We start from the raw sequence: 70,267 nt of genomic DNA, 5'->3' as shown, positions 1-70,267 counted from the left end.
ATTATGAAACTACTTATTCCAGTTACTAATAAGCACACACCCATTAAGAAAATGACTGTAAAAACTGTTAAATCCCCTTGGATTGATGAGGAATTGAAAAATTGTATGGTTGAGAGCAATGAGGCAAAAGGTATGGCAATTATGTCTGGCAGCCCAACTGATTGGCAAATGTACTGCAAATTAAGAAATCATGTGACTAAACTAAATAAAAAAGAAACTACACCACAAAACAAATAAATTATATGAAGAATGATAGTAAAAAGCTTTGGGGCACCTTAAATGACATTTTGGGGAAAAAAAAAGCCAACTCGGCTCCTTCATTTATTGAATCAGATGGCTCATTCATCACAAAGCCCACTCATATTGCAAACTACTTTAATTACTTTTTCATTGGCAACATAAGCAAACTTAGGGATGACATGCCAGCAACAGACGCTGAAACTACACATCCAAGTATATCAGACCAAATTCTGAAAAACAAGAATTGTACTTTTGAATTCCGTAAAGTCAGTGTGGAAGAGGTGAAAAAAATATTGTTGTCTATCAACAATGACAAGCCACCGGGGTCTGACAATCTAGATGGAAAATTACTGAGGATAATAGCAGATGATAATGCCACTCCTATTTGCCACATCTTCAATTTAAGCCTACTAGAGAGCATTTGCCCTCAGGCCTGGAGGGAAGCTAAAGTAAATCCCGTTACCCAAGAATAGTAAAGCCCCCTTTACTGGCTCAAATAGCTGACCAATCAGCCTGTTACCAACCCTTAGTAAACTTCTGGAAAAAAATATGTTTGACCAGATACAATGCTATTTTACAGTAAAAAAATTTACAACCGAATTTCAGCATGCTTATAGGGAAGGACACTCAACAAGCACAGCACTTGACTGATGATTGGCTGAGAGAAATTGATGACAAAATGATTGTGATGGCTGTCTTGTTAGACTTCATTGCAGCTTTTGACATTATTGATCACAGTCGGTTGCTGGAAAAACGTATGTGTTATGACTTTACACCCCTTGCTAAAATGTGGATAAAGAATTAGTTGTCTAACAGAACACAGAGGGTGTTCATTCATGGAAGTCTATAAAATAGAATCCAATTAGAATCAGGAATTGCACAGGGTAGGTGTTTAGGCCCCATGCTTTCAATTTTTACTAACGATATGCCACTGACTTTGAGTAAAGCCAGAGTTTCTATGTATGCGGATGACTCAACACTATACACGTCAGCTACTACAGCGACTGAAATGACTGCAACACTCAACAAAGAGCTGCAGTTAGTTTCTGAGTGGGTGGCAAGGAATAAGTTAGCCCTAAATATTTCTAAAACTAAAAGCATTGTATTTGGAACAAAACACTCAAAACACATTACTTAGGAAAATTGCAATTGGCTCAGAACAGGGCAGCACGGCTCGCCCTTGGATGTACACAGAGAGCTAATATTAATAATATGCATGTCAATTTTTCCTGGCTGAAAGTGGAGGAGAGATTGACTTCATCACTACTTTTATTTATGAGCGGTATTGACATGTTGAATGCACCGAGCTGTCTGTCTAAACTACTCGCACACAGCTCGGACACCTATGCATACCCCACAAGACATGCCACAAGAGGTCTCTTCACAGTCCCCAAGTCCAGAACAGACTATGGGAGGCACACAGTAAATACATAAAGCCATGACTACATGGAACTCTATTCCGCATCAAGTAACTGTCACAACTGCCGCCGAAGTCGGCTCCTCTCCTTGTTCGGGCAGCGTTTGGTGGTTGACGTCACCGGATTTCTAGCCATCGTCACTCCATTTATCATTTATCCATTTGTTTTGTCTTGTTCCCTGCACACCTGGTTTTCATTTCCCAATCACACTGCATGTATTTATTACTCTGTTCCCCCTCATGTCTTTGTGTGAAATTGTTTGTGTTACGTGTTTATTGTTGACGCGCCAGACTGGTTTGCCTATACCGTGTTGTTCACAAAGATGTTTTTTAAACATAAATTGTGACATTTTTGCGCGTTTTGCACTTTTGCCTATAGGCTGGAGGTTTTTGACGCAGTTGCGTCCGTCTGTTGGTATCTCCTGCCTCAATAAAGTGTGCCCCTGTTCACAACTCTCTGCCCTCCTGCACCTGACTTCGATACCAGTACGCACACACCTGACAGTAACTGACGCAAGCAATAAAATTAGATTAAAAACAGATAAAAAAAACACACCTTATGGAACAGCGGGCACTGTGAAGCAACAAACATTGGCACAGACACATGCATACACACACACACACACACACACACGATAACATACGCACTATACATACACATGGATTTTGTACTGCAGATATGTGGTAGTGGTGGAGGGGCCTGAGGGCACACAGTGTGTTGTGAAATCTGTGAATGTATTGAATTTTTTTAAAATTGTATAAACTGCCTTAATTTTGCTGGACCCCAGGAAGAATAGCTGCTGCTTTGGCAGCAGCTAATGGGGATCCATAACAAATACAAAAACAACCACAAATCGGTTCAACATGTCTCAGAACACATCATTGACCAGGGCCTGGAACACTGCAGGAGCGTTTGTCAATCCGAATGGCATCACCAGGTACTTGTAGTGCCCGTTAACCATGTTAAAGGCATTCTTCCACTCATCTCCTTCCCGTATCCAAACCAGATGTTAGGCGTTCCGAAGGTTCAACTTGGAGAAGATGATCGCCCCCTGGAGAGCCTCAAATGCTGAGGTGGTGAGTGGTAGCGGGTAACTTTAGACTTAAACAGGCAAGACATCCTAACCTCTAATACAGGACATATTCCATGAAATAGAGGGGTAAACACCTGACAGGTGTTTCTGATCGATAAAAAAAAAAAAGTTTATCTGTCACATCACTGGCAACAGAGTGAGGGTTTGTTTGCTTGACCTCTCATGCCGTTGCATGTGGATCAAAATCAACATTTGTTTGCAAGTAAAGGCAGAGCAAACTACAACAATCTCTGGCCACTTGTGAGTGAGCAGCACAGCAAAAAGCAGACCACCTATATGAAGGGGCTGTCTGCACATGAGTTGACTTTGAACTAAGTCATGGAATGATGAGATCAAAATACAGTGAAGTGTATCAGGTAAACCCAAAATGGATGAAAATACCCGCACATTAAAGCTGACAGTCTGCACTTTAACCTCAGTCAATGTATCATTCCATATCCAAAGGGCTGGAGTACAAAGCCAAAACAACAAAAAATGTCAATGTCCCAATACTTTCGGACTTCACTGTATTGTGATCTCATCATTCCATGACTTAGTTCAAAGTCAACTCATGTGCAGACAGCCCCTTCATATAGGTGGTCATCTGTTGCCAGTGATGTGACAGATAAACTATTTTTTTGTATCGATCAGAAACACCTGTCAGGTGTTTACCCCTCTATTTCATGAAGATGTTGTTCACTGACTTGCCTAGGAAAATAAAGGTAAAACATATTTATATATATATATATATATTTATATATATATATATATATATATATATATATATATATATATATATATATATATATATATATTTTAAATGGTCCCTATTCATAACCACAACATAAAACCAACCAACACAGAAACATTTGAATGGCATATAAGAATAACTAACCATATTACATGGACTTTAATGATATATTGAAAGATCTGATCTAGTGATCTATTGGCACTGTCTGTGTTTGGAATTTAACTAGGTCAATTAAATGTTTTTCCAACAATGTGAACATGAATTAAATAATGGTAATAGGATGCCATTAAGAAAAGTAAGTTCATAGGACATTTATTACACCAACAATTGTGGTATTACAATGAGAAGATAAATGAAGTAAAATGGGAAAAATAGGTTACACATCGTTTGATAATTAATATATTGTTCAAACCTGTTTCATATATAAGATGTAGAGAGACCATACTCTCACTTGTTACAATAATCTGCTCTGAGTGGATTGTGAAGCATGAAGCAGAACGATTGCAGACACTTTTTTTGCCAAGTCATCCTTCGTTTGTGTTCCTGCCAGGGGTGTATATAATTTAGATGTAAATTGAGATGTTGTTCCACCTCTAGCCTGGGAGAGGTGCTCAGTGAGGCATACCTCCAGGTCATGTGACCCCAACAAGCCTTACTACTGAACATAGACACCTCAGCCAGCTGACAATAGCAGCCCACTTATGGGATCAGGTCAGATGTTTTTAGCTCTTCAATAGGGCCAGGTCAATTCTTTACCCCTCTGACTTAACCATGAATAGATCAAAATAGATGAGGGATGCCAACCGTGACCACACAACACAAAAGTAACTGCTGAGTGTGAGGTTTGTGTCCTGTATACCCCACACAATGAGACTAAGCAGCCTACTTGTTACTTGTGGTCAAAGAGGTAACCAAGTGTTTGACCATAAATACCTTATATTGAATACCTGAAGCTTGCTGAAAAAAAATAATGTGTTATGTTTCTCATGTTACTAAATTTGATTAAACCAAGTATGTTATTATGCATAGTATGGAAAGAGAGATAGAGAGGTCATCTTTTGTTGAGAGGACGATATAGAATGCTGTGTCATTATGGGATCACATTACCCGGAGGTATGCCTCACAGAGCACTTCTCCCAGGCTAGCAGTGGAACAACATCTCATTTACATCTAAATGTACACCCCTAGTAAGAACATGCACAAAGGATGACTTGTCAAAAAGTCTTCAATCATTCTGCTTCGTGCTTCACAATCTACTCAGAGCAGATTATTACTGGAGTAACTTTTATTGTGAATAAGTGTAGAATATGTCTCTAAACACTTCTACATTAATGTAGATACTACACCATGATAACGGATTGAATCGTGAATAATGAAGATTAGCATTTTTTTTGGGGGGGGGGTGGTATGATATTTATGCCTCTAACTCTCTCGCTCTCATTATTCACGATTGACGTAAATGAATTTGTCCCATTACTTTTGGTCCCCTAAAATGTGGGGACTATGTACAAAAAATGTTGTAATTTCTAAACGGTTCACTCGATATGGATGAAAATGACATCAAATTAAAGCTGATAGTCTGCACTTCAACCTCAGTCAGCAAATTCCTTGCCTTTTCTGGCCATGATGAGTACATGTTCCCGAAGTAGCCATACAACAAATGACCACGTGCATCTGTAATTTACTTGGGGTTATTATATAGGCAATTATTTTTTTTGTATTGAATTCAAACGATCGGTTTACAGATCCACAACAATTTGCAAATGTTTTTGTCTTTCAGAAACGGTCAAATGCAGCAAATGTCACTGCAAGAGAAAACATTCTGCCAACAACTCCAAAGACATTTGATCAAGTTCGCCATATATATTTCCTTTAGACACTGTCTTGGCATAATTCCAGTATTTCCAAAACATAGAGTAAATAAAAGCATTGTTATCACGTGCGCACCGTTTTACAACAGGTCTGATTTATAATGAGAAATGTGTATATATGGCGTGCGCCAAGTGTATAAATATTCATATTTTTGTGCATGCAGTCTTTTCAGAAATGGCGCACGCAGATATTTATTGCAAAATTCACGCAACGGTTATAAATGGAGGCCCCAGCTGACAGACGGCAATGGCATATGGTTTACATCGTTGTCATGCTCATCAAACCATTCCGGTCACTCGTGCCCTGTGGATGGGGGCATTGCCATCCTATGGGGGCATAGCCACGGTAGCCAAAATAATGGCCTGCCCAGCATTTTATACGTGATCTTAAGCATGATTGGATGTTAATTGCATAATTAAATCAGGAACTACACCTGTGTGGAGATACCCGCTTTCAATACCCTTTGTATCCCTCCTTTACTCAAGTGTTTCCATTATTTTGGCAGTTACCCGTATTTCATTGACGACATATCAGCGGCCTTTGTTCCAAATATCTTTGTGGTGATGCATTGTCACACCAAAACAACAATATGACCAAGAATTATTCCACATTTTTGGACATTGTATCTCAGTGATATTACACAATGGCTTGACAGAAACAATGTTTCTGCTTTTGCCAACTCTGTTGTTGCTGTCTTGACAAAAGGTTTGGCAAATTACAAGTGATGCGTTGTTGAATGCCGAAGCAGTCCACCCAATCATGCAGTAATTACTGTAGTAGTACATAATTTTACAGTATGCCTGTTACAACTGTTCAATCAGATTATAATGGTATTCAGTTTTAGATGGAGATAAACCGTTTTGAGATGACTTATTTTCTAAGTAGGAAAACGATCATAAATCAGAAGTGAGTGGTGCAACAGGTCTGCGTATTTCTGAACTCTACACTGTGATTGGTTAGTGCTTATCACGATTGCAGTTTCCATGAAATCTTGAAAATATAATTTGTTTGACCACAGACTGCAGAATAACCCCACAGAATATGTAATCTTGACTATAATCATTCATTTGTGACTGAGGTTGTGGGTTCTGTTTAGGCCACTCAGGGCATTTTTCAGCAGAACAAATGGTGAAACGCATAAGAAATACAGTATCTTGGCCTCCCGGGTTAAGGGCGCTGTACTGCAGCGCCAGCTGTGCCATCAGTCCTGGGTTCGCGCCCAGGCTCTGTCGTAACCGGCCGCGACCGGGAGGTCCGTGGGGCGACGCACAATTGGCCTAGCGTCGCCCGGGTTAGGGAGGGCTTGGTCGGTAGGGGTGTCCTTGTCTCATCGCGCACCAGCGACTCCTGTGGCGGGCTGGGCGCAGTGTACGCTAGCCAAGGTGGCCAGGTGCACGGTGTTTCCTCCGGCGCATTGGTGCGGCTGGCTTCCGGGTTGGATGTGCGCTGTGTTAAAGAAGCAGCGGCTTGGTTGGTTGTGTATCGGAGGACGCATGACTTTCAACCTTCGTCTCTCCCGAGCCCGTACGGGAGTTGTAGCGATGAGACAAGATAGTAGCTACTACAACAATTGGATACTACGAAATTGGGGAGAAAAAGGGGTAAAATTTAAAAAAAAAAGAAATACAGTATCTTGCTGAGTTTTGTAAACATTCGGAAAGTATGCCTTATCCTAAAATTGATTCAATTGTTTTTTCCCCCCTCATCAATGTACACGTAATACCCCATAATGACAAAGCAAAAACAGGGTGTTAGGCATTTTTGCAAAAAATTATAATAATACTGAAATAGCACATTTCAATAAGTATTCAGACCCTTTACTCTGTACTTTGTTGAAGCACATTTGGTAGCGATTGCAGCCTCAAGTCTTCTTGGGTATGACACTGCAAGCTTGGCACACCTGTATTTGGGGAGTTTCTCCCATTCTTCTCTGCAGAGCTTCTCAAACTCTGTCAGGTGAGATGGGGATTGTCGGTGCACAGCTATTTTCAGGTCTCTCCAGAGATGTTCGATCAGGTTCAAGTACAGGCTCTGGCTGGGCCACTCAAGGACATTCAGAGACTTGTCCCGAAACCACTCCTAAGATGTCTTGGCTGTGTGTTTAAGTTTGTTGTCCTGTTGGAAGGTGAACCTTTGCCCCAGTCTGAGGTCCTGGAGATAGGTTTCCATCAAGGATATTTCTGTACGTTGCTCTATTCATCTTTCCCTCGATCCTGACTAGTCTCCCAGTCCCTGCCGCTGAAAAACATCCCCACAACATAATGCTGCCACCACCATGCCTCACCTTAGGGATGGTGCCAGGTTTCCTCCAGACGTGACGCTTTTCATTCATACCAAAGAGTTAAATCTTGGTTTCATCAGACCAGAGAATCTTGCTTCTTATGGTCTGAGATTCCTTTAGTTGCCAAAAGGCAGACTCCAAGCGGGCTGTCATGTGCCTTTTACTGAGGAGTGGCTTCCGTCTGGCCACTACCATAAAGGTGGAGTGCTGCAGAGATGGTTGTCCTTCTGGAAGGTTGTCCCATTTCCACAGAGGAACTCTAGAGCTCTGTCAGAGTGACCACCGGGTTCTTGGTCACCTCCCTGACAAAGGCCCTTCTTCCCCAATTGCTCAGTTTGGCCGGGCGGCAAGCTCTAGGAGCTCTAGAGTCATGGTGGTTCCAAACTTCTTCCATTTAAGAATGTTAGAGGCCATTGTGTTCTTGGGGACCTTCAATGCGGCATAATTTTTTTCTACCCTTCTCCAGATCTGCACCTCGACACAATCCTGTCTTGGACCTCTACCGACAATTCATTCGACCTCATTGCTTGGTTTTTTCTCTGACATGCACTGTCAACTATGGGACTTTATTTACACGTGTGCCTTTCCAAATCATGTCCAATTAATTTAATGTACCACATGTGGACTCCAATCAAGTTGTAGAAACATCTCAAGGATGACCAATGGAAAAATAATGCACCTGAGCTCAATTTTGAGTCTCATAGCAAAGGGTCTGAATACTTATGTAAATAAGGTATTTGTTATTTTTTCTAAAAATCCTGTTTTCACTTTCTCATTATGGGGTATTGTGTGTAGATTGATGAGGAAAACAATTAATTTAATACATTTTATAATAAGGCTGTAACTAAACAAAATGTGGAAAAAGTGAAGGGGTCTGAATACTTCCCGAATGCGTTGTATAATGCTTCTTAATGTAATTTCTGCTCGGCATCAGACTAATTTTGTGCTTCAGTTGCACTTCTCCACTTTGGATGAAAATTCATGAACAGGCATTCTATCAACAGACAGTACTCTGACTGATGTGTAGCTACTTTTCTCTGGTACTTTTCTCAGTGTAGCCAGCCTCTGGTAAAATGCAAGGTTAACTTCAAGCAAAACACTAGGAAATGTAGCTGGCACCATTCTTTCTATCATAAACATATGTTGGACCATTCATAGTTATTTGCAAAAAAGGCCTTGCTTTTTCACTCTAAGAATTTACTTGTGTTGCACTTCTGTTGTCAGCTGATGAAAATGAAGCTATTTTCTTCCGAATATGTTGCACTAATGTATTTTCTGTGAAGGAAAACTATAGTTGCATGCCCCTGATCACTCTAGTTAAGCAAAAAAAAAAATACTGTTGACATTCTATATAAAACACAGGTGAAATGGTTTAAAAACGCAGATTTTTTGATGATTTGCGTTTTGAAAATACGACCCCTGCGATATAGCCAACTGATAGGGGAAGCTGGTTTAATGACTGATATTAGATTATGTAACAGAGACAGTAATATTATTATCTCCTATCCCCCTTCCTTGCGCATATACATTTGTAGGTTTTAGACCCAAATAGACTGACCAACTTTATGCACACATGCACAGAAAATAAACAAGCAGTGCTGCTTCAAGCATTTCCCTCCATATAGCCTGCTTGAATATACGACACAACATGATAATTTGTGTTCGTTATGCCACAAGCAATGGATTATCCATCATTTATTATCTTAGTGTTTTTATATGTATTTTCACTTTTTTTCCTGACAGGTAAGCAAATAGATAGGCTACTGTGCGTTTATTTATCTGGGGTAGTCCACATCTGTAACACTTGCCACTGTTTTCGAGTGAGTCCTGGGATACATAAAAGCAATAAAAAACAGTCACTATATATGTGTTGTATCTAACTATCTGCAACTATATATATATTTCTTTATCCCTCACCCAATATATGCAGTTATTATAAGCTGGGTGGTTTGAGCCCTGAATTCTGATTGGCTGAAAGCCATGGTATATCAGACCGTATACCACCGGGTATGACAAAATATTTAGTTGTACTGCTCTAATTACATTGGTAACCAGTTTATAATAGCATTAAGGCTCCTCGGGGGATTGTGATATATGGCCGATATACCACGGCTACGGGCTTTGTCCAGGCACTCCGAGTTGCGTGTTATGAACAGCCCTTACCCGTGGTATATTGGCCATATACCAAACCTCCTCTGGCCTTATTGCTTAATTATATAATTCATATTGTTGTAACAACCACCTAAATCATGGAACCTGTCAGATCTTTTGCAACAATGTATCAGTAATTGGCCACAAGGCCTTTGTTTTGAATGCATTTACATTGATTATTTATATATGCATCATCACGCTGTGCTCGAGTCGTCGACTGGACTGTGCCGTGTGCTTCTCACCGTACGCAGAGATACTTTTGAGGAGATGGTAAACTCCATTGGAATCGTATTACCGCCTTTAGTGTACGTTGGCAATGCGCGATGCATTCTGGACGCTATCTCAAAAAAATCTAACATTTGCATGAATTTCGTCAACAAGAATGACAACATTACAAGTATTTTCCATGACGTTAGATACGTTACTTGGTATCTGTAATATTGTATAGCTTTGGAATCGTGACAATGCGTACTTCCGCGGAAAATGGGCACGTTTCTCGACTCATACCCCGACTTCGAGAAGGAATTGTGTGACGATTAGTTTAGCAACCATGTGACGCAACATGACAACGTGAACACGATTGGTCGGCAGTCTGCTGGGGTCCATTCATTGCCAAATGGTATTCATATCTCCACCTTTCTGTAATATCTCTGCTGTAGATATATTGACAGGGGACGGCGGGGACAAAAACACTGTTGGTAGTGCAGAAAGGACGAGAGAAGGCTGCTGGAGCCGTCCAGGAGATTTTATTGTTTTGCATTTGAACTAACAAGGCTTTTCGGAAAATATATATCTTTCCAACTTCAGCTACAGTGATAGCTAAGTTTGGAAAGGAGAAAGGGGAGCTTTGGAGTGCGTTTATCGAAAATTCAATGAACCGAGTATCGCCTGCATCGAAAGCCTGTACAAAGGGAAATAAATATTGACTAAATTATTGAGAAAAAAAAATTGCAAATGGATAACGCGGGACCTAAGAAACGTTATTGTGGTAGGTCAATTTGATATTTTCAGTGCTTTTAAAAGGACTCATTCAAATTAAATATTTGATTAAGTATTGATAACTGCCGATCTATTGACCACAGTTGTTCCGTTATCAACAAAGAATCTCAAACACAATTTCCCTTGCAGAATCTGTCCAATCTTTCTTCACATCGGCAAAGTTCCTTATTTACCTTGGACATGCCCTCTCCACATGGGTAAGTGAATCAAAAGTAGCCAATACAAAATGTCACAACCATTGTAAACCATTCATTTAAAATAATGTTTAGGTAGGCTATCACCCTAATTACTCATCATAGGTGGAGGGTCATTTGACAAAATCTTATAGCTTATTTATGTTTTAGAATAGGTACACACGTAGGGAATATGTATATAGGCCATTTCCCATCTCTTTGGGTACATTTTGCTTGAAAAAAAACACGGAAAAACACATTGATCAAGTCCAATGCCACATCAGTAGACACATGGATGTTTCCTTATAATGTGCGATGGTCTATTCAATATTTATTATGTCATGGTATTTCTAAATCAGGTAATTGCATTATTAAGGTCATGTTTCTTTTGTGTACAGTCCTTGACAGTAGACCATTATTAATTTATATAGGAAAGCTTTATATAGGCTCGATAGTAGGCTAGGATAATGTTTCTGCAAGCATTATCCATATACTGTAGCCCTACAGTATATTTTAACAGCTGGTTGCAACCTGGTCTCAGAGCATTTCTTGTTATTCTGTACATAAATCCAAGACACTCCATTTAGTATAATATGTTACGTTTCGTATGGTGTGTATTAATTTGTGGCGGTCCAGCACCCATTTCATATGATATGTTGCAAATTACAATTCGTATTATATGTTACGGATTAGAAAAATGTACAATGTTACAAATTTGCCAAACATACTATATGGTATGAATTTGGAAAACGTATGATATGTTACGAATTCTAGATAGATGGCTAACGTTAGCTAGGCTAGGGGTTAAGGTTAGAGTTAAGTTTAGGAGTTAGGTTAAAGGGTTAAGGGAAGGGTTATCTAAAAGTGTTAGGGTTAGCTAACATGGTAAGTAGTTAGAAAGTAACAAAAAAAGTAGTACGTAGTTGAAAAGTTGCCTGTGATGAGATTCTAACTCACAACCTTTGGGTTGCTAAACGTTCACATTATACACCCACCCATCCAACTTTTTGGGGGGCCTTAAGTAACCATCTGTCTTATGTAACCATACCAAACGTAACATATAACTTTAGTGTGCCAGATTTACATTTTCTATGTTACGTCTAAGCTATGAAACCAGGTTGCTGGTTGAAACAACAATGTAACATGCATGTATTTGTAGGGAGATCGTATGTGGAATTTCGCTGTAGCTGTATTTCTGGTGGGGCTGTATGGCAATAGCCTCCTGCTCACGGCTGTGTACGGACTGGTGGTGGCAGGGTCAGTCCTGCTGCTCGGAGCCATTATCGGTGACTGGGTGGATAAAAACCCCAGACTCAAAGGTATGTAGCCATAAGTAGGCCTACTCTACAGTCAGTGTTTCTGAACAGAACTGAATACACAGAACATGAATAAGCAATATACAGTCTCAAAACATTAGTAAATCGTTAATTTTGTTTTGGATTAGAACTTTTGGGGAATGGTTTGATTTAGATGGAAATTGGAATAATTCTCTATTCGAGACCATTAAAATAACTTGATGTGTCTTGGTGATTTCTTCAGAAATCAATTGTTTATGACCAACTCTACATCTCTAATGCTTGTCCTCTAATTTGATAGTGGCCCAGACTTCACTGGTTGTCCAGAACTGTGCCGTCATACTGTGTGGGATCCTCTTGATGGTGGTTTTCCAGTTCAAAGAACAGCTCTCTGAGTTATATAATGGATGGGTTCTGGTAAGATTCCATTGCCTCAACTCTCTCATACTGTCATTTTAAACTTAGAATTGAATGGTTATTTGCAGCAGAAGCATTTACCCATTTGATAAGTACAACGTGACCTTCGTCTAATATGATCTGTAATTTAAAACAACCTTTACACATCAGTTCAGTCTCTGGACAGTAGCCTAGGCTACACATTGAATAATGTCTGAAAGCTTTCTTCACTATGCCTTTGAAATGAGCTACATCAGTATTTTACACTCAGACCTCGAGTTCACTCAATTACCTCGCATTTGAAACAGAAAGCCATGTCTTGCCTGAGTTGCGATCAAGAGAAAATTGTTTGATTCTTAAGATTACACAACGATTTGCCAGGAAACATGTTTGGCTTCTTGAAGGGGCTCGTTCTTTTGGTTGAATGTGTAGATCGGGTCCAAATGAGCAGATTTAATTTACATTGTCCAGCAAGACTTTGTCCCAAGGAAGAAATGCTGTGCCTTGTTTTTTGTTAATAAAATAAGACTGTTGCAATAGCGAATTTTACAATCTGCTGGCTGCTACACTATCAGGATCATGAAAGTGTCTCTCACGTGGTGCATTGTTGGACAAATCGTGTTTTTGTGAAGGGGCCCTTGGTTTTTGAGAGAGGGGGTTGCTGTAAGTTCTCTGGTATGTGTGTTTCTGGAGATGGGGGAGAAACAGGAGATTGAGTGTCTTGTTCATGACTGTGTAGTCAGCGGGTTCTTCTAGGGCTGTCATGTGAAGTCTAGAAATACTGCCTAACCAGTTGAGCCAATCCATCTGTATTCCTCTGGCCAGAACAGCTGCAACCATAATATGCACAACAAAAAACAGCAGGCCTGTTTGTTTCACTCTTACACTGGCTGATAATATGCTAAGCTGAACAATAGTAGTTTTTCTCGTTGTTGTTGTGTAAGTGCTAGCTATAGGGGTCGACCGATTATTATTTTAATTTAATATAATACCTATGGGCTTTTGGATGGGTGTTCTTAAGGTGATTCCACAGGTTGGTGGTATTATTTGATTTAGCCGTTGCTGACCCCATGCTTACATCTTTATCACAAATAAGACACCTTGCTTTCCCTGGTGCCAATTCCATGTAATAGTCCCACACTGGTGCTCTGCTTTTCTCTGCCATCTGTAAAACACACACACAGCTCTGAAGTGACAATGATACTGAAGAGTCTGCTTAGGAGACAAATACTCTCAACTGTTTGAATAAAAATAGAGTAAGTTACCTGTGATGAATGTTGAAATCAAAAACTGTCATTTCTATATGCAGGAAATCCTATTTTAATAATGGACATGGTAAGAATTGACTACCAAAGTGCGAGTCATAATTCCCATGACACCGTCTAGCAAAATCTGAAAAGCGTTTCCTTCATTTATTCCATAGGATATTTTTAGATTAACTTAAAATAAGGTCTGTGTTTCGTGTAGGCTTACACCACCTTGCCAATGTTATAACTGTAGATATCCATAGGACAAGGTAACTGATCAATATTGGCTAAATATAAGCAAAGATCATTTTTTTTGTAGAGTAGATTTATGAAAATATTTAGACAAATGTTACCTTATCCTAGTGAGATTTACACGGGTATCAAAACGCCGAGGCGGTTTAAGCACGAAACACAGACCTCATTTGAAGTAGTTCAAGACATGAACGGTAAAATAACGAAGGAACCCCTTTCAAGTTCAGCCGCAAGTTATTACAGGAATTATAACGTGTCGACTATTTCTCTCTAAACCATATACCTTTGACTATTACGAGCCTGCTGCTGCCTACCACCCCTCAGCTCTAACAAATCATAGACTTAACTATAATAAACACACAGAAATACGAGCCTTAGGTCAAATCCGGAAACTATTACCTCAAACAAAACGTTTATTCCGTTCTGTATTTTATCTAACGGGTGGCATCCATGAGTCTAAATATTTCTGTTACATTGCACAACCTTCAATGTTATGTCATAATTACGTAAAATTCTGGCAAATTAGTTCGCAATGAGCCAGGCGGCCCAAACTGTTGCATATACCCTGACTCTGCGTGCAATGAATGCAAGAGAAGTGACAATTTCACCCGGTTAATATTGCCTGCTAACCTGGATTTCTTTTAGCTAAATATGCAGGTTTAAAAATATATACTTGTGTATTGATTTTAAGAAAGGCATCGATGTTTGTGGTTAAGTACACAGGTCATTGATTGATTGTTTTTTATAAGATAAGTTTAATACTAGTTAGCAACTTACCTTGGCTTACTGCATTCGCGTAACAGGCAGGCTCCTCGTGAGGCAGGTGGTTAGAGCGTTGAACTAGTTAACTGCAAGATAGATTGGGTCCCCCGAGCTGACAAGGTAAAAATCTGTCATTCTGCCCCTGAACAGGCAGTTAACCCACCGTTCCTAGGCAGTCATTGAAAATAAGAATGTGTTCTTAACTGACTTGCCTAGTTAAATAAAGATTAAATAAAGGTGTAAAAAATAAATAAATAAATAGGCCAAATCAACGCCCAAAAATACAGATTTCTGATTGTTATGAAAACTTGAAATCATCCCCAATTACTAGAAATCGAACTCTAGTTCGAATCCATGCTGTATCACATCCTGCCGTGATTGGGAGTCCCATAGGGTGGCGCACAATTGGCTCAGCGTTGTCCGGGTTTGGCCGGGGTAGGCCGTCATTGTAAATAAGAATTTGTTCTTAAAACGGACTTGCCTAGTTAAATAAAACATTTAAATAAAAAAAGAGAAATAGAGCATGTGTAGTCTTTTGATAATAGAAAGGAAGTTGTCTAGGCCGTTTACTGTATGTCTGTTTTAGATTACGGGGATATAATCTACATGCACGCAGAAGCTTCCACACTTTAACCTCTAGATGCTGTTTTCTATTGTACCCTTGGAGTTATCAAAAGGTGGGTTGGGCCTTTGTATGTAAGAGAGCAGCATTCCCTTTCTGTTTATTTGCAAAGTGCTCCTGTAGAAACTTTTGATGTATCTGACACTCGTACTGCATTTTATTGTTTTGACCTTGACAAGAGCACAGGATTGCATAGTGCTAGAGGGTCCAAAGGTGGCTTCTGATTTAGGTAGAGAGCCCTGCATAATACAAAACACACACTTGAATACAAAATATGATAGAAAATATATATATATATAAAACTAGCTTGTAGTTTTTATGCTCCACAGATGTGGAATATGTTGCAAGGGAGGCTTGAATGCCTTTAGAGTAAGGGACTTTAGAGTAATAGTGGGGGATGTTCTAAGTGAAGATATATATATATATATATATTTTTTTTTTATTATCATATTTTGTATTTAAGTGTGTGTTTTGTATTGTGCAGGGCTCATTTGAAAGAGACTTGGTCTCCATGACACCCTGTTAAAATAAAGATGAACACATTTTTAAAAAGAAAAAAAAGAAAGTAAGATCACATGTTGAGGCCAAAAATATCATACTGGAAACTTTGTTCATGTTTTGATTTTTCAAAAGTAAATTTATAAAGTTAACTTGTATGTTTTGATTTTTACCTAAGCGATCAATAATGTTTTTGTTTTCATGGTTTTCAGACATGCTGCTATATCTTGGTCATCTCCATAGCCAACATTGCTAACTTGGCCAGTACTGCCATGTCCATTACCATCCAGAGAGACTGGGTGGTGGTTGTGGCTGGACAGGACAGCAGCAAGCTGGCAGGTCAGTCTCCTTGGGAAACCATCACCAATCGATTGGCCTCGTGACCGGGCATTTATCTCCTTGCAGTGGCGTGACTTTGAACCCAACCAAAGCAAATCACTAATTGTTATTTTATAACTTCCCCAGTTTCACCTTGGTTTACAAACGCTATCAAACAGATTAACACAGTAAAAATGCAACACTTCCGAACATCTAATCTCAAAGGAATTTTTTCACAAGCCATAAAGACCCACAGTTCACAAATAACCAGAGCTATGTGCTACAGTTTGCTTATCTGCACCATTGAAGTAAATTGACCTTCAGGAAATCTATAAAAATCCCTGTCATATGAATTTGCTTTTCCTGTGGATAATGGACAATAAAATAATTCTGCGCTTCTTCAATAGACATGAATGCCACAGTACGGATCATCGACCAGCTAACAAACATCCTGGCGCCTATGTTGGTGGGCCAGATCATGGCTTTCTGCTCCAACTTTATTGGCTGCGGCTTCATTGCCAGCTGGAACCTGTGCTCTATGTGCTTGGAGTACTGTCTGCTGTGGAAAGTCTACCAGAAAACTCCAGCACTGGCCATGAAGGCTGTCAAGAAAGAAGACTACCAGGAACTGAAACGACTGAACTCCCCAAAAGGTATGTTCTAGCCCTCCAGTTCTCTGAAACATCAATGAACATCACTGATAGATATCATGTCTTAACATCAGTGTTCTTGTGAAATATTGTAACAAAAAAATTTAAACAAAATAGAAATCTGTTTTTGAAAGAAAGACTAAATGCTGAGATCTGGGCCCGTATCAACAAAGTGTCTCAGTGTAGGAGTGCTGAGCTAGGATCAGTTTTGCCTTATAGATCACAATGAATTAGTCTTGATTAAAGCTCAATATTAAATTAAAATCTCTCTACGATCATATCTAAGCCAATGTGACACCAATGTCTATGAAACTTTGCAAATCAACTTGGCCATACAAAACAACCCCCACCTCATCATAAGCAGTCCGGCCGTTACCGAGAATCACATAGCAGATAACAGGGTCGTTAGCATTAGGAAAAAAAATAAAATGTCTTGCCCCGACCTAGCTCAATATCTATCTAGGCGTCAGATAAGAACGAGACTAGTGTCCATAAAGTGATCATTAGACTTGATCATGATCATCACCTTCTGGACTGAATATGTTTGTAGGGGTAACAGTTTTGATGACATTTATAATTTAAATTGCTCTCACGTGCTCATTTCTGTCCATTAAGTCATAGGTTAACAGGTTAAGTCAGTTCCACATTAAATGTTTGATTTGTTCGATAATGTCCATTAATTATGTCCAAAGAGCTACTTTTGTTAGCACGTTTGGTAAACAAATCCAAAGTCATGAAGCGCGTTCCCTAGTTAAAGACGACATGTCAAAAAGTTCCGTTACTGTCGGTAGAAACATGTCAAACGATATATGGAATCAATCTTTAGGATGTTTTTAACATACAACTTCAATAATATTCCAACCGGAGAACTCCTTTGTCTTCAGAAAAGCAAAGGAACGCAGCTACCTCATGTGAAATGCGCGTGACCAGCGCGTGACTGCTGGCAGACCTCTGACTCATTTCTCTCTCATTTGGTCCCATTTCACAGTAGAATCCTCAAACAACGACCAACCTCAGATTTCCCACTTCCTGTTTGGATTTCTTCTCAGGTTTTTGACTGCCATATGAGTTCTGTTATACTCACAGACATCATTCAAACAGTTTTAGAAACTGCAGAGTGTCTTCTATCCAATACTAATAATACTATGCATATTTTAGCAACTGGGACTGAGGAGCAGGCAGTTTACTATGGGCACCTTTCATCCAAGCTGCTCAATACTGCTCCTGCAGTCATAAGAAGTTTTTAAACCACTCAAGTGTTGCTTTAGCAGTATGCGTCGGGTCATTGTCCTGCTGGAAGGTGAACCTCCGTCCCAGTCTCAAATCTCAGGAAGACTAAAACAGGTTTCCCTCAAGAATTTCCCTGTATTTAGCGCCATCCATCATTCCTTCAATTCTGGCCTGTTTCCCAGTCCCTGCCGATGGAAAACCATCCCCAGAGCATGATGCTGCCACCACCATGCTTCACTGTGGGGATGGTATTCTCGGGGTGATGAGAGGTGTTGGGTTTGCACCAGACATAGCGTTTTCCTTGATGGCCAAAAAGTCCCACATGCCTTTTGGCGAACACCAAACGTGTTTGCTTATTTCCTTTTTTAAGCAATGGCTTTTTTTCTGGCCACTCTTCCATTAAGCCCAGCTGGGGAGCTTTACCGCTCCTTCAGCGTTATCTTTGGTCTCTTTGTTGCCTCTCTGATTAATGCCCTCCTTGCCTGGTCTGTGAGTTTTGGTGGGTGGCCCTCTCTTGGCAGGTTTGTTCTGGTGTCATATTCTTTCAATTTTTTAAGAATGGATTTAACGGTGCCCTGTGGGATGTTCAAAGTTTCAGATATTTTTTAATAACCCAACCCTGATCTGTACTTCTCCACAACGTTGTCCCTGACCGGTTTGGAGAGCTCCTTTGTCTTCATGGTGCCGCTTGCTTGGTGGTGCCCCTTGCTTAGTGGTGTTGCAGACATCGCGTCAAGTGGTCACATGAGTTTTGCTTGCGCAACAGAATTTGGACAGACATTGTTTTCCCCTCTCCTACTGTGAGACATTTGCGGTTGATATATTATCGATTATATATTTTAAAAACAATCTGAGGATTGATTATAAAAAACATTTGACATGTTTCTGTAGACATAATGGAAACTATTTGGAATTTTCGTCTGCGTTGTCGTGACTGCTCTTCTCTGCGGATTTCTGAACATAACGCGACAAACAAACAGAGGTATTTTGGATATAAAAATCATCTTTATAGAACAAACGGAACATTTGTTGTGTAACTGGGAGTCTCGTGAGTGAAAACATCCGAAGATCAAAGGTAAACAATTAATTTTATTGCTTTTCTGATTTTCGTGACCGAGCTACCTGATGCTAAGTGTACTTCATGTTTTTTCGTGCGATCGATAAACTTACAAACGCTTGGATTGCTTTCGCTGTAAAGCATAATTTCAAAATCTGACAAGACAGGTGGATTAACAAAAGGCTAAACTGTGTTTTCCTATATTGTGATTTCATAAATATTACTATAAATATTTATATTCATTGTATGTAGCGCTATGCTATTCAGCGGTAGTTGATGACTCTTATCCCCTTAGGGGGATTGCAGCCATAACAGGTTAAATGGAGTGTTTTCAACAAATCAACTGTTTTAAACTGTCTTTTTACAAAGCAAGATAAATAAACTTTCAATCAGTACTGAATGAATGAACAAAATAATTTTGGAACAAACGATTCCCGACTGTCCATTTTTAAAATGGTCTGTCGATGTCAATATGTTAAGACTAGGGTTCATAGTGTAATGGTTAGAGCTACCACCTGTGGATCAACTTTTTCATAGCAGTAGGTTAGGATAATTAGGTTAAGGGTTAGCGAAAAATGCTCTCCTAGCCTGCTATTAAAAGTAACTTGTATCGAAGCGTCCTGTCTGTGGACGATGAAATCAAGGCCAGTGCAGACCGCACCAAAAAAATACATTGGTGTAGGTTCCCTTTGTGGGAAGTAGCCATCAACAAGTAAAAAACTGGAGGGGGGTCTAGAAGGCTCTCCTTCAGTCATCCAATTTATTCAGTACTTTGAGAGTGACTTACAGGAATTGGTATGTGCTTATAATGTAAAGCAGCTGTCGATATTCACCCCCCTCCCTTTTTAAAAGGGAGAATCCATGTGTTTTGCATAAATGCAAATAGACAATAGCCAGGGCCTGGTTTCCCGATATTGATGGAACTTAAGCTTAAGAGTGTTATAACAATCCATCGTTTCTATAAACGGCCAAAGAACTTGCATGCGTTTCCCAAAACACCACGTAGGGAGAACTTTCAATAAGTGTTAGAGCATGTCAACATCCTAATAAATCAAATCAAATTTTATTTGTCACATACACATGGTTAGCAGATGTTAATGCGAGTGTAGCGAAATGCTTGTGCTTCTAGTTCCGACAATGCAGTAATAACCAACAAGTAATCTAACTAACAATTCCAAAACTACTGTCTTGTACACAGTGTGAGGGGATAAAGAATATGTACATAAGGATATATGAATGAGTGATGGTACAGAGCAGCATAGGCAGATACAGTAGATTGTATCGAGTACAGTATATACATATGAGATGAGTATGTAAACAAAGTGGCATAGTTAAAGTGGCTAGTGATACATGTATTACATAAGGATACAGTCGATGATATAGAGTACAGTATATACGTATGCCTATGAGATGAATAATGTAGGGTAAGTAACATTATATAAGGTAGCATTGTTTAAAGTGGCTAGTGATATATTTACATCATTTCCCATCAATTCCCATTATTAAAGTGGCTGGAGTTGAGTCAGTGTCAGTGTGTTGGCAGCAGCCACTCAATGTTAGTGGTGGCTGTTTAACAGTCTGATAGCCTTGAGATAGAAGCTGTTTTTCAGTCTCTCGGTCCCAGCTTTGATGCACCTGTACTGACCTCGCCTTCTGGATGATAGCGGGGTGAACAGGCAGTGGCTCGGGTGGTTGATGTCCTTGATGATCTTTATGGCCTTCCTGTGACATCGGGTGGTGTAGGTGTCCTGGAGGGCAGGTAGTTTGCCCCCGGTGATGCGTTGTGCAGACCTCACTACCCTCTGGAGAGCCTTACGGTTGAGGGCGGAGCAGTTGCCGTACCAGGCGGTGATACAGCCACCCAGGATGCTCTCGATTGTGCATCTGTAGAAGTTTGTGAGTGCTTTTGGTGACAAGCCGAATTTCTTCAGCCTCCTGAGGTTGAAGAGGCGCTGCTGCGCCTTCTTCACAATGCTGTCTGTGTGAGTGGACCAATTCAGTTTGTCTGTGATGTGTATGCCGAGGAACTTAAAACTTGCTACCCTCTCCACTACTGTTCCATCGATTTGGATAGGGGGGTGTTCCCTCTGCTGTTTCCTGAAGTCCACAATCATCTCCTTAGTTTTGTTGACGTTGAGTGTGAGGTTATTTTCCTGACACCACACTCCGAGGGCCCTCACCTCCTCCATGTAGGCCGTCTCGTCGTTGTTGGTAATCAAGCCTACCACTGTTGTGTCGTCCGCAAACTTGATGATTGAGTTGGAGGCGTGCGTGGCCACGCAGTCGTGGGTGAACAGGGAGTACAGGAGAGGGCTCAGAACGCACCCTTGTGGGGCCCCAGTGTTGAGGATCAGCGGGGAGGAGATGTTGTTGCCTACCCTCACCACCTGGGGGCGGCCCGTCAGGAAGTCCAGTACCCAGTTGCACAGGGCGGGGTCGAGACCCAGGGTCTCGAGCTTGATGACGAGCTTGGAGGGTACTATGGTGTTGAATGCCGAGCTGTAGTCAATGAACAGCATTCTCACATAGGTATTCCTCTTGTCCAGATGGGTTAGGGCAGTGTGCAGTGTGGTTGAGATTGCATCGTCTGTGGACCTATTTGGGCGGTAAGCAAATTGGAGTGGGTCTAGGGTGTCAGGTAGGGTGGAGGTGATATGGTCCTTGACTAGTCTCTCAAAGCACTTCATGATGACGGAAGTGAGTGCTACGGGGCGGTAGTCGTTTAGCTCAGTTACCTTAGCTTTCTTGGGAACAGGAACAATGGTGGCCCTCTTGAAGCATGTGGGAACAGCAGACTGGTATAGGGATTGATTGAATATGTCCGTAAACACACCGGCCAGCTGGTCTGCGCATGCTCTGAGGGCGCGGCTGGGGATGCCGTCTGGGCCTGCAGCCTTGCGAGGGTTAACACGTTTAAATGTCTTACTCACCTCGGCTGCAGTGAAGGAGAGACCGCAAGTTTTCGTTGCAGGCCGTGTCAGTGGCACTGTATTGTCCTCAAAGCGGGCAAAAAAGTTATTTAGTCTGCCTGGGAGCAGGACATCCTGGTCCGTGACTGGGCTGGATTTCTTCCTGTAGTCCGTGATTGACTGTAGACCCTGCCACATGCCTCTTGTGTCTGAGCCGTTGAATTGAGATTCTACTTTGTCTCTGTACTGACGCTTAGCTTGTTTGATAGCCTTGCGGAGGGAATAGCTGCACTGTTTGTATTCGGTCATGTTACCAGACACCTTGCCCTGATTAAAAGCAGTGGTTCGCGCTTTCAGTTTCACACGAATGCTGCCATCAATCCACGGTTTCTGGTTAGGGAATGTTTTAATCGTTGCTATGGGAATGACATCTTCAACGCACGTTCTAATGAACTCGCACACCGAATCAGCGTATTCGTCAATGTTGTTGTCTGACGCAATACGAAACATGTCCCAGTCCACGTGATGGAAGCAGTCTTGGAGTGTGGAGTCAGCTTGGTCGGACCAGCGTTGGACAGACCTCAGCGTGGGAGCCTCTTGTTTTAGTTTCTGTCTGTAGGCAGGGATCAACAAAATGGAGTCGTGGTCAGCTTTTCCGAAAGGGGGGCGGGGCAAGGCCTTATATGCGTCGCGGAAGTTAGAGTAACAATGATCCAAGGTCTTTCCACCCCTGGTTGCGCAATCGATATGCTGATAAAATTTGGGGAGTCTTGTTTTCAGATTAGCCTTGTTAAAATCCCCAGCTACAATGAATGCAGCCTCCGGATAAATGGTTTCCAGTTTGCAAAGAGTCAAATAAAGTTCATTCAGAGCCAACGATGTGTCTGCTTGGGGGGGGATATATACGGCTGTGATTATAATCGAAGAGAATTCTCTTGGTAGATAATGCGGTCTACATTTGATTGTGAGGAATTCTAAATCAGGTGAACAGAAGGATTTGAGATCCTGTATGTTTCTTTCATCACACCATGTCACGTTAGTCATAAGGCATACGCCCCCGCCCCTCTTTTTACCAGAAAGATGTTTTTTCCTGTCTGCGCGATGCGTGGAGAAACCTGTTGGCTGCACCGCTTCGGATAGCGTCTCTCCAGTAAGCCACGTTTCCGTGAAGCAAAGAACGTTACAGTCTCTGATGTCCCTCTGGAATGCTACCCTTGCTCGGATTTCATCAACCTTGTTGTCAAGAGACTGGACATTGGCAAGAAGAATGCTAGGGAATGGTGCACGATGTGCCCGTCTCCGGAGTCTGACCAGAAGACCGCCTCGTTTCCCTCTTTTTCGGAGTCATTTTTTTGGGTCGCTGCATGGGATCCACCCCGTTGTCCTGTTTGTAAGGCAGAGCACAGGATCCGCGTCGCGAAAAGCGTATTCTTGGTCGTACTGATGGTGAGTTGACGCTGATCTTATATTCAGTAGTTCTTCTCGACTGTATGTGATGAAACCTAAGATGACCTGGGGTACTAATGTAAGAAATAACACGTAAAAAAACAAAAAACTGCATAGTTTCCTAGGAACGCGAAGCGAGGCGGCCATCTCTGTCGGCGCCGGAAGTAATAGGATCGAAAGAAAGGCTGTGCTGCTCTCAGATCAGCGTTCTCCATTCAAATCGTACCTTAACATTAGGTACTGACAACGGATCAGCTCCTAGAGAGAAATTATCACCTATGGCTGCAAATAATTAGGTGGCTTATTCCAATGCTTAGGCTATGCACTGAATATTTAGGCTATGCACATGAATGACACATTGTGCACGTTAAGCCTGCAAATCCATGAAATTGAGAAAAAAGTAGACGGCTTACAATTAGCAAAATATAACTCAATTGAACATGAAATTGATTTAAATATATACGCCTATACTCTACTTACTTACTCTATTAATTTTAAGGCAGTCATGGATTATTTTATACCCTTTGCTGGTTTATAACAATTGCAAAGACATTGGCAACTTTGTACTGTAGTAAGCTTCGTTCAGAAGTTATTGTGGTCATAGAGATAGATAAACACATGGATTCTATGTTTAGCTGAGAATCTTGTGTGTATAAAGTGACAAGGGCAAAAGAAAAGCATCCAACAACCCAGTTAGCTGTTCAATGAGTGGTCAGAGGCCATCTGTAAATAAGTGTTTAAGTGCAATTTCAGTAACGAACGGAGATTTAACGATGCACCTACAAAGGTTCTGATGATGAACTTAGCCTTAAGATGCTTTTGGGAAACCGGGCCCTAAATTGAGACACATTTGATTTGACATTTTAAGCGCAAATTACATTTTTTAAAATACCTTTTGCATGTGGAAATGTTGTAGAAATTGTGTAATCACCATGGGAAAAAGAGTTAAGTGAGAGAAGTAGGGATTGGTCTGAAAGAAATTCATGAGCAGCACAATGCCTATTCCACCTGTGCTCTACCAAGGTTTTCCAGCACGCAGCTTTGACCTATTACAGTAGCTATGCTGCTCTATTGTACTTTAAATAATGCGTATGCAAGTTGCTTAAGATTCAAATGGACAGATCCTAGGTCAACACTCCTGCTGAGACACTGTGGATACGGGCCCTGATCTGTGTACAGTTGTGTGGCCCAAAAACTCATGTCTATCTGCTCTTCTTCCTGTGGTCTGCAGAGCTAGAGAACGGCCAGGGCCCAGTGGAGGGCTCCCAGCTCATGAACGAGACCGCTGTCGTCAAGGCCGACTCTCCCAGGAAGACTGGCTGCTGCTACCAGATGGCGGAGCCCCTGCGCACCATCCGCGATGGCTGGGTGGCCTACTACAACCAGTCCATCTTCTTCGCTGGCATGTCCCTGGCTTTCCTCTACATGACAGTGCTGGGCTTTGACTGCATTACCACAGGCTATGCATACATGCAGGGCCTCAACGGCTCTGTGCTCAGCCTGCTGATGGGCGCCTCAGCCGTGTCGGGCATCTGTGGCACGGTGGCCTTTACCTGGGTTCGCAAGAGCTGTGGCCTGATCCGCACAGGCTTCATCTCGGGTGTGGTGCAGCTCTCCTGCCTAATGCTGTGCGTAGCGTCCGTCTTTGCACCGGGCAGCCCCTTTGACCTCAGTGTCTCGCCTTTCCAGGACATCTATAGCCACCTGACTGGGAAGAGCAGCGCCCTCCCGGAGGCCGCCTACCCGACTAGCGTGCTAACCATCGATGGTCAGGGTCTGCTGGTTAATAGTTCGACCGTGCCGCCCGCCGAGGAACTGCCGCCTCTGCAGTCCTACATGTCAGTCAGCCTGCTGTTTTCTGGGGTCATTGCTGCTAGAATTGGTGAGTTACTCGAAAGTCCACATTGGGAAAAGCCCTAATGAGTGCTACTATGTTAGGTTACGGTGGCACAGAAGTCTAAAACAATGCGTCACATCATTCCGTAGCGCATGAACTTTGTTGTATAAGGCAGGGGTTCCCAAACGTTATGGAGGCGGGGACCCCTTTTGTGATAGCAAATTCATCAGGGACCCCCTCAAAATCAGAACACAACTCCCAACTTTAGATTGCGATAAAAATAGCATACAAAGAGTTTTACTATGACTGCTGCAGTGCATGCATGGCTAGACTAACCAAGTCTCGGGCCCTGGGATTTTTTTGTTGTTGTTGAAAGACTCCCTCTTCCCAGTGGAGAAAATGTGCAATTTAGCAGCTAATTTCCTCTCCCTCTCATTCGTAGCCAACTTTTAGGCTAATTTCCTGCAACTCTACACATTTTGCCATGGGGTAGAAAGAACGTTTTGCAGTTTTAAAGCTTAAAATTAGGAAGGAAATACAGGAAGTACTGAGTTGAAAATGGAGTAACTGTGGATCCCTGTGAGCCTCCCAGGCCATCCCTCTAAGGGTAAATTGTAGATTAATATGACATTGTATTGCACCCTCTAAACTTTTTCCACAGACCCCACATTTGGTTATTCTGTTTTGGCTAGAAATATTTATTTATTTAAAAATGAAAAAATTGAGCTTAGGAACCACTGGTATAAGGCAGCAGCCACCACTTCGCGGGAAGTCGGCTCCAGTCGGTGTTAATGTCACCATAGAGAAATATTGCCAGCCTTTGATGCCAATATAGTAGACAATATCTAATATAGTAGATAATGATTATTAAATCAATGATTATTTTTCTATTGCTTTTATGTGGCCGTAAAAATGCCATTCTGAATGACTGCTGTGCCGTCATCCCCTCTGCAGGTCTATGGTCCTTTGACTTAACCGTGACCCAGCTCATCCAAGAGAATGTGATCGAGTCGGAGAGGGGACTGATCAACGGCGTCCAGAACTCCATGAACTACCTCCTAGACCTTCTGCATTTCATCATGGTGATTCTGGCGCCCAACCCAGAGGCCTTCGGCCTGCTCGTCATCCTCTCCGTCTCATTCGTGGCTATGGGCCACATAATGTACTTCAGGTTTGCCTTTAAGAGCCTCGGGCGGCGCCTCTTCCTCTGCTGGTCTCCAGAGCAGCAGACTCAGGCCCTCCCCGACTCTCCCTCCTTGCTTCCCACCACGGTGTAACCCATTAAAGAGACTCTTTCCCTGCTTACAGCTCCGCCTGCAGTACACAAATGCCCCCTTCTCCTCCAGCCCCCTAGTCATCAACCTAAACATGCTTGTAGCCCCGGCAGGACTAATGTATTTACTTTTGCGCCTTACCCTAGCAGGTGCTGTCCTTTGTCATTGTAGATAGCATTTACCGTTCGCTGAGGGAGGGTAGTGCGGCCGCAGACACAGAGAAGGAGTCTCTCTCAGACAAACAACCCAGATCATGAGGTCATAAGTGTCACAAAAAGACCACTTCCCTACTTCCAATATTTAAAATGTAGCAGTCTTGTCATGCATTCAGCTTAAAAGCTAAATTAAAATGTGGAAAATTGCAGGTATTGCCACTTGCAGTTACTACGGTTACAGCTGGGTACTGCTCAAGTATGTGCTAGTGCTGTTTGCATCTCATTACAGCTCTGCATCAGCCGTGGGATTCCCATTTCCACTTTGAAGCCATTTGTTTCTCAGTAGTTTATTGGTGCTATAAATCATTTGTGTTAGCATTTGTTATTTCAGCTTTAGTAATTAATGCTTTAGATGATCGGTTCTTGCTCATTTCTCTTTAATACACGGTTATAAGGGTTATGCAAATGTATTTATTCAAGGAGCACAAATACTTATGTTTATCTATACATGGAGTGTACAAAATATTCCTGCTCTTTCTATGACGGACTGACCAGGTGAACGTTACGATCCTTATTGGTGATACCTAAATCCACTTCAAAGACAGGTTAAAGAAGGATTTTAAGCCATGAGATAGACATGGATTGTGTGTGTGCCATGGAGGGTGAATAGGCAAGACAAAATATTTAAGTTCCTTTGAACGGGGTATTGTAGTAGATGCCAGGTGCACCGGTTTGAGTGTGTCAAGAACTGCAACGCTGCTGGGTTTTTCACGCTCAACAATTTCCCGTGTGTATCAAGAATAGTCCACCACCCAAAGGACAGCCAGCCAACTTGACAACTGTGGGGAGCACTGGAGTCAACATGGGCCAGCATCCCTGTGGAACGATTGACACATTGTAGAGTCCATGCACCAACTGATTGAGGCTGTTCTGAGGGCAAAAGGGGGTGCAACTCAATATTAGGCAGGTATTCCTAATGTTTTGTACACTCAGGTGTATATTCTCAATGTGTCACCACTATTGTCTTTCTCACCCAATGTTGGTGCTAATGTACTAGCTATAGCAAACAGATGGAAAACTGTGCAAAAAACATTAACAACGCACTCAATGACCAAAGTGGACCTTCTTATATAGCTTAAAGGAAGTGAGGGGAAAACCGGTTTGTTACATTTTGTTTGAGCATTCCAAATATTTTTTGACAGTGAAACTTGTATAAGCTCATTAACGCTATTGTAGACACTTGTGTACACTTAAGATCTCGACCCCCTCCCCGCAATTCTCTTAACTATAGTATAACAATGTAAACTACTAATTATTTGTCATAATAGATTTCTACTCAGGTATTCACACGCCTTGTCTTTTTCCACATTGTGTGTTACAGCCTGATTTCAAATTGAGATTGTGTTTCTAGCCTACACACAATACCCCATATTGTCAGTGGAATTGTTTCACATTTTCAAATTAAAAATGAAAAGCTGAAATATCGAGTCAATAAGAATTCAACCCCTTTGTTATGACAAGCCTAAATAAGTTCAGGAGTAAAAATGTGCTTAACAAGTCGCATGGACTCACTGTGTACAATGAGTTTAACATGATTTTTTAAATGACTAACTCACCTCTGTACCCCACACATCCAAATAATTTTAAGGTCCCTCAGTCGAGCATTGCATATCAAACAGATTAAACCACAAAGACCAGCAAGGTTTTCCAATGCCTCATAAAGAAGGGCACCTATTGGTAGATGGGCAAAAATGTTTAAAAAAAAAGCAGATGTTGAATATCCCTTTGAGCATGGTGAAGTTATTAATTACACTTTTGATGGTGTATCAATACACGCAGTCACTACAAAGATACAGGCATCCTTCCTAACTCAGTTGCCGGAGTGGAAGGAAACCACTCTGGGTTTTCAGCATGAGGCCAATGGTGACTTTAAAACCACTAGTTTAAAGGCTGTGAAAGGATAAAACGGAGGATGGATTAACAGCAATACGAACAAAATTGACAAAGAAAAAAAGGAAGCCTGTACTGAATAAAACAGTTGTGTTGTTTGTGGTAAATCCAATACATTAAAGTACCAATCTCCATATTTTCAAGCATAGTAGTGGCTGCATCATGTTATGGGTATGCTTGTAAAAGTTAAGGACTGGATAGTAAAACAACAAAAAAGAAACAGAATGAAGCCAAACAGGCAAAATCAATGGAAAACCTGGTTGTCCGCTTTCCAACATACACTGGGAGATTAATTCACCTTTCAGCAGGACAATAACCGAAAACACAAGGCCAAATCTACAATGGAATTGCTTACCAAGAAGAGGGTGAATGCGACCGAGTTACAGTTGACATATCTAATTGAAAATCAAATGGCAAGACCTGAAAATGGTTGTCTTGCAATGATCAACAACCAATTTGAAAAAGCTTGAAGAATTTTGAAAATAATAAAAATGGGCAAATGTTGCACAATCCAGACGTGGAAAGCTTAGACTTACCAAGAAAAGCTCACAGCTGTAATCACTACCAAAAGGTACAGGGAAAAATAAAAAAAATGTTTTCATTTTTGTCATTGTGGGGTATTGTGTAGATGGCGAAGAGAAAAAAAGTAATACATTTTGAATTCAGCCTGTAACAATGTGGAATAAGTCAAGGGGTATGAATACTTTAAGTGATTGTACTATGTCCATAATATTGGCTGAGCTCCTGCCTCCCCACTTTGAGGTTAACTGAAGGACTTTTAGTTTCCTGGCGAGCCCATGATACCGAGCCATCATTACGCTAAGCTCTGCCACAAATGCAAACACACAGTGCAATCGTAAACCCAGACACAAGGTGAGCATGAAAAACTGTAAGCATCTTCAGGTTGTCTCAGCTGGCCAAGGACTGCCATTACACCAACCAGGTGGTTGCCAGGCAGAACTGTACGTTTGTAGCTCTTGGAGCTCTCCAACACCACTAAAATGTTTGCAGAAGCCTTATTTATTTTTTAAAATGTGGTTTGACTCACTAATACTCACATGTTCACAATAGACTATGGTTATTACCTCTTCCCATGAAAACCATGGACGAGCTTTTGTAATGAAAATATTAGGATTGGTGCAGAGAATAGCCACAGCACTTTAAGAGAACAGTGAGGCCTTTCTTTACATCTGCCTACAAGAGCCTTTTAATACACCGCCCAGAGCTAGAGTCAGACAGGACTGCAGGTTTGTGGAACTGCAGCTGGTGTTCTGTAGAGAAATGGCAGGAACTGAGCTCTATGTTGATGTTTGACATGGGTTACCCCTCAATGTAAAGTAAGCACATTCTCCATAAAATAACAGCGCATTTGTTCTTAACATTTATTCAGGAATACTTCATACAAGGCAATTTTATATTTTTCATATAACAATTGCCATCAATTGATAGACTATTTGATACACTGTACTGGATGTACATTTTTTGTAGTCAGATTGTCGTCTATAAATGTTAGTCTTGTTTTTAAAATGTTTTTATATAAGTGTTAACTTCTCAATTAGCAAATAAATGTTTTTTGAACGATTTGTGAAATTTCTCTGCCTCGTGTTTACAAAGCAATGCTCTCATGCATAATAGTAATGGGATTTTGTTGTTGATTGTTACAGATCAATATTTTGTATTTTTTTGCTACTGTATGTAGTGTACACTAGCGCTGGTCGGCTGTACCTGCATCAAAACCCCGGTATTTTTCATCCTATAGCATCTTTTTAAAACAGCGAGCCAACATATTTTCAGGACTTATTTCCTGACAGATTAAAACTAGTTGTTTTCTCATGCTCTCGTCTCTCTGCAGCAGACATAGTGAGCTAAATGTTTGGAACATCAAATCGCAATACATATAGAATCATGAGAACCGCAATACATATCGTATCGGCACATCGTAAGGTCCCTAGCAATTCCCAGCCCTAATGCATAAACCAAACAATCATGAGTACACTGTTCCAATGGACCATAATGTACTGTCCATAATCTACCATCATTGTTAAATACAGAAAAAGCATTGTTAGATAATCTGTTAAAAAAAAAAAATTGAATCATTGTGAAATCATTCATCACAGCTTGCAACAGAGTAAATTGAGATGAAGTGAATGTAATTCTTGCATTCACTTCAAATGTGTGGAGGACAGTTATACAGCTTGTATTGCATGAGCTCTGAAATAAATAAAAAAAGTCTTCACACTGTCTCGTTGGTGTTTTATGTTATCACAGGAACCAAATCATTGTACTGTATAAGAAGACTGCAGCCATTTTAAGAGGCCCCCTCAGTCAGTTCCTAGTCCCCAGTTCTCTAGCTCTGGCCAGGCCGCCACTGTGCAGGTTCAAATTCCACAGGGGTTAGTCCCTAATTTGCCCCAGAAGCCCCTTTGACAGCCAGTGTTAAATGGACTGACTGGCTAAGCTGAGCTGTATGATCTAGACCTGTGTGCTTGCAGGCGAAAGACAAAGAGTGACCTGGTTTCCCACAACATGAGTGACAGATTGGGCAGAACAGACCCGTGTGACCAGTAGGTCGACTGGCTTTTCTGGATTTGCATCAGCGCCGCCTGTCCCCAAATTGCTCACAAGCTCTCTAAGAGGCCCAGTGCATTATATTGACACACTAACCAACAGTTACAAACGCTCCTCCTGGCCTTGAGGGTTTAAGGGGAAAAGTGCACTTTACGAAGTCCAATGCCTACTTAAATTAACTAAGACTCCAGATAAAACAAACATGCAGAAGATTTGAGTTTGTTTCCTCAGATAATGTCACACTGATCTTAAGAAACATCAACATACAAAATAGAATCTTAATAGTTCCGATTTTTTAAATATTTCCTGCTAAATTAACCCCTTCTTTAAAAATTAGGAGCACAGTGACCTATGGCCGGCCTGACATTGCCGATAGCTCCTTAAGAACACAACTGGCTTTCTACCCTCAGTGATTTCTATTCTGGTTAAATGGGATCAGGTTTACAGTCCCAGGTGATATTGGGTCACTAACAGGCTAAACATACCTCACTGACTAAACATATCCTTTTGGGCCAATAGGGAAACCAACTGAGCGTGACCCAGTTTCTGCTGAGGCAGACCTACGCACGCTTTGTCAACTTGAGGAACAGAAAAATGTGACTTGGTCAGTTTTAAGTGCCTTGTCAGGGCTTGGAGCTCATTCTACCTCTAGGAACTACAATTACATCCATGATGCCAGCAACCTTGACACATATAGTGTATGAATAACATTGATTGCATTAGCTGGACTTTGATAAGTGAGTCAATCTGCATAATAAACAATACTGCATGGTAGGCTTGGGCAGTATACTGGGGTATTTGGAAATAGCCAGGGGATGGTTTTTCCAATACCATTTAAAATCATTTGAAGTTTTTTGCTACATTTTTATTTTTGTAGCTACTTTAGGCAAATACCTGCAGTCAACTTGTGCAATACGTTCTTTATTTCACCTGTCACATTATGAAGCATACAGTAGTTCCCCAGAACAGTTGAGCCTGTTTGTTTGTAAATAGTGCAACCGTAGAAAGCGGGAGCAGGTGAGTCCAGCTGTGGTATTGACAGGGATCGCATTTTCTATTGAAAGTCAGAGTTTTTTTGCTTCACAGAAAATACATTAGTGCCACACATTTGTCTGAAAATAAATGAACTTTCAGAGGACAACACAAGCGCAACACTATTTGGCAGGCAGCCATATGAGCTTACAATGACAAAGCAAGGCATTTTTGTATAAAAACAAAACAATGCATGACCACAATATTTCTAAATGTTAATCATAGAAAGAATGTAGCCAGCTAAATTTCCTAATGTTTTGCTTAAAGTTAATCTTTCATTTTACCAGAGAAAAGTAGGCTGGCTACACTGAGAAAAGTACCAGAGAAAGTAGCTACACTGTCAGAGCGTTGACTATCAGTGATAGAATTCATGAACGGGCATTTTGAATGGAGAAGTGCAACTGAAGCACAAATTGTCTGACACCGAGCAGAAATTACAATAAGAAGCTTTTTAGATCTGACTTTAGAAAACACTATTTTTCCTGTGTGAAGAACGCAGAATCTCGCGACCCCTAAATTTAATTAGCTAGTTATCTAAGTGAGGGTGAATCATAGTGTTAGCTTTCTTCGGTGTTTGAGAAGTCAAAGCCCTTTGGATGACTTATCTGTAGGCTAGAGGGCCAGTGCTGTCTAAATTTCCTTGTGTTTTTCTCCTCTCATTTCTCAGCCTGTCTGCTCCTCCTCCCCCACTCTTTTTCGAGCAGGCAGGCTCGTTGCCGTAGCGACCAGTACTGTTCTTGCTTCAGACAAGCATGCCTCAACTTTGTTCATTTGAGTAATGTCTTTCGTTTACATTCGCTTGTAAAAGTCCAAACTCACAAAAGGACATTAAGTAAGTCCTACCTATACACGTATAACTTTATGAGCTGGATTGCCTGTCTTTGCTATTTCATTTATTTTTGTTTGCGCTTGTTAGCATATTTAGCTAGCAGCCCCTATGGAAATGCGCTATTACTTGTGCTAATTGTCTTTTTTGGCGCCCTCTTGTGTACTAAGCCGATAATACATAAATCTCGGGATGAGAGAAACGGTATGACGATACTGCCCAACTCTACTGCATGGAGACAGACATACTACATAGTGATAGTGAGATGTGCATGTATGTATGTATGTATGTATGTATATGGTGTATATGGTGTACATATATGGCAAAACTATTGATCTTGGGAGGGTGATGCCAAAAATGATAAGCATGATACGGCACATTTGAAAATTGAAATATTTTATTACATCAAAATACAGCCATAGGAAAACTATGACTGGGTAAAGTGTGTGTGTGTGTGTGTGTGTGTGTGTGTGTTTGGGCTTGGTAAAAGGTTAACATTCCAGGACACTACTGAGCCAGCTGTGGTCAAAATGTTTCACTCTCCTCAGTTCCCGCTCCTGGGCTTTCGTGAGAGCTGGTGCCCCCAACTCCTCACCTGGGCCCCATGCTGCCGACCCCCCCAGATCCTGCCTGGCGTCTCGGAGCTCTGCTTCCCCTTCAGAGTCCTCTTCCTCACTCTCCATTTCCTCTTCTACAGGTTCCTTTTCCTCGCTTCAGCAATTATAAAACAACAAAACACTTGTATAAGGGAGTTGAAAGTCCCGGTCGTGAGGCCAACTAAGCAACTATTCCTAACAGTCAGCATAAAATGAAATTTCGCATAGCATTGTCAAGTTATCTGCTGAACCGAGGTGTATCAGCCTGTTTTCATGTCAAATAGTCATGTAGCCATGTAACCTTATGTTTATCATTTAAAACAACCACCTGGGGGAATCCAAGAACTAGCCTGAATACAAATCATGGGACATTATTTTGGATCTTTTCGGTCAGCATTTGAAAAGTTCTGACGGCATATTGTTGGTTTGAAAAGAAAATCAAAGATTAACGAGAGGCTGATAGTGTTTTCAGCCTCGCTGCCTAGACTGGAGCCATCTCTCTGATCTCCCAGGCCTTTGGCAGAGTGACCCTGAGCAATGTCAACACAGACATCATGCCAAGTCGGAGTGCTGCAGACAACAACCATCCAAATAATGACTTTGCAGTATGCACATGCCTCTTCATGTCATTTTTCAGTCCACATCGACCTCTCAATGAAAGCAGACAGTTAACACTTCACAACCTTCCAAAGGAAGTCAATGGCAGTGTCCAAATACCCATACTTGCTTTCTAAATAGTAGGCAGTTTTCAATTTCAAGTTTAATAGTATGTGACATTTCGAAAAATCAACTATACTTTAAATGCCCGGATGGCATACTCATTTCGGCTTTGACAACAGCTGATCAATAAGATGTGGGGATGTGCTACAGAAGTGAACAAATAGCGGGAAACAATGAAAATCAAGTATGATCTAAATGCTAGGATGTTATACTAATTTCAGATCTAGTAGAATTTGATGCAGACTTTTCCACAATGCATTGGAAGAGGTGGGCTGCGAGTGACAGGCCCTAGTTCTCTTCAAGTAGCCAAACTACAAAACTAGGCTACTTAAAATGGGAAGATGCCAAAAGCTTCTGTGGTGGAGTAAAAAATAAAAAGTAGGCTAAGTAGTTTTTGTTCTCCTAAAAATGAGTATTGCATCGTAGGCTGCATATTTGAAAACAGAAGTATTTTTATTTTACCCATAGTGAATCTATTTTCTCACTGAAAAGTCTGTTCTCTTGGCCTTCGTCAGAGCTTTTAAACTAAATACTAAACCATCTTGATTTCTGAATGTGTCGATACTGCATTATTGATGGCATGTTACTCAGGCCTTTTGATTTGAACATATGTATTGTTTAAGTTTTGTAGGCTACCTATTTAATTCATGGATCAAGCCTGAGCAGTCATTCTGATCTCGTTCTCAATGATCAGTGGCTTAGTTTATTACGTTGCTGTCCAGCAGTTCTGAATTTGCGATGCACCTGACCGTCCATGTTTTCTGTGCAATAGCATTTTGATTTGAACATCTGAAAAGTTTGTGTACTAGGCTATTTGATTGAATTTATATTACACTGTTACAAAGTTGAGTCACTTAGAAATATCCTTGTTTTTGAAAGAAAGGCACATTTTTTGTCCATTAAAATAACATGAAATTGAACAGAAATACAGTGTTGACATTGTTATAGTTGTAAATTACTATTGTAGCTGGAAACGGCAGATTTTTTAAATGTAATATCTACATATGCATTATCAGCAACCATCACTCCTGTGTTCCAAATGGCATGTTGTGTTAGCTAATCCAAGTTTATCATTTTAAAAAGGATAGTCGATCATTATAAAACCATTTTACAATTATGTAAGCACAGCTGAAAACTGTTGTTCTGATTAAAGAAGCAATAAAACTGGCCTTCTTTAGAGTAGTTGAGTATCTGGAGCATCAGAATTTGTGGGTTCGATTACAGGCTCAAAATGGCCAGAAACAAAGACCTTTCTTCTGAAACTCATCAGTCTATTCTTGTTCTGAGAAATGAAGGCTATTCCATGCGAGAAATTAACAAGAAACTGAAGATCTCATACAACGCTGTGTACTACTCCCTTCACAGAACAGTGCAAAACAGGCTCTAACCAGAATAGAAAGAGGAGTGGGAGGCCCCGGTGTACAACTGAGCAAGAGGACAAGTACATTAGAGTGTCTAGTTTGAGAAACAGACCTCACAAGTCCTCAACTGGCAGCTTCATTAAATAGTACCCACAAAACACCAGTCTCAAGTGAAGAGGCGACTCTGGGATGCTGGCCTTCTAGGCAGAGTTGCAAAGAAAAAGCCATATCTCAGACTGGCCAATACAAAGAAAATATTGAGATGGGCAAAAGAACAGACACTGGACAGAGGAAGAGTATTATTATTATTTTTTACAAAGTGTTATGGACAGAAAAATCTAAGTTTGAGATGTTCGGATCACAAAGAAGAACATTCGTGAGATGCAGAAAAAAAATGACAATGCTGGAGGAGTGCTTGACGCCATCTGTCAAGCATGATGGAGGCAATGTGATGGTCTGGGGATGCTTTGGTGGTGGTAAAGTGGGAGATTTGTACAGGGTAAAAGTTATCTTAAAGGCTATCACTCCATTTTGGAGTGGTCAGCACAGTCACCGGATCTCAACCCTATTGAGCTGTTGTGGGAGTAGCTTGACTGTATGGTACGCAAGATGGTACGCTGTATGGTACACCATCAAGCCAATCCAACTTGTGGTAGGTGCTTTAGGAAGCATGTGGTGAAATCTTCAGATTACCTCAACAAATTGACAACTAGAATGCCAAAGGTCTGCAAGGATGTAATTGCTGCAAATGGAGGGTTCCTTGACAAACACACATTTTGAAGGACACAATAATTTAATTAAAAATCATTATTTATAACCTTATCAACGTCTTGACTATATTTCCTATTCATTTTGCAACTCATTTCATGGAAAACAAGGACATTTCTAAGTGACCCCAAACTTTTGAACGGTAGTGTATGTTACAGCACTTTGGTTTCGCTAATAAATATGTTGAAATGGAATCAAAATAATATTTTTCTGTCTTCAGTCCTAGGATAGATCTAATTATAAGCAGCCTGAGTAGGCCTATAACGCAATTCCTATACTATTCAGAGTTAGAGAAATTAATCAAGTTGGAAATTAGCTATTTTCATGCTGGTTAATTCGATGCATGTTTGTCCCACCCCACCTACTCAGCCAATCAGGAGCCGCTACTGTGTTGCACCCGGGGCATACTTTTTTACTAACCGGTACGTGCTAAATAGTATGTGGCGAAGAGCAAATGGTGCAGTCTGTAGTACACTAGTATGGGTATTCGGACACGGCCAGTGTGTGGTAGCCTGCACAACTCCAGTTCTTGAACCGGATGCGCTGGATTCAATTCTGGCCCTGTAGTTGGGATTAAGACAAACCAGGTGGTCAAATTTCATTTGATGTGGCTTCCTCGCCTTGTCTCCATCTGCACTGATGTGTCAGAGCAAGACTGGTGAAAGAGTCCGCTAGGGTGCAAGGCCATCATCACAATACTGCTTTGACCTTAATAGTTTTCAGGCCAATATAGCTTAACCTATTTATTGTGATTCTATGTCAATTGTAATGTATAATTTTAAAAAATATCAGAATTCAGACCTCAATAGTAGAGGCATAGACAGAGGGTGGCCAAAATCTATATGCGGTCCTGAGTCGGAAGCCACGACCGCTACACCAGACTGGCACAATGTCTTTTTTTCATTTTCTTGTCTGGGACAATTAAGTAACTACTAGTTACTGGACTCACCTGGCAGAAGAGCTGGAGATGAGCAGGGAGCGTACGAACATAGAGCAGAGGAACGAGGCTGAAGGCAGGACGTGGGCTGGGGTGTATAGCAGCTGAGGGGGAGAGAGGAATGAGTTATGAGGAGCTTCTGATGCTTATCCCCCCCCCCCCAGGAACCTGGTCTAACTTTCTAATACAATCTAGAAATATTTGTAGACCAATGTCTTAGCTAGCATCTAAAGTGAACTCAGTATATTTAGTAGTTCACAACATGGAAGTATACAAGTACTTGGCATATGCACTATTTAAGCTAAACATGAACTTTGAGGGACAACACTACAGAACGTAGAAACACTAGCTTATTTACAAGTCCGCAAATAAATGGTCAGTGGCCCTTGCATGAATGCGCGTGCGCACATACACACCTCCTTGATGGCAATGGAACCCTGTGGTAGCTGAATCCTTTCTGCCATGGGATTGGTCAGCGCTTCTTGCTGCTGCCTGTGTTTCCCTAGCAACAGATAGAACGGCGTCACGGCAACACTGTCGTCCACCATGAGCTGAAAAACACCCCAAAAACAAATACAGTCAGGACTTCAATAGAGAATGCTATAGATGTAATCTATTCCTGTAACACGTTGGCAACATGTTTCGCAACTGCTTTGTAACAAAGTGAGATTGTACCAGTTTACTAGACGCCAACAGTCTGTCCTCCTCAGTCTTAGTGCTAAACGTCATCAAATCCTACAATGGAGAGAGGATGTCAGACAGAACTCTGTGGTTAGTTACCTGCCAGTGGAATAAGAAGTAAAACCCACACATGCGCCATCACCTCAGATGAACAGGTTCTTTACTTTCAATGTAATTTAGTAGTTTGGGGGATCTTGTATTCAAGGTTTGAATTGGAACAGAACATGTGGTGTGTCCAGTCCTTTAACCTATTAGGGGTGACAAAGGAAAGGAGACGAGGAATCCATGAGTCTGGAGACAGTCTGTGTATTATATATTCACCATGTGTTGGGTGAGGAAGTAGAGTTGGGATCTGTTGAGCCACTGAGCGTGCTCCTCGCAGCTCTCCAGCATCTGGTCGCGCGGGGCAAAGACGGCACGCTGTACCTTGCCCGTGCACAAGGCCTTCTGGGAGTAGAGGGGCCGCGGCTCGCCGGGCTTGAACACAAACACTGGTGGGAGGAGAGGGCATTGATGAGTGAAGCCCATATTACCTATTTTATGTTTAGTTGGTGTTGCCATACCACACAGCCCAAGGACCCAAAGTTTAGCTAGTTGCACACATGTAACATGGCAGGTTCCCCTAGGTATTCTATAATATGTACATTAGTCTTGTCATATGGTAGACCCAGCCAAGTCTAAATCTAAATGAGCAAAGACAAAGAGTCCTGTTGGAGCTAGAACCACGAAGCACTCACAGTCAGAGCAGCCAGACTGACTGCAGAAGGCAGCCATGTTCTCAGACAGTGGGTCAGCCTGGAGCAGGCTCACATCCACGGGGGTACTCCACTCCACTGATTGAGAGAAGGGAAGAGAGAGAAACAAAAGTAGGAAAACAAACATCAGGTCTATGGATTGAACAGATTTTATTTTAGGTTGTGGTCATGTTGCTTATAGGACAATTGCACATAGGCCCACGCACGCCAGAGACGTCTGTCTTACGTGAGCAGGTGAGGAGGTTCCAGCAACAGAGTTGGTTCTTGGTGCTGGTCCCCAACAGGTACTTGGAACAGCTTAACCTTCCAAAACAAAGGTCCCTGGTGGATCATAAAAAGTCTCATTTTTCAAACCCATTCACCATTCATGACCATACCACAACCCACTCACAGGATTAGTGGCAAGGACCTTTTCCACACCAGAGCTACAACAACAAATACAGTCACAAGCAGACGTCAAAGAGAAAATCTATAGGAGGCGGTTACACAAGGGGGTGTGGGCAGCTGGAATAACAGTGCGGAGGCCCAGTGCTCGACTTCCAAAGCCATTTCTGTACCAGCAAGTGTCTACATTACTCAGAGCACATATGAGGCAGAGCTAGCCCTATACATTACATCCTCATTTAGGTGGAGGAAGTGAAAGGATGAAGAGTGATGTATAGTTGACTCTTGGGACCATTGTGAATAACAGCACTAAAACCAGGCCATGCAAATGGAAGTAAAAAGGAACACATTTAAATTGGGAATCGTAAATGACACAGCACTGCAACAGTTAACATTGATCACGAGATCATAGGAAGCAGCTAGGCAGCTCTGGCATGCAATTGAGTAAGACTCAACACCAAATACTAGTTTTCTGCACTCGCTGACCTAAGGAAGGGGGAGTTGACTTGGCAAATATTGTTGTAGAGGCTCCCTCAATGTTGCGGAGCAGGTTCTGTCTCCCAAGTTGATGTGGCTGGCCAATATCACTTGTTTTTTTTGTATGTTCCCGATCTGTTGCCATAAAAGTACACTCGCTTTGAGCCAGTGAAGTCAAATATTACAGACTTATCTACCACGGAGGGTTTTACACACAAGTAAACAATGTCAAGTGTGAATCTAAATTCATATCATGAGTCATAGCTGCTAGTTTAAAAAGCCATCTTGTTTGTTGATAGACAGCCATATCTGCTAACATACACGTTTTTTTGTTAGGAAAGTTGTTGAAATGTCTGCTCGTTTGAATGGTCATGCATGTTTGTGTATACTTATATAAGTGTGTGAAGTTGTTTAAGTGTGTGTCTGTTTATAGGTGTGTGCGAGTGAGCTCTAACCTGATGGCCCCTGGGGGCTGGGACAGGGTGGTAAGCAGCTCCCAGGAAGGGCTCCATACAGTCACCACTTCCTGGAAACCGACAGCCAATAGGGAGCCGTCAGCCGAGAAGCAGCAGCAGCCAGGCTTAAGGTGGTGGTACCCGCCCACAAAGTCACATGACCAGGAGGCGCCCTCTGCTGGTAGTCAGCGGCATAGAGAGAAAGGAAAAGCAGAGGAAAATATTAGAGCGTCAATGTGATTTAGCTCATCATCAATACCTTGATTAGCCGAATCATGTGTCAGGGAACAATAACTAGCAGGTCTCCAGGACCAAAATGGAAGGCCTTCAGGCTCAGTGATAGAAAATAACCATTTACCCTTGGTGTCCGAGTGGTCTGCCAGCAGCCAGGCTTTGAAGTGGCCGTCGAAGCTGATGGTCACCAGCATGGTGATCTCTGGTGAGGGGCTGAAGCACATGGCTATAATCTGGTCCTCGTGGGGGGCTGTGACTGTAGTGTTCAGCATAAAACTTCAGAGGGGGTAGAAGGAAGGGTGGAGATTGGACGAAAGATGGGAAACCACATTTGCGTATATATAGTGTTTGCTTAAGTATGTGGACACCCCTTCAAATTAGTGGATTTGGCTATTTCAGCCACACCCGTTGCTGACATGTGTATAAAATCGAGATATGAAGACATGTATAACAACATGTAACCAGGCTGGCTATGGTGTGCAAACAAATAGTACCTCTGAGTTTGCTCATCGTACGCCCAAAGCTTCAAATTGATTTCTAACTCAGAGCCTTTTTGCGTCCTCTCCTCCACCGTAGCAAGCCAGTCACCGCGGGTGTCGAACGCCGCCTTGACCACTTCAAACTGGTCCAGACCCTCTTCGTGGATGTACTCCTGCTGTACTATGTCCAACTGAAGGTAGAAGAGAAATAGTCAATCCATTTTCATCAGCTTGATTGGTCAATAAGAGTTCATTCAGTTATCAAACAGTTTATTTTGAGTTCATGACAAAAGAGCGAAGCCAGACCTCCAAGACTAAGGCCATCATTCTAGTCATTCTATGTCTAATAGTCACATGACATCAAAGTTCAAGAACCTTCCTCGGTAGCTCCCTGGGCCAAGTTAACAAGGACAGTGTTTGGTGTTCTTCATTGTCAGCTCCAGGCAATAAAAGCTGTGCTTACATTGTAGAGCAGCTTGTCGCGATGGAGAGAGTAGAACTGCAAGTGGCCTGGTTTCCCGTTGAGCACCAAGGCTTTACTACGCGGGTCGATCGTCAGGTCTGTCCGCACATCCTCGCCCTTGACCAGCCCCTGGATGATGGCCGACACTTTAACACAGCTCTGGATGATAGTGATTTCTTGACGGGGAAAATAGGGAGAGAAAAAAGATGGATCAGGCCTACAGATTAAACTCCGTGACAACGTCCAAAAGCCCTTAGTTGTTTGACACAACATACAGTGGGGTCCAAAATGATTGGATCCCTTGATAAAGATTCGCAAAAAAAATTATACAAATACTGAGCTATATTGTATGCGCAATTTTTTGTTGTTGAAATTATATTATTTAATACTAACACAATTGCTCAGAGAAAGATTTAGTTTAACAAGTAATTTAATTTATTTTTTATTATTCTTTACCCCAGCACTCTCCCCTGGCGAAGACAATGAGACAGATTTGTTCAAAAACACATTGCGAGGGATCTTAGACCAATCTGCCATTCAGAATCCTTCCAGATCCTCGATATGTTTTGTCTGCTCTTATAAACTTCCCTTGTGAATTCAAACCACAGGTTTTCAATGAGGTTCTGTGAGGAGACTGAGATGGCCATTGCAAAATGTTGATTCTGTGGTCAATTAACCATTTCTTTGTGGATTTTGGGATGTGCTCTTGTGGTTATTGTCTGGCTGAAAGATCCACGTGTGGCCAAGTTTCAGCCTTCTGGACAAAATGTTCTGGTACTTGATAAAGTTCATGATGCTGTTTGACCTTAACTCATTTGATACCAGAAAATCCTCCAGGGAAAAAGCTGAAATTCTGATGATTCACCACCATATTTTACAGTAGGTATGTGGTTCTTCTCTGATTATGCATCTTTCTTTCAATGCAAAACCCACCAGAGGTGTGCGTGGACAAAGAGCTCTATTTTCATGTCATCTGACCATAGCACTGGTTCCAAATCCAAGTACCAATGCCGTTTACAATGTGTTCTTCTCATAAAACGTTTTTAGAAAAAGTCTGGGTCGTTATCCTTGCAAGGGGAATATTGAACAGGGGATACAATCATTTTGACCCCTATCTTTGAGATGTATTTATTTATTACTTGTTAAACAAAATCTCTTTCTCTGAGCAATTGTGTTAGTATTAAATAATAAAAACAATGGTGCATACAATATAGCTCAGAATTACTTTGGAACACAAGCATTTTGCTACACCCGCAATAATAAGTTTGTGTGACCAATACAATACGATTTGATTTATTTGTTTATATACAGTATTTTTTTGCTAATCTTTATCAAATGTTGGACCCCACTGTACATGGTGATGTCAGCACCAGCCATTGCTAAGATAAAATACTATATGCTACTTGGGAATCTGCTGTCCCTTTCAAGAGTGAGACTGAGGACCCTGAACAGTTTTAAGCATCTTTCCTTAAAGTAATCACTGAAATCCGCTACATAGCAGTTACCATTCCAGTCATGTCAGATCAGTGATTACTTCAAGGGAGGGAGGCAAGATGGAGGAACGAACCATGAAATTATTGTAACAGGTTGCAACAGTCCTTACTGTTGTCAGAGTGGGAGGTGCAGAACAATGAACCGTCAGGTGACACGGCAATGTGTGTGATTGCACCGCCCAGGCGCGGCAGGAAGTCCTTCTGGTTCTCTTGTGTGTAATGCCACTGGACCAGCACCGATTCTATCCCCCCGCTTAGCAGGTTGGTGCCTACAGAAAAGAAGCGGAGACAAAGGCCTGGTCAGAATGCTTCCATCATGAACCAGGAAAACAGTTGGCATAGAGCAGGGGTGGCATTAGCCAGACAGACAATCAGAAAATCAGAGTTTCAAACCATTTCACCTGCATTTTATATTGAAAGTCAACTGTGTTTATTTGCCTAAATAGAATGATCAGTGGCATGCAACTATAGTTTCTCTTCACATTAATGCAACACATTCTGCAAAAAATAGCTGTGTTTTCATCAGATAACAGAAGTGCAAAAGTATTTGGCCAAGAAAATTAGCTTAGAATGAAAAAGCAAGGTATTTTTTCCAAAAACAATGCACTGCCATCAGATTTCTCATGTTTATCATAGAAAGAATGTAGCCAGCTAAATGTCCTAATGTTTTTCTTGAAGTTCATCGAGGATCATTTTGATAAAGAAGGACTGAGAAGCTCAGTTCTGGTGACTTTTATAAAGAGGACATTTTACTCCAAAAGGAAAGAAAATAAAGTTATGCTGACAACATCTAAAATATAATTTCCACTTTCAGAAATTAGCCCAAAAATTGTAAAAATGTTTAAATAATTTTGACATATTGGACCATGCATGGTCTATCAGATGTGCCATTAGCAATAAGCATTATCACCTGTAGCCCAATTGATGCAGCATAATGGCTAGAACATTTACATAGGCTGAAGCATGGGGTTTGTCCATCTGCATTTACCCCATTGGACACAACATCCTGATTGTTGTTGTTATTCATAATTAATATTTTATTATAAATAATTGTTCACTTTCAGGCATTTCTATTACAAAGTTCATCATTGCCCTTTAAGATGCCATTGTCCACTTTGAGCTGTTGCGCAGCTGCTCCTAAACCATGATTGAAAACTTCAGTTGTAACTGCATCTGTAAAATGATGTCACTCGTGCCACCGGAGTAAAGAAATAAAATGGTAGCAATTTATTTTTATTTTTTTAAACAAAGGTCAAATACGCTTTCATAATACATTTACCAAAACAGCTTTCAATCAACAATTTATGTGAACTGATTCCTTGTCAGAACACATGTTTCCCTCCCCATGGCTCTCGCAACTTGAATACGCCTCAAGGGGAATATTTATCTTACAGAACACATGGCAAGCCGACTAGGTAAATAGGTCAAACTATTCTGATTTTGTTTTAATAAGACTACATGGCAAAAATAATAGCACTGGAAAGTTGCATCCCGACCCGAGTGACAAAGTAGAGGCTTTGAATTACTTTGTCAGCAGTAGGCTACCACTGCTTGAGTTGAGTGCCACAGTAGTGCGCATTATAGCCTATTTAATTCCCTTCATCTGGGCAATCAGTGTCAGCAACAATCATGCATGTCAGTTCAGTGCACACAGTTTAACAGAGAAAATACAATATTTGGGAATATATTTCATATAACAGACATGCTTCTCTACACGATAAATGTAGTGTGATCAAAGATGATTTGTATAGGTATAATTCAAAAGTTATAGGGTCAGGGGTTATAGGTTACCTTCAGGGGTGAATTGCAGTGTGTTGACTGCGCCGTGGTGCCAGTGTAGGGTGGAGTATGTGTACTCCTTCTTCTGGTTGAAGTTTCTCCTATGAAGACAGAGAAAGAACATTGATTGAGTGATGCCAATCCAGTGTTTCCCCTAAATTTGGTCTTAACTTCTTATGGCTGGGGGGCAGTATTGAGTAGCTTGGATGAATAAGTTGCCCAAAGTAAATGGCCTGCTCCTCAGTCTCAGTTGCTAATATATGCATATTATTATTCGTATTGGATAGAAAACTCTAAAGTTTCTAAAACTGTTTGAATGACGTCTGTGAGTATAACAGAACTCATATGGCAGGCAAAATCCTGAGGAGAAATCAAAACATGAAGTGAGAAATCTGAGCTTTGTATGTATTCAGAGTCCCCAATGAAATCCCCTTGAGATATTAATGATGTTGCACTGCCTAGGGGTTCCACTAGATGTCAACCATCTATAGAAATTTGAATGAGACTTCTACGGTGTTGTGGGAGTGAATGAGTACAGAATCTATCAGGTGTCTAGCAGTCAGCCATTTTCTGATCACACTTATTCTTCATGGTATCCACTTGCGTTCCATTGCTCATGAAGACACAAAGGAATACTCTGGTTGGAACTGTATTGAAGCTACATGTTAAAAACATCCTAATGATTGATTCTGTACTTAGTTTGAAATGTTTCTTTGACCTGTAATATAACTTTGAAGTTTTTGTCCGATGTAACACTGACCGGAATGAGCGTTTGGATATGTATACCAAACTCACTAACAAAAGAAGGTATTTGGACATAAATAACGGACATTATCGAACAAAACAAACATTTATTGTGGACCTGGAATTTCTGGAGTGCTTTCTGATGTAGATCATCAAAGGTAAGGGAATATTTATCATGTAATTTCTTGTTTATGTTGACCCCATCATTTCGGCTATTGTGACTTTTACTTCTGAGCGCCGTCTCAGATTATTGCATGGGTTTCTTTTTCCATAAAGTTTTTTTGAAATCTGACACAGCGGTTGCATTAAGGAGAGGTATATCTATAATTCCATGTGTATTACTTGTATTATCATCTACATTTATGATGAGTATTTCTGTTGAATGATGTGGCTATGCAAAATCACTGGATGTTTTTGGAACTAGTGAACGTAACGCGCCAATGTAAACTCAGATTTGGATAAATATGAACTTTATCAAACAAAACATACATGTATTGTGTAACATGACGTCCTATGAGTGTCATCTGAAGATGATCAAAGGTTGGTGATTAATTGTATCTCTATTTGTGGTTTTTGTGACTCTGGCTGGAAAATATTTTGCTGGAAAAATGGCTGTGTTTTTCTGTGGCTATGTGGTGACCTAACATCGTTTGTGGTGCTTTTGCTGTAAAGCATATTTGAAATCGGACACTGTGGTGTGATTAACAACAAGATTAACTTTAAAATGGTATGAGATGTGTGTGTTTGAGGAATTTTAATTATGAGATTTTTGATGTTTTGAAATTGGCGCCCTGCACTTTCACTGGCAGTTGTCATATCGATCCCGTTAACGGGATTGCAGCCATAAGAAGTTTTAAGTGTGGCCATGTATGGTCATGGCCGCAATGTTCTTCCGGCATCACTCACCACAGGCGAATTTTGCCGTCCTCGTGACCTGTGGCGATACAGTCCTCTTTAGGGTGGCACGAGACACAGGTGAAGGCATTCTTAGCCCCTTTCTTATTCCCCGGCTTGAGGAAAAACCTGTGAGGCACAGAAACAGACAATACAGTTGAATGAGTGCTATGACTGGTGATGACCAATGTTTAGTTGGGCAATGTCAAATCCCCATAAAATACTGTAATGTAATCAACCCCGTTTCCAGACGAGGGGGTTGCTCAAAACAATCGAGAGGGCTGGCTGAACTCCCCCACTCCTGACCACAGACAAGCAGAAAGGCCACTCATCCAACAGACAGGACTGCCGTTCAGCGTGCTTGGACTTGTATTGCACAAACACTAGCCAGAAAGACATTAACATTCATGCTTACAGTCCTTGAAGGGGACAGCCTCCTGACAGGGCAGAATGTTGTTTACCTGTGAGACTTCTGATTCTTGAAGAAAAACACCTCAAGCTGTAAACCTTTGACAGCAGCAATGTATTCACCCTGTTAGATTGGAGGAATAAACAAGCTTTTCACATATTGGAGGTGGTAATAAAAAAAAACGAAAACCTCTCACTTAACAATACAATGGCAAACTATGACAAGTGACCCAAGAGTAAGTTGTTTGCTGCCAGAGACTTGTTTGCTACTGAAGTTCCAGGTAGGCCTACTACACGTACCTTTCTGCCAAAGGAGGCAGCCCCAGAGGGGCTGACATCACACAGGACGGCCGAGAGCTCTCGCGCCTCCACTTCCTGGTCCCCACTTAAGGGCAGATGAACAGCCACCAGCTGGAACAGCTCTAAAGACACACACACACCACATCAGAGATCACCCTCCTCCACATTCTGCACTATTATGTTGACCAATTACAAAATAAATCACTTGTGACTTGAAAGAACACTGGCACAAGGCCCTATATAGGCATTTAAGGACAATTGATGTGCAAATGCCAACCTCTGATTTGTACTTACCAGAGCTTTTGTCATTTGCCATTGGGACGACGACAAACACAACTCCTCCATGATTTTCAGAGACGTATATGGAGTAGATGGGGTACCCAATAATGAAGGTCTGAAAAGTATTATAGTAACGTGATTTATAAATACAGAACCAATCAAAAGTTGACAAACCTACTTATTCCGGGGATTCTTTATTTGTACTATTTTCTACATTGTAGAAAAATGGTGAAGATATCAAAACTAGGAAATAAACACATGGAATCTTGTAGTAAACAAGTGTTAAATTCAAATATATTTTTACATTTGATTCTTCAAAGTAGCCACCCTTTGCCTTGACAGCTTTGCACACTTGGCATTCTCGCAAACATTCTAGTCAACTGGAATGCATTTAAAATTACAGGTGTGCCTTGTTAAAAGTTGATTTGTGGAATTTCTTTCCTTCTTAATGTGTTTGACCCAATCAGTTGTGTTGTGACATGGTAGGGGTGGTATACAGATATTGGCCCTATTTGGTAAAAGACCAAGTCCATATTATGACAAGAACAGCTCAAATAAGCAAAGAGTTCAACGTCAAACGACAGTCCGTCATTACTTTAAAGACATGAAGGTCAGTCAATCTGGAAAATTAAGAACTTTGAACGTTTCTTCAAGTGCAGTCGCAAAAACCATCAATTGCCACGAGGAAACTGTCTCTCATGAGGACGGCCACAGGAAAGGAAGACCAAGAGTTACCTCTGCTGCAGAGGATAAGTTCATTAGTTACCAGCCTCAGAAATCACAGCCCAAATAAATGCTTCAGAGTTCAAGCAACAGACACGTCAAGAACAACTGTTCAGAGGAGACTGCGTAAATCAGGCCTTCATGGTCAAATTGCTGCAAAGAAACCACTACTGAGGGACACCAATAAGAAGATACTTTATTGGGCAAAGAAATGCGAGAAATGCACATTAGACTGGTGGAAATCTGTCCTTTGGTCTGGAGTCCAAATTGGAGATTTTTGGTTCCAACCGCCTTGTCTTTGTGAGACGAAGAGTACGTGAACGGATGATCTCCGTATGTGTGGTTCTCATCGTGAATCATGGAGGTGTGATGTGTGGGGGTGCTTTGCTGATGACACGGTCTGTGATTTATTTAGAATTCAAGGCACACTTAACCAGCATGTCTACCACAGCATACTGCAACTATACACCATCCCACCTGATTTGCGCTTAGTGGGACTATCATTTATTTTTCAACAGGACAATGACGCAACACACATCCAGGCTGTGTAAGGGCTATTTGACGGAGTGCTGCATCAGATGACCTGACCTCCACAATCACCCGAGCTCAACCCAATTGAGATGTTTTGGGATGAATTGCACCTTTCCAGGGGAAGCTGGTTGAGAGAATGCCAAGTCTGTGCAAAGCCGTCACCAAGGCAGCTTATTGGTTATTACATGATTCCATGTGTGTTATTTCATAGTTTTGATATCTTTACTCTTATTTTTCAAAGTAGAAAATAGTGAAAATGAAGAAAAACCCTTGAACGAGTAAGTGTGCTTTGACGAGTACTGTACATAAAGCAAAAAAGGAAGCAGCGATCGCAAATGATCTTGGCAAAGAGTGCGGCTGTACCTTGATGAGGATGCCATCTGTGAAGTCCCACAATCGGACAGTGCCATCTGCTGAGCATGAGTATACCTGCAGGAGAGTGCAACAATGTCACGTCTACACACAAAACACTGCAATGAACAAAAATTCCTCAGAGACACCAAACCATAGGAGCAACAACAAACCATTCTTTCGACAAACATGCTGATTGCAGACACGTATGTAGCTACTGTATTTATAGCTACCAGATATCTGATACAGTGCCTTGCGAAAGTATTCGGCCCCCTTGAACTTTGCGACCTTTTGCCACATTTTAGGCTTCAAACATAAAGATATAAAACTGTATTTTTTTGTGAAGAATCAACAACAAGTGGGACACAATCATGAAGTGGAACGACATTTATTGGATATTTCAAACTTTTTTAACAAATCAAAAACTGAAAAATTGGGCGTGCAAAATTATTCAGCCCCTTTACTTTCAGTGCAGCAAACTCTCTCCAGAAGTTCAGTGAGGATCTCTGAATGATCCAATGTTGACCTAAATGACTAATGATGATAAATACAATCCACCTGTGTGTAATCAAGTCTCCGTATAAATGCACCTGCACTGTGATAGTCTCAGAGGTCCGTTAAAAGCGTAGAGAGCATCATGAAGAACAAGGAACACACCAGGCAGGTCCGAGATACTGTTGTGAAGAAGTTTAAAGCCGGATTTGGATACAAAAAGATTTCCCAAGCTTTAAACATCCCAAGGAGCACTGTGCAAGCGATAATATTGAAATGGAAGGAGTATCAGACCACTGCAAATCTACCAAGACCTGGCCGTCCCTCTAAACTTTCAGCTCATACAAGGAGAAGACTGATCAGAGATGCAGCCAAGAGGCCCATGATCACTCTGGATGAACTGCAGAGATCTACAGCTGAGGTGGGAGACTCTGTCCATAGGACAACAATCAGTCGTATATTGCACAAATCTGGCCTTTATGGAAGAGTGGCAAGAAGAAAGCCATTTCTTAAAGATATCCAAAAAGTCTTGTTTAAAGTTTGCCACAAGCCACCTGGGAGACACACCAAACATGTGGAAGAAGGTGCTCTGGTCAGATGAAACCAAAATTGAACTTTTTGGCAACAATGCAAAACGTTATGTTTGGCGTAAAAGCAACACAGCTGACTGAACACACCATCCCCACTGTCAAACATGGTGGTGGCAGCATCATGGTTTGGGCCTGCTTTTCTTCAGCAGGGACAGGGAAGATGGTTAAAATTGATGGGAAGATGGATGGAGCCAAATACAGGACCATTCTGGAAGAAAACCTGATGGAGTCTGCAAAAGACCTGAGACTGGGACGGAGATTTGTCTTCCAACAAGACAATGATCCAAAACATAAAGCAAAATCTACAATGGAATGGTTCAAAAATAAACATATCCAGGTGTTAGAATGGCCAAGTCAAAGTCCAGACCTGAATCCAATCGAGAATCTGTGGAAAGAACTGAAAACTGCTGTTCACAAATGCTCTCCATCCAACCTCACTGAGCTCGAGCTGTTTTGCAAGGAGGAATGGGGAAAAAATGTTAGTCTCTCGATGTGCAAAACTGATAGAGACATACCCCAAGCGACTTACAGCTGTAATCGCAGCAAAAGGTGGCGCTACAAAGTATTAACTTAAGGGGGCTGAATAATTTTGCACGCCCAATTTTTCAGTTTTTGATTTGTTAAAAAAGTTTGAAATATCCAATAAATGTCGTTCCACTTCATGATTGTGTCCCACTTGTTGTTGATTCTTCACAAAAAAATACAGTTTTATATCTTTATGTTTGAAGCCTGAAATGTGGCAAAAGGTCGCAAAGTTCAAGGGGGCCGAATACTTTCGCAAGGCACTGTAACTATGTCTCCATACTGGGCGTTACAGGAAAGCCCCCTACAAGATGTCGCCATACATTTTTCAACTTAACTATTCTTGGTGATACTTTTTTGACCGAAATCGAGAACAAAGAAAGTATCTTAGAAGTGTGTGTGTCAGTTGCAGGTCATTCTACAAAAACAAAGAAAGATATTAAATCTAAGGTTTGCACCAAGTGAGGTGTTCTCTTGCCATTTTAGCTGCCTGACATCTTGCATTTTCCAACATCTTTGCAAGAACTGTAGAAGTAGATGAGTGTCACACTGCGCAGCCAAAACAAAGATCTACACACATGCTAGAGGGACTTCTCACTCGGTAAAAAAACAAGATTACATTGCAAAAATAGTAGCACCGCTTTCGCAGTTTTTTTTTTTTGTAGAACCACCTACAACTGGACACAGACATTAAAAGATACTTTCTTCGTTCTTGAGTCAGTGAAAAAAGTATTGCCAAGGACGGCTAGTTAAAGTTTATGGCTTTCCTGTAACGCCCAGTATGGAAAGTTCACACATATCGGGCACACAAACTGGTAGCTACTGTATTTACAAACCTGCAGGTGGTTTGAAGGGTTGCGGACAATGCCTGACACCAGGTCTGTGTGTCCCTGCAAATCATGGACGCATTCCTCGGAGCTGGAACTGTACACTTTCACTGACTCCCCCGAGGCACACAAGAGGAACCTGGTGAAAAGGACCAGAAAGACATCAGTTTACAGACTACGGTTATTCCCGATTCAACGTAGACACCCGACTTTTATTATGATTAGCTAACTAGCTAGCTAAATACCAAAAACAGGTCTAGCTAGCTTACGATACCGGTAAGGTGCTTTTAGCAACTCGGGTGTATTTACATACAATTGTAGCAACGCTAGTGTATTGGGTTGCACAAAAACAGAAATACAATTCTGGGAAGCCAGAAGTTCCAGTTCCATTTCAACCTACTATGTCCGGTGGCCATGGCGGGTTGGTCATTATGACGGGAGGGAATTTGAGACACATTATCTAAAAGATCGTAAGATCGTATTATTAAACAGACTTTCCAAACGTGGGTCTGTTGTAGACAAAAAGGGATAACTTTTGGGGGACTTTTATTTTGACATGAGGTAAGCAGAGAGGAAGTGGGTCCCTTAAGTGTTTTCAAACATGGGCCCTTTCAGACAATTTTTGTGAACTCAGTGAGGTTAGCTTAATTTTTGTGCAGTGTGAACACTCCAAGGGAACCCAGACCCCTCAAAAGAGCCCCGAAGCGAACCAAAACAATCTCAAGAGGTGGTCTAAGTTCGAGTCGCTTGAAGTCTGTGTTCGGTTCCCTTTTTTAGGGCAATATGAACCCAAATCTTGCCATGTTCGCTTGTCATTATTCCCGCACCATACACTAGACTACTGCAATACAGTTTCCTCTTCCATAACCTCAAACATTGGTGCCACAAAAGAGATAAGATGATGTTCAGGTTCACGGAAAAAACATGTGCTGTTTTTGGACACTGGCTAGAGATTGTCAAGGATGCACATACAAAACTAAATACTTTTCTTTGCATGTATTGACACGATGTTCAGATTACTTGTTTGCAATATGATCTATAAGCTAAGAGCTTCATAAGCCATTTATTCGATTGTGGGGTTTGAATAGTGTAAGATGACAACATATTTGGTCAATCTTAAAGGGGCAGTAGCCTTCATCGGGTGTACAATTTTCAATTACATTATGTAATCTAGTTATCCTTTTGCCATTTATTCTGTTACCAATAATATTTACATGTTAATATTATCTTCAGATTATAATTATTATGTCTCATAGTTTAACAAAATGCAAATGTATTAGCTTCCAAAATGTGATTAGGTATATCTAGCTGTCCGAAAACACATTCTGATAAAATGTCTCATCCTGCACTTTGTAAAAACCCAGACTGTGGGCCAGCCAGAGTGCATGTTGCAAAAATACCTTGGTTCCTTTCTAAACATAGCAATGTGAATGCAGAAGGGTTTCGGACCACAAAATAGGTAGAGTGAACTGGCAAAAAAAATAAAAAAAATAAACAGAGTGTAGTCCCCATTCAAAGGGAACAGTTATTCTCCTTTCTTTTCTTCACCGGAGCTCACTTTAAAGAGGACTGAGATGACTGAAAACACCATAAGTTGAAATGGAATTGTATTTCAATTCTGGCTTCCCATGGACTGTTTTTGTGCAACCCAATACAATTGAAAGCAATGCCAGTGTATTTAAATACACGTTAATGTTGCACCCTTGTTGCTTAAAGCACCTAGCTAGTTACCGGTATGTGTAACATTACATTTTGGATCAGTGGACTGCCTAGTTAGTTAATATATACTGAACAAAAATATAAGAACGCACCATGTAAAGTGTTGGTCCCATGTTTCATGAACTGAAATAAAAGAACCCAGCAATTTTCCCATACGCACAAAAAGCTTCTAATTTTGTGCACAAATTTGCTTACATCCCTTTTAGTGATAATTTCTTCCTTGCCAAGATAATCAATCCACCTGACAGGTGTGGCATATCAAAAAGCGGACAAAACAGCATAATCATTAATTACACAGGTGCACCTTGTGCTGGGGACAATAAAAGGCCACTAAAATTAGCAGTTGTCACAACACAATGACACATATTTCTGAAGTTGAGGGAGTGTGCAATTGGCATGCTGACTGCAGGAATGTCCACCAGAGCTTTTGCCAGAGAATTGAATGTTCCTTTCTCTACCATAAGCGGCCTACAATGTTGTTTTAGAGAATTTGGCAGTACGTCCAACCAGTCTCACAACCGCAGACCAAGTATAACCATGCCAGCCCAGGAACTCCACATCCGGCTTCTTCACCTGCGGGATCGTTTGAGACCAGCCATCCGGACAGCTGATGAAACTGTGGGTTTGCACAACCGAATAATTTCGGCAGAAACTGTCAGAAACCGTCTCAAGGAAGCTTCTCTGTGTGCCTGTCGTCCTCACCAGGGTCTTGACCTGACTGCAGTTCGGCATCCTAAACGACTTCAGTGGGCCAATGCTTACCTTCGATGGCCACTGGCATTCTAGAGAAGTGGGCTCTTCAAAGATGAATCCGAGTTTGAACTGAACTGGGCAAATGGCAGACAGTGTGTAATGGAATCGTGTGGGCGAGTGGTTCGCCCAATGTGGGAGGTGGGCTTATGGTATGGGCAGGCATAAGCTATGGACAATGAATACTATTGCATTTTATCGATGGCAATTTGAATGCAGAAATAACGTGACGAGATCCACTGTCGTGCCACTCATCCCCCATCATCACCTCATGTTTTAGCATGATAACGCACTGCCCCATGTCGCAAGGATCTGTACACAATTCCTGGAAGCTGAAAATGTCCCCGTTCTTCCATGGCCTGGAAACTTATCAGACATGTCACCCATTGAGCACAATTGGGATGCTCTGGATCAATGTGTATGACAGCGTGTTCCAGTTCCTGACAATATTCAGCAACTTCGCACAGCCATTGAAGAGGGGGACAACAATCCACAACCAAGAGTTGGTTGTGATCCCTGATCAACTCTATGCAAAGGCGATGTGGGGTGCTGCATAAGGCAAATAGCGGTCACACCAGAAACGGACTGGTTTTGTGATCCATGCCCCTACCAGGTAAGGTATCTGTGACCAACAGATGCATATCTGTATTCCCAGTTATGTGAAATCTATAGATTAGGGCCTAATGAATTTATTTAAAATTACAGATTTTCTTATAAATAGCAACTCAGTAAAATCTTTGAAATTGTTGCCTGTTGCATTTTAATTTTTGTTCTGCACAGTGGTGTAATGTACTTAAAAATTGTACTACTACTTAAGTCAATTTTCTTTAGGAATCCAAAATAATGTACTTACTTCATACAATTTCTGACATTTTGAATGCTTAGCAGGACAGGAAAATGGTCATCCCTACTCTCCACTGATTTGGTGACTCACTAAACACGCATGCTTCATTTCTAAATATATGGTGCCGTCTGGTTTCCTTAATATAAGGAATTTGAAATTATTTATAAGTTTATTATAAGTATATTTTATCCAATTACATTTTTGATACTTAAGTATATTTAAAACCAAATACTTTTAGACTATCACTCTAGTATTTTACTGGGTGACTAACTTGAGTAAAAGAAAATATCTTAATAGAAAATTACTCAGTCATGTATGACAATTGGGTACTTTTTCCACCACTGTGTATAAGCCAATAAGCAATAACTTTTACCCAAAGCGACTTAGCTACGATTATGCTTGCTTCGTCCCCACAAAGTATCGTTCCTAGAGATACTGAATATACCGCTGTTAAGTGGAAACGTTATTTTCGTTTGAGTTGGTTGATCAAGGACGCAAGACAACGTACGGAAGCTTCTGCAACAAGTCGTCTGTATAAACAATGGTTTGATGCGGGACGAAGCAATGGCCATGCAGGTATACATTTTACGTATGGGTGCTCCCGGGAATCGAACCCATAATTATTGCGTTGCAAGCGCCATGCTGTACCAACTGAGCTATAGGACCACAGACGACAATAGCCAATGTTACGTTTCTCTCAAGATTAGAATACTTGTGTTGTAGCTATACAGTACCACGTTAGCTAACGTGCTACTAGCTAACCACAGTAGCTAGCCAGGGCTACAGTTTGCATCCATGCCATACTTGTGACATACAGTTCATTCAGGTTTAGCTCATGTCAGCTGCAATGTACACACACGTACCTGGAATCATTTGTAATAACTGGCTCCCTGAAGTTTATTTTGCTGCCACCAAGGTGAACCACGCGTATTTCTGCGTGCGCCACCATCTTTTCGAATTTCAACTATGAACCTTCGCCTCTGACCCAACAACACATGGCATGCTTCTGTCCTTGTTCATTCAAAACTGGTTCGAAGTCGCCCTCAAGCGTTCTTCTCAAATTACTGCATTTGATTTGTTATTTTTATTTCTTTAAATGATTTAACCTTATTTAACTAGCCAAGTCAGATAAGAACACATTCTTATTTACAATGTTATGTATTGCTCATCATTGTTGTCGGCTGTTGTTTACTTATTTATTTGTCTCATCACATTATTATACAAAAAAACAGAAACGTAGCTAATACACCAGTATTTATTGTTTCGAGTGGTCTTTTTAGTGGTATGGGGATCCAGTATTGCGTCGCTGATCGCATTGATTGACAGATCATCCCTGAAGTTGTTTTATTACGTAAAAGTTCATTCACATTATGACGTTGCCTGTGTTACCGTATAAAATGCGATAGATTATCTCTTTGGTAATCACTTGGTAAAGTTTTACATGATGGGAACATAGGCTCCAGGCATAGACTTTAACCATGGAGGATAATAAGGTAAGCCTATGAATTGCTAACAGAGAAGCCCTGTGCAGTGGTGCAGGAACCGCTGTTCCGTCTTTTTTTAAATGCTGCGGCAGGAACCACAGGGTATACAGGACATATCGATAAGGGTGCCGTAAGTAGTGGCAGCTGGGTGGCGGTGTGGGCTAACGTTAATGTGCCGCTAATATTATAATTTTTAATATTGTAAAAAATAAAAAAAAAGCATTATAATAACCTATGGGACTTGTTATACATAAAATATGATCCTTGCAAAGATAACAGCCGTAGGCAAGTTTTTACCTAAATTATAATAATAATAGGTGACTCCATAACGTGTCTAGCGCCAACAGTGCAGTAATATCTAACAAGTAATATCTAACAATACACACAATCTAAAGTAAAGGAATGGAATTCATAATATATACATATTTGGATGAGCAATGTCAGAGAAGCATAGACTAAGATACAGTAGAATGGGAAGGATACAGTAAATACATATGAGATGAGTAATGCAAAATATGTAAGTAAACAGTCAGGGAGCAGGTCTCGAACCCTCAACCTTCTAGCCCGAAGTCCAGCGTGCTATCGACTGTGCCCCAAAAGCATGCTCAAGTGGCACATTCGATATCTGCGCTTATAAACCCAAGGTCGTTACAATATGTAAACATTATTAAAGTGAATAGTGTTCCATTGTTAAAGTGGCCAGTGATTTCAAGTCTCTGTATATAGGGCAGCAGCCTCTAAGGCGCCAGTGATGGCAATTTAACAGTCTGATGGCCATGAGATAGAAGCTGTTTTTCCGCCTCTCTTCTGGATGATAGCGGGGTGAACAGGCAGTGTGCTCGGGTGGTTGTTGCCCTTGATGATCTTTTTGGCTTTCCTGTGACATCGGGTGCTGTAGGTGTCCTGGAGTGCAGGTAGCTTGCCCCCGGTGATGCGTTGGTTGGGCTGATTTACTAGGCTGTCCGCACCAACCTCTGTTGTGCCATGCAATCGTGGGCAATGCTTTTACCATACCAAGCAGTGATGCAGCCAGTCAAGATGCTCCTAATTGTACAACTGTACAACTTTTTGAGGATTTGAGGACCCATGCCTAGGGCTGTGGCGGTCATGAAATTTTGTCAGCTGGTGATTGTCAAGCAAATAACTGCCGGTCTCACAGTAACTGACCGTTAATTAACATAAACACATTTTGCATCTCCTTGCTTCCACGTCATAGCCTACAAACCACTGATGCAGACCTTTGGAACATCTACATATTAAAAAGTCTAATAAATCCATGTAACATAGCCTACACCATCACAATAAATTCAGTCTAAAATGTAGTAGAACAGAAGAACATAAACGAGCTACACTAGTTCATTTAGCAGACAATATTTCGTTAGAATTCCATGGCATTATTTTATATTATTTTATAGTATGAAGAATACAATTGAACATTGCTGAATAAAATAAAATGTTTTCTCCAAACGATTTGAGGGAGTGTGCACATGTGGCTATTCTGTGTTTAGCAGTTAACAAAGAAATAGGTACTCCTATATGCTTAATTTAGAGTTATTTATGTAACTTTAGTTGTGATACAAACGTTGGGCAATCCATTTGGATTTTAAATACATTCTAAGGCTGTATGATGTGACTGATATTATGATTTGAAAAAAGTCGCATGAAAGGCATGAGCTCTGCTTTATTTTTTTTTGCTCAAGCGGCACACTATTATTCACAATTTGACAAGCACTTGATAATACCTCAAATTACCCAGCGACATCCCCTTTGAGTGACCATAATGCCCCCTAAAAAAATCCATGCTTTTTGCGGCCAGTGTCCATTTTGTCCTTGAGCTGAATATATTAATTATAATTCCCTTCTCCACCCGAGCCTCTGCCTGTTTATCATCCAGAAGAGAGACGGAAAGCACCTCTCACTCATATGGCTCTCTCAGATAGCTAAATTCTCATTAGCCATGCGATAGATCCCAAAATGAATACAACCGTTAGCAAAAACGAATTTACCATGGCTAAGAGCTGTATCCAGGCACTTTGCGTTTCGGCTTGCTTCAGAACAGCCCTTAGCCGTGGTAAAATGGCCATATAGCACAATTATAAACCAGGCAGTTTGGGTCCTGGATGCTTATTGGCTGAAACAGCATTTCAGCCATGTGTATATATGACAATATACCACGGGTATGATGCAAAAATACTTGTTACTGTTCTATTTATGTTGGTAACCAGTTTTTATTAGCAATATGGCACCTCAGTGTTTGTGGTATATGGCCAATATCCTACTGCTAAGGGCTGTATCCAAGCAGTTTTGCCTAAGAACAACGCTTAGCCATAGTATATTGGCCATTATAAACTGGGTGGTTCGAGCCCTGAATGCTGATTGGCAGAAAGCTGTGGTATATCAGAGCGTATACCACGGGTATGACAAAACATTTATTTTTACTATTCTAATTAAGTTGGTAAGCAGTTTATAATAACTCTGCGTTTGTGTCATGTATAAGAACAGCTCTTAGCTGTGGTATATTGGCCATATCCATGAGCATTTAAAGAATGGTCTAATTTGTTCCAATCAGAGTTTAAACGAAGATGTTCCACATGATCATCAAAGTTTGGAAGGTCAAGTCCAGAAAATGAAGAATGATATGCTGGGTTTAAACTATCCAGAAGATAGTGAAGTGAAGGATCACCTGCCTCAGATCGAGCTGAAGGCTGTGACAAGGAGAAAAGTTAAGGTGAGAGAATAGATTGAGGAGAGAAAGGGAAATCTGGGGTCTTACTTGTCCACACTCTAAACCTGTCCAATATGCCATACAACATGTTGTTGTGAGGTTGGAGGGTAAATTGTCCTTACAACAGACTTACATCTCTTAATATTCAATCACCAATCGTTTACTGTAGTTCTTCTCAAAAGGCCTGTATAGCCACGGCAACATACAGTATGTTATTGACTGTATTGTCTTTTTAGACCAAGAGGAGGACCAGTGCCAACAGGTCCACAGTTGAACAGAGCACTGATACTGATGCAGCTGAGAGAGATTTTGTTGATAATAAGAATGATGAAGATGAGGAAGAGGTGAAGAAGGATCCCCTGCCTCAGATGGAGCAGAATGCCGTGAAGAGAAATAAAGTCAAGGTAAGGGAATAGATTGAGCAGAGATGTGGATATTTGTGATATCTTTCATGTCTATAACCTGCCCCTACAGCATGTTGTTCTGAGGAAGGTAAATTGTCCATGCAATACCCTTTTATCTCCAAATAGTAAATCTAGGGCTGACCCCATTTGGTCGACTGGTCGCTAGTTTGTTCGATAGGCTGTTGGTTGACTGGGATTTCTTAAGTCGAGCAGTCGCAAAAGTTTTTTTTCTTCATGGTGCACATGGACACCTGTCTGATTCGCATAGGTCATGTTTTTTTTGACTAATTTATTGCCGAGGCCACAGAGATGGCACAGTCCATCACGCTAAGTGATACTGAAATTGTATATGGTTATATTATGTAAAAATAATGGTGCAACACTGATAAATCAAATATTATTTTATAACGAATGCGCTTTTTCCCGCGTTGGGTACGGTCACTGTCAGTGGTTCTGAAACATAATCTTCAGTGCGCCGTAGAATTGGCGCCCTTCCCTATGTTGCTATGTGCATAATACAGTAGCAAAGTTAACCAGCATATTGGGATTGAGAACAATGCTGCAGAGGCAGCAGCAGCAGCAGAGATGGGGAAACAGCCCTTGCCTTAGCCTAATTGTCTTAAGAAACTTGAGGAGAGAGGAACACCCAACTTAATTAGGTCTATAATCAATAGCCTAATTGTTAAATGTGCCTGGCTTTGTAAATCATCCATATGTATATTACCAGTCACAAGGGTTTTTCTTTATTTTTACTATTTTCTACATTGTAGAAAAGTAGTGAAGACATCAACACTATGAAATAACACATATTTTATATTTGAGATTCTTCAAAGCTGCCATCAAGGCAAAGGATGGCTACTTTGAAGAATCTCAAATATAAAATATATTCTGATTTGTTTAACACTTTTTTGGTACCTACATGATTCCATATGTGTTATTTCATAGTTTTGACGTCTTCACTACTAATCTACAATGTAGAAATAGTAAAAATAAAGAAAGACCCTTGAATGAGTAGGTGTGTCCAAACTTTTGACTGGTACTGTATACATATATACAGATATGAGACAGATATAGCTTATGTTGCCTGTTTGAATATTTATTTAATAGCCTACTGATTCTGTGAGCACCAAGCCTCATGCACCGGCAAAATGTTGAATTAAGCAATTTCACAGATTCGGCTGTTTTTAATCTTTGCTATGCTGTAATAAAGGCTTTACAATGTTTTGTTGTTAGAACAGACTGGTATTGCTTAGAATTTATTTAGTGTTGTTTACACTGTTCCAAATGGTCAGAAAAAACAATATTGTAATCTAACAGCAACTGTTTGGCACACATAAAAGCTCACATACTCACGCAAAGCTTGCTCCTATACCCTCCTTTTTCTTGATCTCCAGTAGTTTCCACAACTAAGTCAAATGTCTTCCACAGATCTGACTTCCCCTTTCCCACGTAAGCAACCAGTAAACATTCACCCATTTGGCGTTTATTTTTCACATCGTCAGCATCCATTTTGCTGTCGATATTACTGTGTTCGGAGTTTGTTATAACCAATTTATTGATTTGATTATGATAGGCTATAGGTGAGGCCCTATTCGTCACATGCATGCGATGCTTACATGTTTCACAATAAGAGAGCAAGGCTGAGGGAATAGGTAATGCTTTTTGTAAACAAGTTAGGGATTTCGGTAACAACTTTTCAGTCAGAAACGAGGAAGAAACTAAATGGCTGAAATTATGTTGCATCTTCGGCATGGACAGCACAATAAACACTTGCTGTTATGTGGTGCCTTTTCACTGCAGTAGGGAGGAGAGTGAGAAAACGTGAGCCTGTCACACAGGCACTCGCTGTCATTTATTTTAATACAGTGTCATCATCGGGCTCTTTCTTTAGTCATTTGTGTGTCTTAATTATTTAATCAAACAGTGTGCTTAAAGCATCAGACAAGCTCAGTGCCTATGTAGTTGATTGTATTCAAACACATAGGGTGTGCCTGATATGGAAAAATACATTTTAACATTAGAACAGGATGACTCTCGGTCGACAATTATTTTTTTTTGTCGGGGACAGCCCTACAATCAGTCTTACCCTTGCTCTACTCAAAGGGCTGTATTGGAATGGCTTCATACAGTATCTGCGTGTATATCATTGACTGTATTGTCTTTTTTAGACCAAGAGGACCAAGAGAAACAAAGCGGAGCAGATCACTGATACAGATGCAGGTCATAAATTGAACTCAAATTTCACTGAATGTAATCCTTTTACATGTAAATGTGATTTAGTATGGACATCTATTGAGCAGAGGACTAATAGCAGAGTGCACATGTTATCCTTTCTTGGGTACTTAACTTCACAAAGTACACAAAGTTGGCTAATACATACTTGCCTCACAAGGTTACATGTTTTCTGATTTCTTTACCTTGGTGAATGCTGCTTTGGACACAGGTCCCTCTACATCTGTGGAATCCTCTGGGATGGCAGTTCAGGGGACATCTCACCAGGGACAATCTAATGAAAAGATCCTAAATGAGTGTGTCTCCAGGGCCTGTCAGACCAGGGCTCTTGACCTCCCGCCAATCAATCCGGATGCTTTCAGCCCGATTATCATCCGGTTTCTGGAAAAACTTACTGAGGAGTATGTCCAAACTTCTCTATTGTAGTATTTTAATGCAATGTCATCTGGAGGATTTTATAAATTGTATGTGTGTTGGTGTGCTTTTTGGTACTAAAAACATCTAATTATTTCCTATAGGCAATGGAGGCAGTTAAGCATTGGCAGGATGGACCCTGTAAGTCCCTTAACCTTGAAAATTATTCATAGATATATTAATAGATGTTTCAAGAAAATTAGATACAAGCCTTTTATCTATCTACAGTATCATCCACATTATCACAAACAGTTACATTCAAATATATTTTTAGTAGCCTACTGCTTTTCCTGCTTTCCAATGTATGCCACTTTCATGATTCTCATGAACATATGTGAGATTGTTGGTATCTCTTTGAGGAACTTGGTTTCAGAGCCCGGCTATGAGTAATCTACCTACACTGTTTCGGTCTTACAGGTGATGAGGGCATTGCTTGCAGAGATGTGCCTGGAGATTGTGCGGTTTGTATCTGAGACCATCCTGGAGGTCATCATCCCTGCAATTTTCCGTTTTGTACGGATATACAGCCATGTGTCTCCAGTATCCGGCAAGTCTCTGACAGAATCAGAGAGATCTTCTAGCACAAACCTGAAGGTTCGAACGAGAGGCAGCAGCAAATCCTCAAGGTCTTGCACGGCCAAATCAAGCTCCTCTCGTAATGGGTATGTTCAGTCATTCCTAAAGAAACCGGTTTCACCTAACTACACATGACCCATTTTGTGAAAATATGTTTTGTTATCTGTATAACAGTTTACTCTTAATGACCAGTTTAACTGATTATTGAATTATGCATTAATGTGACTACAGTGTCTACTATTGAATATGGAATGCTGTATTGTTTGCTTTGTATTCTCAAAGGTCTCAGACAGTGTTGCCAAATACTCAGGGAGATGGTGAGTCTATATCATCTGAGCCACTCAGTGACTTTTTTGGGATCACTCAGGACAGTCTCCTCACTAGTGTCCAGGATTCCTTCAAAGAGTCGCTGAACAATGTCCTCTGTATCCAAAGAGAGGGCCAGGTAGACACTCAAAGTCTATCCCGGGTTATTGTTGGAGAAGTGTCAAAGAAGGTCAATTCCATAATCTCTGTGGCCATCCAAACTCCCATCTCTGGGCGAATATCCCCTGTCATTTTTGCCAGTGGTGGTGTCTCCAGCACCAAGGTGGTTGAGGAGATGTTGTCTGGCGTTTCCAACATACTTCAGATGTACATTAATGGGAAGAGTGTTGAGCATAGTGTTGTTCTCAGAGAGGATGGTGTTGAGGTGGATATGACACATTTAACAGGACAGGTCATGACAGCCCTCAGTGGCACTGTTTTGAACTTCAGCAATAAGGAGGAAAATGATCCCGACAAGAGGGAACTGCTTTGTGTTGTTGCTGACCATATGAAGATGCTTGAATCTTGTAAAAGTTCTGAGGAGATGCTAAAACAAGGAGAGAGCAACCTCAATATCAAAGGTGCCAAATCTAGTCTTCGTCTGTCAACACAAAGTATGGACAGACTACTCACTGAGGAGTTTCAGACCAAGGCCACTGAATCGATCCGGGAGATCGTTAAAAGATTCAGGGGTTGTACATCATGTTGGTCTGGCACTACATCATCTAGTCCAACTCCTAGGATAGGTGAGATCAGAGACCTTATGATCGACCCTGAAGCCTCTGAGTTGGTAAGTACCTTTGTTTCAGACATGGACAATCTTACCCAGTCTATCAGGTCATCCTGCTCTCCTGCACAGAGTGAGCAGATCCTTCTTGAAAACCATCAGAGTAAGATCTGGTCTTACACTGTTGGTTGTTACTACAACATGAAAAATACGCTGAAGAGGCTTCTTACCTGTCCAGAAAAAGGGGATCTCTCAAGTACATTTGTGGAGAGCACAAGAGATTCTTTCACAATGGTTCCAACTTTGTGCCTGGATGTCGGTCATTCCAGTAATGGTGAGGCTAACACATCGGACTCCTTTTCTTGTAAACCACTTTTAATAACGCCCTCATCCATGAATGAACAAAAAGGACAAAGTGAGACCCCAAAACCCCTCTTGGCTCTCAAAACGTATTTGCAAGACCAAGTCCTCCTTGACACCACAAAAGCGATTGCCAGCCAGGTTCTAGTCTTGTATAAGACTGAGGTGATGGAGAAGTTCTCATCTTCTGTTGGAGAGTGTGATTCTGAAGAGTCTCTGGAGGCCAATCTATTTGTGGATGGCATCATGTCTGACTTGAATAATTTCACCAGTTCTTGTTCCGCCTCACCATCTGAGTTGTTAGACAGTGAACAATGTCTCTCCGATCTCACTTTTCCACTTGGTCTGCAGGACAGCACCACCAACAGTGAATCTACCCAGAGTCTTCCAGTTATAAATATGACGAAACTCTCCAGTTTGTCTTTCCAGACAAAGGCTAGAAAGGCAGTGAGTGAAGCTCTGAGATCTGTCAACCCCTTTACAACCAGCTTATCGGGAGACTCTGAAGCATCTAAATTACTGGACACCTTTGTAACAGATGTGGAGACTATTGTTCAGTCCATGCAGGCACATGAATCTGAAATTCTCAGAATTTCAAAAGTGAGCACCCTTTCTGCTGCTCGTATTATATATCATAGATTTCGAGAAATGCTGAGGCGGTTTCTCACTCCCTGCCAAGACTCTGTGAAGGTCATCGATGGTGTTACACCAATACATGATGAGACTCTCAAACAGGCTCCCAGTGAAAGTTTAGATTCTCAGGTGACTTGTAATAGTGATTCTCTTGAAATCCAAGCGGACCTTCAAACCTGTACCAAGGAGGTCATTAGTCAGATCCTCACTGTGTATCACTCTGAGGAATCCATGGAGGAATGCCTCTCTAGCCTAAAAGGAGATACAGAAGACCTGTCCAAGCTTTTGGATGCCGTTGTTTCTCAGATTGACGTCCTTTCCGCCTCCAAATCATATTTATATGTTGATGACTATGCTGTCAATACACAGGACAATATGCATGGTGAGATCAACAATGATATAGAGGAAGCATCCTCTAGAAGTCTTAAATCCACAGCCTTTGACAAACTATGTACTGAGGAGTTTCAAACTAAAGCCTCACATATGGCTGGTGGGATCCTTCGATCAGGGTTGATTGGCATTGTAAATACCAGCCTTGATGGTAGAAGTGCAGACATTTGTGCAGAGTCCAGTAATGATGGTGATGATAGAGATGTCAAAATCCTTCAGAAGAGTGGAACTCCATCTTTATTCACCTCTTCTCTGCACACCAATTCTGCAGCATCCAACATCGTCATAAGCATCGCTAAAGACCTTAATAACTTCACTCAGATGACTAGAATGTCTGATGCTTCAGTGTCTGGCCAGTTAGAAAGATCCCTGTCAGCTTCAACCCTTCCTGTCAGTGTTCACAACGGGGCCAATGTGAAAGGGAAGATAATTTGGCCAGGCACTGTTAACCTGTTCAAAAATGTGTTCACCAAGGTCAAGGACTTTTTTGCCCAGCAACAACCGGTCCTCCTAGACAATGTGGTTGAGGCCCCCAAACATGCCGAATCCATATGCAGAACAGCTACTTCTACACAATTGACTGACAGTGAACATGAGGGCAGCCAGACCAGCATGGTAAATTATTCCAAAGCCTTAATTAGTCAGACTCTGATGACAATCCAGAGGAGAGTGTCTATGTCAGAGAGGATGAGCACCTCAGAGAAGGGCCTCTTGACTCGTTCCATCGTGGGCTCCATGTTGGAGGATGTTGACATGGTGAGAACTGATGGACACGAGATACACCGGCCATCCTCCTCAAAGTCCTCCCTGTCCATCACCTCTGCCATGACCAGAGGGTCCCAGAGTGATTTTACAAATTCTCTTCCAGGCACTCCAGTCCCCAATGAGTGGCCTGTTGAAAGCTATTGTCCTATCATTAGGAGTTCGGTCATTGATATGAGTGACTCCTCAACTCATTCACAAGGGTCAACAAATTACACAAGGCAAACCATCTCTGCCATAGTTGACACTGTTATGGAGGTAATTCCAAGAGAAGATACGGAACACATAGCCACTGCAGATGATGTCACTTCTTTTACAAGAAGACTTGCGAGACTCAGCCCCAGGGACGGTCTTCAGAACTTCTCACATGAGCTCACTGACAAAGTTTATGAGCTCATAAAAAGTCACAACACCCCCCAGGCTCTTTTTGTGCCAGCTGGCAAGAGCGTGTCTGACTCTATTCTTTTGAAGCTGAAGACAGGATTGAATGCTTCTGAAGAATCCAGGGAGTTTCCATCTGACCTTGTGTACTCCTTTGCTAAGGAGTCAATAAAACGTCTGCTACAGCAGGTTATCTTCTGGCTTCCTCCACCATCACAAGGATCCGGTTTCTGCCAAACTATCATCTCTGATGGTTCTCTGCAGGACACAAGTCGGCTTATCCCGAGCTCTTCTGCCATCTCCATTAGTTCCTCACAGGTTTACTGTGACACAAAGAGCCTTTTCACCAATATAATGGTCAATCAGGTCATGGATACCTGTTCTGTGGCCTCAAATTCATCAGTAAAATTATCAGAGTTGATGAACATAATCAATGGGTTGTCCCCAACTGATGCTGGAACACTTGACTTTGACAGACCGGCTCTCATGACCACTAGCCGTCAGTCTAGTGCCAAATCATTGCCTAGACCCTCTCTGTCTGGCAGCAGCACACACATCGGTGGAACTGTGGATATTCAAGTTTTAGGAGAGGTGGAATCCAAGATGGACAACAATGATCTGGAGATGTCTAGTGTCTCTGTGCATCCATCAACTCCATCAGCCATGGACTCTGATACACATGCATCATTTGACTCCACTAGCAATGACTACACCTCTTTGGTACTTTTACTGATTATTAGATTGCTGTCAATGATCACCCCTATCACATTACTGGAATCCTCTGACATTGGTGAAACATCAAGAGTTCTCACAAAGAGGATTCTGTCTGAGTTCTGTGGCACCTCAGGCCTTGAACCAACTCAAGCCTACCCCCAGAATCTGAAAATCAAAAAGATTTTCAAGGCTGTCTACAAGGGGCTTCTTCAAGAATTTGGGTCAGAGAAGATGCTCCAGGTTGCAATGAAGTCAACGGATTATGCATTTGACGATGCCCTGGTCAAATCATTAACTAGGGAACTGCTAACTAAATGCAATGAGGCTAGCTCTTCACCTCCCTCCATGACCCAGTTGTCATCACACAATGCACTTGGCAGTGACGAGGTAGGTAATTCTGAGCTTCCAACAACTGGTAGAAAGGAAAAGAAGAGAGGAAGATTCAACGCTCTCTGTGGATTCAACCCAAAGGTACATATGTCATCAAAATACAAATTATAAAGATTATTTTTATTCATTACGTACAGTATGATGGTAAACACTGATACCTTTTGTGTGCAATTTCTCCTACTGTACAAATGACTGTTTGGTTTCCAGTGTACTCAGAAGGTCAACAAGAGGAACCACTGCACTCCAACACCTTCCCAGAACCAGACCCCTGCTATCAGTGAAACAGGTAAGTCAATACACTCAAATGTGTACTGAACAAAAATATAAACGCAACTTGCAACAATTTAAAAGATTTTATTGAGTTACAGTTCATATAAGGAAATCAGTCAATTGAAATACGTTCATTAGGCCCTTATCTATGGATTTCACATGACTTGGAATACAGATATGCATCTGTTCGTCACAGATACCTAGGGGCGTGGATCAGAAAACCAGTATCTGGTGTGATCACCATTTGATCACCAGCGTGACACTTCTCATTCGCATAGAGTTGATCAGGATGTTGATTGTGGCCCATGGAATGTTGTCCCACTCCTCTTCAACAGCTGTGCGAAGTTGTTGAATATAGGTGGGAACTGGAACATGCTGTTGTTCACGTCAATCCAGAGCATCACAAACATGCTAAATGGGTGACATGTCTGGTGAGTATGCAGGCCTTTCGACATGGGGCCATGCATTATCATGCTGAAACATGAGGTGATGGCGGCGGATGAATGGCACGACAATGGGCCTAAGGATCTCGTGACGGTATCTCTGTGCATTCAAATTGCCATTGATAAAATGCAATTGTGTTCGTTGTCCGTAGCTTATGCCTGCCCACACCATAACCCTACAGCCAACACAACGCCATATACGTGGTCTGTGGTTGTGAGGCCGGTTGGACAGACTGCCAAATTCTCTAAAACGACATTGAAGGCGGCTTATGGTAAAGAAATAAACATTCAATTCTCTGGCCACAGGTCTGGTGGACATTCCTGCAGTCAGCATGTCAAGTGCACGCTCCCTCAAAACCAGCGTTTTTCCTTGCTCGTATTTTTCTCAGTTTCTGAGACATCTGTGGCATTGTGTTGTGTGACAAAACTGCACACTTTAGCGTGGCCTTTTATTGTCTCCAGCACGAGTTGCACCTTTGTAATGATCATGCTTTTTAACCCACAAGAGTCTAAGCCCTGTCTAGGCCGCGGGGTTTGTATCGGCCTTACTGCTATTAGCCCATACAAACGCATTGAATAACAGATTCACTACATGGAACTGAAGTGTCTGTCCTAAATCTGAGAGATATAAGAAAGTTGACAAATATATTTATATATATTTATTTATATGTATATATATTTTTTGCATGTTTTTATCCCCTTCTTTTTGGCACTAAACAGTCTAAGCCCTGGGGGGGCCTATGTAACACTTCTGCGTTAAATAGGCGGATTGAGACTGCTAGGCTACCTGCCGCCCTACATTTGTAAATTATGTAGAATATTACAATGTAAATAATAATAATGCAATACTAATTATTCACACTAACTAGGGTCAGTTAAAGAAAGTGTTATGTTTACATTTTTTTTTCTTCTAGCAATTGTCAATGATCAAGAATCCTGCCGAACAGAGAGTGTATGCTCCATCAAGAAGAAACCAAAGAAGCGTTCGCTCATTTCTAGGATGTTTTCAGCTATAGGCAAAGCCTTGTCCAGTCCCTTTACTTCCTGCTATAAAAAGAAGAGCACCTAATCTATATTTCAAAATATATATTTGAAATAAACATAATTGCATTAATTCTTCATGTTGAGTGTTTTTCATTATATATTATTGGATGATATCAAGTGTAGTAGTAGTAGTAGTAGAAGTTGTATAGTTGACTATATTACTTTTACTTTTAAGATACATTTAAAAAAAATAAGAATAGTGTGGACTTCTAGGTACAGTTGAAGTCTGATGTTAACATACACCTTAGCCAAATACATTTAAACTCAGTTTTTCACAATACCTGCCATTTAATCCTAGTAAAAAGTCTGTGTCTTAGGTCAGTTAGGATCACCACTTTATTTTAAGAATGTGAAATGTCAGAATAATAGTAGAGAGAATGATTTATTTCAGCTTTTATTTCTTTCATCACGTTCCCAGTGGGTCAGAAGTTTACATACACTCAATTAGCATTTGGTAGCATTGTCTTTAAATTGTTTAACTTGGGTCAAACGTTTCGAGTGGCCTTCCACAAGCTTCCCACAATAAGTTGGGTGAATTTTGGCCCATTCCTCCTGACAGCTGGTGTAACTGAGTCAGGTTTGTAGGCCTCCCTGCTCGCACACGCTTTTTCAGGTCTGCCCACACATTTTCTATAGGATTGAGGTCAGGGCTTTGTGATGGCCACTCCAATACCTTGACTTTGTTGTCCTTAAGTCATTTTGCCACAACTTTGGAAGTATGCTTGGGGTTATTGTCCATTTGGAATACCCACTTGCGACCAAGCTTTAACTTGGAGTCACACTCAAAATTTAAGTGGAAAACCACACTACAGGCTGATGTCTTGAGATGTTGCTTCAATATATATACACTGCTCAAAAAAAACACAATGTAACTCCAAGTCAATCACACTTCTGTGAAATCAAACTGTCCACTTAGGAAGCAACACCGATTGACAATACATTTCACATGCTGTTGTGCAAATGGAAATTATAGGCAATTAGTAAGACACCCCCAATAAAGGAGTGGTTCTGCAGGTGGTGACCACAGACCACTTCTCAGTTCCTATGCTTCCTGGCTGATGTTTTGGTCACTTTTGAATGCTGGCGGTGCTTTCACTCTAGTGCTAACATGAGACGGAGTCTACAACCCACACAAGTGGCTCAGGTAGTGCAGCTCATCCAGGATGGCACATCAA

General features: G+C 41.2%; 2 protein-coding genes across 3 annotated transcripts; one reads left to right on the top strand and one right to left on the bottom strand.

Moving 5' to 3' along the window:
• Nucleotides 1-10,467: 10,467 nt before the first annotated feature.
• On the top strand, nt 10,468-31,098 carry LOC139380358 (solute carrier family 40 member 1). Its single transcript, XM_071122975.1, has 8 exons — nt 10,468-10,773; nt 10,914-10,981; nt 12,117-12,276; nt 12,554-12,669; nt 16,242-16,368; nt 16,755-17,000; nt 24,871-25,521; nt 26,431-31,098. Exons 1-8 carry the CDS (start codon nt 10,740-10,742, stop codon nt 26,751-26,753), a joined length of 1,725 nt encoding a protein of 574 aa, XP_070979076.1. The 5' UTR covers nt 10,468-10,739; the 3' UTR covers nt 26,754-31,098.
• A 2,562-nt stretch (nt 31,099-33,660) lies between these two features.
• Nucleotides 33,661-55,812, bottom strand: LOC139380357 (WD repeat domain 75). Of its 2 annotated transcripts, none has more exons than XM_071122973.1 (20): nt 55,701-55,812; nt 51,534-51,663; nt 49,106-49,171; nt 47,504-47,603; nt 47,210-47,331; nt 46,963-47,033; nt 46,514-46,630; nt 44,876-44,964; nt 43,195-43,353; nt 41,592-41,767; nt 41,144-41,319; nt 40,774-40,925; nt 40,416-40,593; nt 39,326-39,420; nt 39,082-39,177; nt 38,666-38,835; nt 38,339-38,398; nt 38,080-38,214; nt 37,676-37,767; nt 33,661-33,992 (listed from the first exon to the last, which is right to left on the bottom strand). In XM_071122973.1, exons 1-20 carry the CDS (start codon nt 55,784-55,786, stop codon nt 33,773-33,775), a joined length of 2,490 nt encoding a protein of 829 aa, XP_070979074.1. In that variant the 5' UTR covers nt 55,787-55,812; the 3' UTR covers nt 33,661-33,772. The 2 variants fall into 2 exon arrangements, with proteins under 2 accessions (XP_070979074.1, XP_070979075.1); XM_071122974.1 differs by having other exon boundaries at nt 40,416-40,590.
• Nucleotides 55,813-70,267: the final 14,455 nt, after the last annotated feature.

The sequence above is a fragment of the Oncorhynchus clarkii genome, chromosome 22 (assembly GCF_045791955.1).
Source record: "Oncorhynchus clarkii lewisi isolate Uvic-CL-2024 chromosome 22, UVic_Ocla_1.0, whole genome shotgun sequence".
In the NCBI taxonomy this organism is placed as follows: domain Eukaryota; kingdom Metazoa; phylum Chordata; class Actinopteri; order Salmoniformes; family Salmonidae; genus Oncorhynchus; species Oncorhynchus clarkii.
The sequence above is the reverse complement of the archived record's forward strand: the minus strand, read 5'-3'. Positions and strand labels throughout refer to the sequence as shown.

What these genes read in the sequence shown, in the direction of transcription:
- LOC139380358 (XM_071122975.1), top strand. Translation starts at nt 10,740, where the DNA reads ATGGATAACGCGGGACCTAAGAAACGTTATTGTG. An exon ending in TAAAAACCCCAGACTCAAAG is followed by an intron (nt 12,277 to 12,553) that starts GTATGTAGCCAT and finishes CTAATTTGATAG; the next exon opens with TGGCCCAGACTTCACTGGTT. An exon ending in ACGACTGAACTCCCCAAAAG is followed by an intron (nt 17,001 to 24,870) that starts GTATGTTCTAGC and finishes TGTGGTCTGCAG; the next exon opens with AGCTAGAGAACGGCCAGGGC.
- LOC139380357 (XM_071122973.1), bottom strand. Translation starts at nt 55,786, where the DNA reads ATGGTGGCGCACGCAGAAATACGCGTGGTTCACCTTGGTGGCAGCAAA. An exon ending in CAGATGGCATCCTCATCAAG is followed by an intron (nt 47,604 to 49,105) that starts GTACAGCCGCAC and finishes AATACTTTTCAG; the next exon opens with ACCTTCATTATTGGGTACCC. An exon ending in GTTCCATTGCCATCAAGGAG is followed by an intron (nt 37,768 to 38,079) that starts GTGTGTATGTGC and finishes TCTCCCCCTCAG; the next exon opens with CTGCTATACACCCCAGCCCA.